This window comes from Vicia villosa, unplaced genomic scaffold, assembly GCF_029867415.1.
Source record: "Vicia villosa cultivar HV-30 ecotype Madison, WI unplaced genomic scaffold, Vvil1.0 ctg.000011F_1_1, whole genome shotgun sequence".
Classification (NCBI taxonomy): domain Eukaryota; kingdom Viridiplantae; phylum Streptophyta; class Magnoliopsida; order Fabales; family Fabaceae; genus Vicia; species Vicia villosa.
In genome coordinates, this window is record NW_026704941.1 from 1,657,568 (window position 1) to 1,718,515 (window position 60,948).

Consider the following 60,948-nt stretch of genomic DNA (forward strand, 5'->3'; position numbering starts at 1 on the left):
GTAAGGGTCATGGTGTGACTCCAACCTCTTTTTACAAGCATCCTAGGAGAAGAAATCCTTCAAATGAAGAAGTGTTGCAAAAATTGGCGGAATTGCAAGCACAAGTCTCTGAATTGCAAAGAGATAAAGATATGTATATGAGAGAAAAGTGCAATACTGCATCGGTGAAAGAAACTAGTGATAAAGCTAGTTTCAACTGTCAAAGAAAACTTCCCGAGGTAATTATAAATTTCTTTTCCTTACAAATTGTTCTATTTTATTAACGATAATGACTTTATATTTACTATTGGTTTAGGGCATTTCTTCTTGCCAACTATACTTATCGTCACCGTCTTATTGCCTAGTTGGCAAGGGAAAAGTGCACAACACTGTGGGAGATTTACTTCACCATAGACCGCTCCCGGATGGACACCTGAAAGTATCGGTGGATGTTGTATTAGATCATGATGCGGTGCTACCGGTACCTGACATGGTCTCAGAGACGACATTGCTGCGAGATGCAATAGGGTCATTTGTTGCATGGCCCTCGGAGCTCATTATCATTGGTGATGAGGTATATTCAAAACCATTATGAATCATTTAGTTTTCGAATTAATGTCAATTTTGCACCGTTACGTTAATTATTTTTTACATTTTAATTTTAGACTGCTCCTACAAAACCCGCAATTAAGGGCAAAGGGATTTTACAGGAGGAGGAGTCTGTTGCATCACTAAAAGAGGTACATTTAAGGTGTTAATATATAATTTGAATGTAAAACTCCATGATTTTATATTTTATCGATCGTTATTTGATTTTTAGGCATCTGCTCGGGAGTCACAACAAGTGACACAGGTCGTTCGTAGCGTACCGCCTAAGGGTCCTCCGAAGCAAGCGGCAAAAAAAGGTGGTGCTTTTTTTCCTCGATATCGGACGACGCTCGGAACACTTGTTGATATGTCTGATTTGAAGGAAGGTGCTCTCCGTCAAATCAATATGGAGGAAGGTATCTTTGGTGTTGAATTCATTTCACATATTGTAATAGATGACTTGGAAGAGATTTTTACACAAGAACAACTAGGCGTCGCTAATATGCACTCGTACATCCGGTAATATTCACTGATCATCCGATATATTATTTAATTAGTCGAACAATTTATTTACACATTATGTTTATTATGTTTTTCACTCATCCGCTAATATGTTTATAATGTTTTTATTTAAGGTTGTTGCATGACAGAGTGTTGCGCGGGACTGCATTGTCAAACAGATTCCGTTTCGTGTCTTCCGCCCATTGCAGCGGAATGACAATTGATTCGGAACCGGAATCAGTTAGACATCGCTTAGTCGATAGATTCATGTCATCCGGCAATACAGAAAGTCTGATTCTTTGGGCGTATAATACCCGACCAGTAGGGTTAGTTTCTCATTCTTGGTTCATTTAATCCTTGTTTCTTTTGCTTAGCAAAATTTTTATATAACCTATTGTTTTAATTTATAGAGCACACTGGTTGTTGCTTGCTATCAACCCGATAAGAGAAGTTGTATATTTTCTGAATTCGGTAGATGGTGAGTGGAGCAATTATCTGGCTATGAAGGAAATTATTGATTTGTAAGTGGGATCGTTCTAAATATTCTTGTATATTTATATATTTAATTATTTGTGAGATTGATCTAAATATATGCTTTTATATTTGTTAGATCAATACAAGTGTTCCGAAGTCAACGAGACGCACAGGTATCCCGGACTAAATCAAACAACATTACTTGGATCAAAGTGCAGGTACGTACATTATTTTTCACAATTTTGCTTATAATATTTATGCTACTTGATAAAACAAGACAACTATAAATTCTTATTTGTTTTCTATGTAGTGTCCGATACAGCGGAACAGTTCAGACTGCGGATACTTTGTTTTGAGGTTTATGAAAGAAATCCTTCAAATGAATCAATTAGAGATTCCAATCACGATATGGATTTATAACTTAATTAGATAACTTCTTATAATTTATTACATTTAACTAAATCATTCATATTATGTTTTTATTCTGTAGTACTTTGACGAATTCCGTGCTGCTTCTTACCCGAAACTTAAGTTGGAAGAAATCAAAGAGGAATTGTGTCAATTTTATATTCATCAGCTATTCATGTAGTAGGATTTGTGTCGATTTAAAGAGAATATTATAGTACTCCAGAATATTGTTGATGTTAGAGATTTAGTTTGATTGACATAATGATGTATATATATAATTTTGGATATTATAATGGTATTATATTAGTATATATATAGTCCTACCTATGGTTGAAAATATATCGTCAAAAATATATTACTGGTCGAAAATATTACAGGTTGAAAATATATTACAGGTCGAAAATATTACAGGTTGAAAATATTACAGGTCGAAAATATTACAGGTCGATCTGGGAGGCTGAAATTATAGGCTGCACTTTAAAATATCTCATTTAGCAACGACAGCGCTTTTAAAAAGCGCTCTTAAAGGTCCTCCTACTAAAGCGCTTTGTTACAAAAAGCGCTGCCAAAGATCAAAAAAAAAAAGAAAAAAAAAGCAACCTACCAAAGCGCTTTTGTAAAAACGCTCTAGTAGGGGGGGCTACCAGAGCGCTTTTTCCAGAAAAAGCGCTCTGGTAGACCCCCCTATAAGAGCGCTTTCGTAGCCTACGCCAGCGCTGGCTTTGGCAGCGCTTTAAAGCGCTGTTAAAGGCCAAAAAAAGCGCTTTTAAAGCCCTTCCGTGTTGTAGTGACCTTTTGTACATGCTAGTCTATGTTGATAATGTAGATCATCAATGATAATAACCCCATTCTCATCAATGCCATAGTCATCATCCTCAAGTCAGTTGTTTATTTGAATGAGTACGGTCATCTAGATTATTTGGATATTAATGTCAAACATCAAGCAATTGTTTCTTTGAATGTGTAAGTTCATCTGGATTTTTATCTTATTTGGATCAATAGTATTTTTTTTTAAATATATGTTTTCTCTAATTTTCATAAAGAATATATATTTTATAATAATTATTTTAATTGTATAAATTTCAATTGGTAACATACATCTCATCTTATTTTATCTTATACTATATAAAAGTTATTAAGTTATTGATGGAAATTTTACCATCTAAATGAATAATAATTTAATCATTTTTATTTAAATTGAGGATCATTTAATGATTTTTAAATATTCATTTCACAATTGTTAATTAATTAGTAAAACTAATATTTCTCCCACTAAATATTAATTCACTTTTTAATATTTTTTTCTTTTTCCACTCTCAAATTTTATGCCTGTTTTATTATTATTTGGATTAAAATTCATTAAGTCATATATTTAGTTTATAAGATATTTATGATTATACAACTCACATTTTCATATTTGTCAATGTATTTTTTGTTGTTGATTATGATAGGATTTTATTACTTGGGCTTTTCAATTTTTTGTATAAGATAGGTTGGATATATCCACCTATCATTTTTTTATAGCTTTTTATAAATTAGATTTTATGTTCCTACGTTTTTACTTTTCCTTTTTATATTGCTTTTAAAAAATCATAAGTAGTAAATCTATAAAGTTTTGTTGTTGTGGTCATAAAATAGTTATGAATTGTTCATACAATTTTAATACAGTTTAAGTCATGTATTACTTATGTATTTGAGTATTATATGTTTATACATTTTATTTTATAATATTAATTCTAAATCTCACCATTTGTGTTATACTATACTTTAGAAACTTATCATTTTCTTATATTATAACATATTCTCTTTCTTAATTTTTTAATTTTTAATTTTTCTTATTTTATACTCCGTTCCATTAATAAAGTTCATTTATAGTTTATTCTATTAATACGATATTTATGATTAATTAGTAAAAAATAAAAAATATATAATTTTGTAATAGTTTTGCTTTTGTTTTATATCTTTTTAGTGTTCTATGTTTATTTTGCTCATTCAAATTTAAAATGGTTCATATTGATCATCTAACTCATAAACCGTATTATGTTAGTCTTTTTCTTATGCTTCATGATGAATTTAGCGACTAATTTTTAAATTTTCATGTTATTATTTAGACGAAAATGATTAACATAATATATTTTGAAGAGTTAAAAGATCAATGTAACATTTTTTAAGTTAAAGGAATACAATGAATTTCGAATTACCAAGACCAAAAATAACATTAAACTTTTTTTTATTATACAATATTTATGAATGGTTCGGATAACCATATAATTCTAATGCAATTAAATTTCTACCATTACTTATGTATTTAACAACCACTCATAGATTTTATCATTGATCAATTAATAAATTTAATCTTTTTTAAATAAAAATAAAATAATTATAAATTTTTAATTTGAATCAAATATAAACTTAAAGAAATTAGTCACATTTGAATCTATGATTAAATATATTTAAGGTTTGTCTAAAATTATATATTTTTACTTTTCGTTCCTCTAAACGATTTCGTTAAAGAATGTCACTCCAAAGTTAATAATTTTAACCCTTAAAAAATTTCGTTAAGTAATTAGAAATCTCAAACCCCTAAAAAATACAAAATTTTAGAAAAAATTAGTACTTAAAAGTCTTAAATGTAGGTAGTGTTTGGCCCAACTTTTTATCTACTTTTCTTCTCCTTATAAGGAGATGAAGGGCCAAACACATTTTTTATAAAACTCTTATGAAAAAAAGTAGCTTTTTTTTCAAGACAAACAATTAAATAAAAGGAGCTTGTAAAAAAGACGTTGAAACCAACTTTTTCAGAGCTTAAAACATGTGGTCGCGGTTCGAATCCCAACAAAAGCATTTTCTTTAAAAAAAAATCGCGCTAGTGAAGTAAACGACAGTTTTTCAATTTTTTCTACGGTTCATAACATCTAGAGTTAGGTTTTATTTTTTTCTCCTTCTGTTTACATCATCATTTTTGTAGATACTAGTTTTGTCCAACTTTCTAATCGTTTTGTATATTATATCTTATTTTATTGTATAATGATTTTCAATAATAATATTATTAATTTCTTATACTATACACTATATTATAGATGTTAATACAACAATTATATATATATATATATATATATATATATATATATATATATATATATATATGTATATATATATATATATATATATATATATATATGTATATATATATATATATATATAACTTTAATGAAAAAAATAAAATTAAAAATAACTTTAAAGTTTAAAAAATAATCATAACCAAACAACTTTAATTTAATTTTAAAAGCTCTTCTTTTTAACTTTAACTTTAAAGTAATTTTTAAGACTTAAAAAAGTCGGGCCAAACGAGCTCGTAGTATACTTGGAAATAAAGTTTTTTGAATTTGCATAAAAACTGTCATTGAAGCGAATAATGTCTTTGTTATTTTTAATATTATATAAAAATACCATTTGTTAAACTATTATACACTTAGAATAATGAAATTAAAAATAACAAGAAACTATTAAAGATGAGTACCTCATTTTTTTTTTCTCTAGAAACAACAAGAAATTCAATCAGTAAAAGTAAACAGAAAACAACGGAGAAGACCCAACATGATGGATTTCATGAGTTGAGGTAGGTTTTAGGGTTCAAGACACCACGCCGGAAGTAAAGGTGAAGCTTATGTATGGAGGGGCCAACTATCGTTTAAGAAAACAATTGTTCATAAGTCTAGTTCTAGTGTTCCTATTCTAGAATTCAATAATTATATAAGAGGCCAACTATCGATTACATACCTTTGGGAGGGAAAGGTAACGACACTTACTTAATGCATAACAATTGTGAAAGAGAAACATTTAGCCTATGCTTTGTTTTAATTATAATGTAATTTGGCTAATAATCATTTACTTAAGATATAGTTTATGTATTTTTTAATCTCTGCGCGAATATATAGTGAAAGAAAATAAAGGTTTTGTCTATTTTTTTTGAAATCAAATTAAACCTTACTCATGGTCTCCATGAACTAGCTAGAATAATTTTCACTAGTAATGAAGGTAATCAAAATCGGACCGGACATTGAACTGGTGTGCTTATTGGTTCAAGGTTTAAAGTCTAATTGGGGTCGGACCGAATTCAACCGGTACAGTGCCTATATAATACTTCGTACACTACTTCCAATACATTTATAAAGTTAATTTAGTAAAATTACAATTTCACATGACAATAATATTATGTTAAGAGAGCTGAGAGATAGAGATGAGATGAGGCCTTAAAACACTTGAAATGGCATTTGCAACGAGCTCAACATAGCATGAAAATGCAAGCTGGCCGTCGTAGGGGAGATTTGTCGTTTCTACAATCTGTGTTATTTTCTAGTTCATTATGTTTTTCTATCGATACCGGTATTAATTCTAGTGGAGATTTTTCGTTTCTACATTCTGTGTTATTTTCTAGTTCATTCTCTGATTTTCTATCAGTACAGGTTTTAATTTCTAGTGGTGATTTGTCGTTTCTACATATCAAAAGAGTTTAGAGTTACAGCAGAAAATAATTACAGGCGATACAAAAATGAGCTGCTGCTAGGCTACATAATTATTACAGGGGGATTATCAACAAAACATCTACAAAATTATTACAGGGGGATTATCAACAAAAATGTAATTTTTCTTTGAATTTGCCGTGAGAAACATATGCGTAATTGTTTTGAATGATAGAGATACCGTTGATTAAAATTACAGTCTTTTGAAAAACACACCTACACTAACAATGATTGAAAGATATAATGAGTTGAAAGATGAATCAACCTATAGAGTGTCCGTGTATTGATTATAGTTGTCGTTGATTGACACCGATCAAATAAGAAGTATACCTTGGTTTCTCTATAAACAGAAAAATTAATACAAAATGAGAACAAAATCTTACAACTTTGGAAATTAATACAGAATAACTTCGGAAATTAATATAAAATGTGAAAAAATCTTACAACTTTGGAAATTAATACAGAACAACTTCGGAAATTAATACAAAATTATTCAAGCGTGACAAAGATACGCACGCCTGACAATCGATACCAACTCCGAGAAGAGGAAGATGATGAGACAAAGTAAGCAATTCTTGACCTATTTGACTCTTGGTGTATAAATTGTGACAAAAGAAATATATGCTTGTTCTATTTAAAGTAATCACCCTATGTTCAATTTGAGTCTTATAAATTGATCCTAAATTCAATCACAATTTTTTCCTGAAATCTATATTATTCTCAAACTATTAATTATGGGTTGACCGCATATGAATGGTGCTTTCCTTGTGTAAATTATTGGTGAAAAAATCAACTTGACAGATAACAATTTTGATGAAACTTGTACGTATAATTGTAGTCTTCAACTTTAAATTGTCACCCGACCTAAAGATCTCGGGGTGCTGTCGAACACGCTTTGAGCGTCCGACTACATCAATCAATTTTCCAAAGCGCTTTATGCATCCTCAAAATTTATGGGAGCTGCTAGATACGCTTTGCACGACCGACTATAACAACCAAATCCCTCAGGGGGCGCTATAGGAGACGTTTTGCACGTCCGACTACAACAACCAACTCCCTCAGGGGCGCTATAGGAGATGTTTTGCACGTCTGAATACAACATTCAAATATCCCCCGTCAAAGAAATTAGGGGTGTTGTCAGACACACTTTGAGCGTCTGACTATAACAATCAACTCCCCACAACACCTTTCTTCAAAATTCAGGGGAATTGTCGAAGACGCTTTGCACATCGGACTACAACAACTAATTATAAGTATGATTTGAAACACAACCACGATTAACAAGACTCGTGCCTTATCCATATAAATGTGATTAAAACATAGTCGCGTCTAGCTGGTTTGACATGAAATACGTACAAATACCATTGAGAGCAAAAATGACCAAAGCCGATAACATATTTTTCCAATCTTGGTCCGACATACTATTACAACAAACTGTAGCTATGCATCCTTTTGGAAAGCACATTTTGAGTACAGTCGCACGCTACTACCTCAGAATTCTACCAAAGCAACACGTATGTCTTAACACAATACCCTCTTGAAACACGGTGGGAGAACTGACTTTTAAAATATGCGGATAGCAAGAGTCACCACCGACTTTTATTTTATCCAATTTAGGAAAGGCAAAAAGAACAGGAAAGACCTTTAAAAGATTTTAAGTTCGGGGAGTAGGTTATACAAAGGGAATGTGTAAGCACCCTTTGTATCCATGGTTATCCATGGGCTCTTAATTGCTTAGCTCATATGTTTGTTTTGAAATGTTTGAAAGTGTGGTGTGTGCTTAGAAAAATAGTTTGATTTTGAAAATGTCTGAAAAGACAATGTTAAAAACGGGGGTGTGAAAAGAATTTGATTTTTTGTGAGCAAGCACTTAAGATTTACCTACTCTAAGTTCGTAAGGTGTTTTTGGTGCTTAAGACTTTCATTGAGCAATAGTACTATCCATACCATATAAGGGCAGGTAGTCCTATACATTGGATGTATTCGGGACATCGAGAGTCATCGTATAGTCATAGGGGCTATCCATACCATAAAGAGGGTAGGAAGTCCTATGCATTGGATGCGAATAGTCATAACAGGCAACCAGTAAGGATATCTTAGCGTTCGAAGGGACTATCATCATTTAATCGAAGGCAACATCGAGGGACGAGATCATTTTATTGCAGGCAACTCGAAGGGACTATGATCTTTATTCCGAAGGGACTATGATGGTTTTGAATCGTAGGCAGCATATGCTAAGGTATCCCCACATACGAGGGACTTGACTATTTAATCGAAAGGCAACGAAAGAGAGGGTTACCCTAAAGGTGTGTGTGTGAGAAGTGTGTTGTATTCAATTATGTTAATCTTTGTGTTAGCGATCTAACGGTTGATTTTAAATCTTGCCATACAATCCTAAGCATGCATCTAAACAGATATGTCAGCAGTTTATAGGAGTGTAGAAAATAAAAGAGTCCTAAGCTATTACATGGCTTTGGGGCAGTTACAAAATAGGAGGTGTGGGAATTAAAATGCAGAAAAGTAAATCCTAATTACTATTACAAAAAAAAGATTTGCGACCTATATAGCGATTTCTAAAATTTTAAATAAGTAATTAAAAAATACCAAGCATGCCACATTCATTGGAATTGAGATGAGAAGAGAATCGAGAAAGTTAGCGAAAAACGTTTGATTTTAAAGTTAGTTAAAAAAACCTAATTAATTTACCCTAAGCGTCTAATTGATTTAATTAATAAAGGAAATTCGATTTGAATTATTTAATTAACCTAAATTAAACTACTTAAATTAATTAAGAAAGGGAAATTGTGAAATTAATTATGCTAATCCTAATTTTGACTAATTAAAAAAACCTAAGTATAATTTTTTTGAGATTTTTATTGGTTAAAAACTATTAGTAAAAAATAAAATAAAAAACATAATAAAAATAAGAAAACAACTAGAGAAAAAAACAAAGAAAAGTGGTGGCAGACGTTGGGTTCGAACCCAGGTTTTGGAGCTCACCAACACGTCCCTTTACCAACTGAGCTGCGAGTGTTTACTCGTTATTGAATCCGGACCATAGGATGATAACGTGATCGCGTGTTTCGTTTTGGATTTTCAAAGTAGTCAACAGTGGGGCCCCCTTGTTGCGCCTGCAACCACTCACGAATGGAGAGAGGAATTGTGCTGGTTGACTGGCCAGTGGTGGTGCATGAAACGGCCACATGTGTGAGTCAATAAGTCAAAGTTCCTATTCATCTTCTTCAATAATTCAACCCCAGAATTTGCTACGGAATAGCTTCTACTCTGCCATGGTTTTAGCTACGAAAGCTCCTAGAAAATTTCAGCAGATATCAACACCACAAAATACAAAGCATACAAGTATATAAAGAGACCAGATCCATACAAAATCATCCCATGATCATGAATATGGCCTCCGTTTGGCCTGAAAATGACTGCAAATGTGAAAACGAGACGCTAAAGGTTCCTTTTCCTAACAATGACAAGTAATGATTCCGGTCCAAAAACTTACATATAATACGTCAAGATTGTTCCAAATATGTCCCTGAATATAACTATGCACAATAAACAAGTTAGTAACGCCTATATTAAGGAATTCAAATTTTGAACATACATACCTTTGGTGAGGATGAATGAGAGGGTTCTGGGCGCTTTCAGGCTCAAGCAACAGTTGGAATTAGCTTCTGGGATCTTCAGGAGGATGACTGAATTGTCAATATCGATTGAAACTGACTGAATGTTTGACCATGAATATACACCTCTTCCTTGAAAATTTTGCACCTTTTGAAACCCTAGCCTCTTTCAGAATTTTTCGTCCCCTAATGCTCTGATGTTGCTTGGTATATATGGAGGGAGCAATTAGGTTAAAGAATGGGCTTGGATATCATGTATTTCTTGAAGAAATATTTTATTGGAAATTTGCATGAAACTTTCTATTTTTAGGAAATATCTTGCAAGCTCCTAAACCAACGAATTTCCCTTGATTTATCTTGAAGGATAAAAAAACACTCAGAAAGGGGGGTTTGAATAAGTGTGACTTCAAAAACTTGTAAGATAAAAACAATGAACACAATTATTTTTATCCTGGTTCGTTGTTAACGAAACTACTCCAGTCCACCCCCTTAGAGTGACTTACCTCAACTGAGGATTTAATCCACTAATCCAACTGATTACAATGGTTATCCACTTAGAAAAATTCTAAGTCTTCTAGAGTATACAGATCACAACTTGATCACTCTAGGAAATCTTTACTTAGAAACCTTCTAAGTCTTCTAGAGTCTACAGATCACAACTTGATCACTCTAGGAACCTTTTACAAAACAATGTAAAATAATGTTTACAAGAGTAAGATTGCTTCTAATAAAGCTATAATCACTACAGTGATATTTCTCTTAAGTTCTAAGCTTAACACTCACTAAATATTACAAGAGTTTGTGAGGTTGAAGATGAAGTTCGTGAGTTTTGATTTTGACAGCGTTTCAGTATTTTGCACAAGTGTTGTTTTGCTGCTTCTGCTCAGAACATCTATTTATAGGCGCTGAGAGGAAATGACCGTTGGAAGCATTTAATGCTTTGCGTGAATAGTACAGCTTTGCATTTAATGTTTCACACTTTTGTCAACTACCTCGAGCCTTGCTTTTCCTGCTTTTACTGACTTTGCCTTTTGTAGCTTCTAGCGTTCCTTTTGTCAGTCAGAGATTAGACTTAATAGCCTGTCATCTTGTACTTTCTTCTGGACTCAGATTTGTAGAATAACAATGTTTGAATATCAGAGTCAACAGCTTGGTGCAGTGCATCTTCTTGTCTTCTGACTTTGAAGAGCTTTGAGCGTGATACCATTCAGAACTTCAGTGCTTATGCTTCTGACTTCATGTTCTTCTGATGCTTTCAGTTCATGTTCTGATTCTTCTTGACCATCTTCTGATGTCTTGCCAGAGCATGTTCTGATGTAGCCATCCAGAACCTTCTGAGTCAGTGCTTCTGAGCGCTGATTTGTGCATACTCTTTATGTATTTCCTGAAATGGAAAATGCAAAGGATTAGAGTACCACATTATCTTATACAAAATTCATATATAATGTTATCATTAAAACACAGAATATTGATCAGAACAAATCTTGTTCTAACAAATATTATGCTCAATATTTGATTGAGAAATCAGCCAATATCATATCTTTTATAATTTCCATTATTTCTTTCATTAAACTTTGAATTATAATGAATATAATTCAAAACAAAATAAATAATAATGATAACAATGAAAGGATGGCGTGGTGGCCTCTAATCATACCATGGACATGTTTAAAACCAAGAGAATTTGGCCCATTAGTTAAAAAAAATCCATCATTTTGCCTTTTGTGCATTTTTTTCAAAATTGCTCAAATTTAGCAAGTCATAACTCCTTCAGTTTTTATTGTATGGAAGTGTTCTAGGACTTTTTGGAAAGCACGAGATGTCCACTACAATCTACTTTGGAACCTTTTTTGCATTTGGAGATTTTATCTTGATGATATTGGTCCTGACAAAAAACAGCCTTTTGTAAACTTCTAGAAGGACATGTAATATTTTGGCTCATATCTCCCAAATGAAGCATTTCTTGGTCTTGGGCCCAACATAAAATTGTAGAGAATTGAATTTCCTTGAGAATAAGCATTAGTTGGGGAATTTTTGATGAAACATGTGAGAGTTATGGCTGGTCAAAGCCCAGTTAACTTTCTCCTTGAAAACCCTAATTTAGAAACTATGAGTTTTGCTGACTTTTGAGCTTTTCCTGATGAATCATGATCAACCCTTAATCAAATGATGAATATTAATTCAAAAATTTGATATTGACAAAAAATCAGGAGTTTTGACTGTAAGTTGTCCATAGTTGGGTTTTAGGTCAAACTAGTCGGCTATTGACCATTTGAGCAGTTGACTGGGCAATCTTATGAATCAGAGCTTGAGACTTAGTGTGAGGCTCCTTTGAGACATATGAGATACCGTGGAGTCCATTTGAAGCCTTAGAACCTGATTTTACCTTGAGAGGAGCAAAATCCTAGTTGTAGGCTTGTTGCTTAGGAGAGAGAGTAGACATGCTTGCTTCTTGCTCCACTTTGAATCAATTGGAGACCTAAGTGTTTGAGCCAAATTGTTTTGAAATATGTTGGGCAAATTTTGTGGTATGAAACCTCTCAAGAGAGACATCCATACGCGACTTCACAAAGATTTAAAGTCATTTACACTTTAAGCAAATATCTAATACTAATCTCTATAGCAAAAAAAATTATGCAAATTACAGGATTTCAAAGCAATCGTTAGCTCTCCTCGGATCCAGGCCGAACAATAATAACAGTGGAAAAAAAGAGGAGCAATAACATACCAAAAAAGCATGAGCATGCTAAAGGTAATAAACAAAGTGATATATATATATATATATATAAACAATTATTTTAAAAAAGCATGAGCATGCTAAAGGCTTGCAGGGTAAATATGAACCAGAAGTTTCGGTCAAGACCCAAGTGATCCATATGAACAATTATTTTCATATTTTTTATCAGATTAATGTTTATTCAATTAGCAAATTTAATCAATTAAATAAAAAGAGAAATAGAAAGGGGAATTAGGGTAAAAAAACCTTGTGACCATTCAGCTTATTCTCTCTTCTTCTTCACGATTGAAACGGCACGGCGGTGGAACTAAACCTCTCCGGCCGAAAACCTCTCCGTCCGTCTCTTCGATTCCTTGTTCTCGCTTCCGCTCTTTCATCTTTTTGCTCCCAATCTCAGTTCTCTAACTCTCGCTCTCACCTCTCTGATTTCACAACTCAAACTCTCGTCCCGATCTCATTTAAAAATCTCTTCAATTCAAACTCATCTTCGCTTCTTCCTTGGCTTTCTTTTGCGAGTGCGGATGATTGATTGTTGTTGATGTTGTGCGAAGCAGTGCTCGTCGTTGCGGATGAACGTTGAACTTAGATTAAGCGACGACGATTGAAGAGTTGCGTGAATGAGGATTGTAGGTGATTTTGTGATCAAGGATGAAGGTGAAGAACGCGGTTCCGATAGAGAGGAAGATTGAAGGAAGATGAATTGTAGAACGTGGATGTGAATTTCTGTGTGTATTGGTGAGTTGAAGATGGAGAAGGTTCTTTTATGTGTGCGATTCTTTTGTGCAGAGCCTGATTGGAGAAATCGGTTGGTAGAATTTGTGATGAATCGATGGATAGAGATCAAGATGAAGTTGAGATGAATTTGTTACGGAGGTTCTGTAGGATAGAGAAGAAGAATGAACGATTGTATGGTGAATCATGGAGAATTGAAGATTGAAGGGAGAGGGAGAAAAGATTGAAGAGTTTGCTACAGGTATCTTCCAATCATGTTACGTTTTTCCTTTTTTTCGATTTTTTGTTGTGAAAGCTTCTGAGTCTTTCCTTTTTCTGTTCTGTTTTCAGGTTAATTGTGGAAGATGAATGTGATAAAAAATGGTGAGATGAGGTTATATAGAGGTGATGAAGATTGAAGGTGGGAGAGGAAGGTTATGGTGATGGAATGGAGAAGATTGAAGGTGGGAGAAGAATGAAGAGAGAATCCCAAATGATGAAGCAAGCTCTGATTTTATAGAAGTGGAGGAGATTGAATTTCTGAGGTAACTTCCCTTCTCTTCTTCTGTTAATCTGTTAGAGGTTGTGTAACTGATTTTTTTTGGAGGTTGTTAGGGTTCTGTTAGAAGAAGTTGGTTAGGGATGAAATTAGTTATTTCAGTTAGTGTCGTTAGGGATTCAGTTAGACTCTGTTAGTTAAATTCTGTTATGAATTGGATGGATAAGTTAGAGTTTGTTATGGCTTGGTTAGGTTAGGAACTGACAGTTAAAATTGGTTAGGAAAAGCTGTTAGAGGGTTAGTTATGAAACTGTTGTAGGGTTGTTACAATTCTGTTATAACTGTTGTAGGTTAGTTTAGGACAGTTGTGGATTTCTGTTATGGTGGTTAGTGGAATGCCCTTTTTTTGGAATTTTTACTGCTAGTTTTCTTCTACTGCAGTATGTGTTTCGGTTATGTTGCGAACCTGTTCTTTTGGTTATTGATGCAGGGGTTGCAGTTTAATAATGAGTGTAGAAATTGGTTTGAATGGGGACTGTTATGAATTGTATGAACCTGTTGGTTTTGGAATGTGGTTGAGTGTATGAAATGGTTTTTGAATTGAATGTGCAACTGTTTTGAGCATGTAATGTTATGAATGCGTGGTATTGTTGCTGTTTTTGTAGACGTGTGTTTTATGTGATTTTGAATGGGTTAAAGGTATGAACAAATGCTGCTGATAGGTTTTTCTTGTTTGAACTGTGGTTCTGAGATGATGATGTATGCTCTGTTTTTTTGTTTTCTTTGTATTTGGTTTGGCATGGTGTATGGATGTGTTTGAATGAGTGTTGAGTTGAATAAACATGTTGAATTTGGTCAGGCTTGCAGGCTCATACAAGGCAAATGGAAAATGCAAGGATGTTGGATATGACTTAAAGTGTCTTGAAGCCAAGTTAAAGGGAGGTTACTTGAACAAGAATGAAGGTGGGGTTTTATCATGGCAGCAAGATGAGAAATGAAGATGGTTATGATTATAGGTCACCGGTCAACAAGTTGGTCAACCGTTGACTAAAGTCAACACTTAACCAAAAGTCAATTGCTGATTTTTTGTATAGTTTAGTTTTTTTCGTGTAATTTTCTTAATAGAGTATATGAAATGAATGTAAATGGAATTTTGACCAATGATAATGAAAGGTGGACTTTCTCATGAATATGTTGACTTCTTGTACTTGTAAACCAAGAAATCCCACAAATGTCTTGAACTTTGCGTGATTGAAACTTTACTCCTTTTGTTTTTTTTTAACTTTAACCAACTTCTTACTTGCATTCCGAATCCAAATCAAAAACTTATATGATGAGCCACAAGTGCCTTGTACTCTAAGAAATCCACATAAATGAATCCTTCGAAAGGGCCTGAACCAATCACAGTCTTGATCAAGTGCCAAACATCCATTTTTTTGAGGAAATAAACAACCTCTTGCTAAGACCTATGCGAAACTTTAACTTGCTTCATGACTCCTGATCCTTTGCCAGATTATTGATTAGTGAATGCATGTGTTATGTTAATGCTCTAATGGAAAGATGATGCATATGAAATGAGAAGTTTAAGCCGGTTAAAAATAAATATGTGGGCAAATTTTGGGGTGCAACAGTTGCCCCTATTCAATCTGCTTGGACCTGAATGTACGAACAATACCAGTTCTGGACATTTGAGGTGTAAGTGGATTGAATACCCAATAGTATCATCAAAATTTGCGCTCTGGAGTAACAACTCTGAAGAGACATCTGCAATTGTAATTTTGAAAGAGGACATTAGTTACTACTGATGTCAAACAAGGGATACTATTAACTGCTTGATATAAACAAGAAACGCCAGTCAACTACTAGACCTTTGCCGATAACAACCTGACTTTGAAGGAAATGACCAATACCAATCAGACTTAACCGAATGATGCCTGTAACCACAGGACTTTAAGGAAAAGGCTAATAACCACTAGACTTTTGCTGGTAACAACCAGACTTTAAAGGAGAGGACCAATAACAATCAGACCTAACCGAAAGATGCCTGTAACCACAGAACTTTAAGGAAAAGGCTAGTTACCACTAGACTTTTGCTGGTAACAACCAGACTTTGAAGGAGAGGACCAATAACAATCAGACCTAACCGAAAGATGCCTGTAACCACGGGACTTTAAGGAAAAGGCTAGTAACCACTAGACTTTTGCTGGTAACAACCAGACTTTGAAGGAAAGGACCAATAACAATCAAATCTGACCGAAGGATGCCTGTAACCACAGGACATTAGGGAAAAGGCTAGTAACCACTAGACTTTGCTGGTAACAACTAGACTTTGAAGGAAAGGACCAATAACAATCAGACCTGACCAATGGATGCCTGTAACCACAGGACTTTAAGGAGAAGGCTAGTAACCACTAGACTCAACCAAGTGATGCCTATAACCATAGGACTTTTGCTGGTAACAACCAGACTTTGAAGGAAAGGACTAATAACAATCAGACCTAACCAAAGGATGCCTGTAACAACAGGACTTTAAAGGAACAGACTAGTAACAACTAGAACTGACCAATGGATGCCTGTAACAACAGGACTTTTGCCGGTAACAACCAGACTTTGAAGGAAAGGACTAATAACAATTAGACCTAACCAAAGGATGCCTGTAACAACAGGGTTTTAAGGAAAAGGCTAGTAACCACTAGACTCAACCAAAGGATGCCTATAACCATAGGACTTTTGTTGGTAACAACCAGAATTTGAAGGAAAGGACCAATAACAATCAGACCTAACCAAAGGATGCTTGTAACAACAGGACTTTAAAGGAACAGACTAGTAACCACTAGAGATGACCAAAGGATGCCTGTAACAACAGGACTTTTGCTGGTAACAACCAGACTTTGAAAGATGCCCAAAACCACGGGACTTTTGAAAGAGATGCCAATAATCATTGGACTTGACTGAAGGAGACTAGTAACGAATAGACTCTTATTGGGGATGTTGATGAACACGGGATTTGAAGGTGATGCCAATAACCATTGGACTTTCAAGAAAGCATTGATGCTTGCAGAGTACAAGAATTACATGAATCCCACAGGCCAACAGACGGGGTGTAACTCTTCAAGAGTGGTAATCATTCAAATTGCCACACACCAAGTATGGTTATCCAAATGATCGAGATGTGAGATATTACCCTCACTTCAATTGCACTCAGCAAACGGGAAAATAACCACGGAGACTAGTGACCACTAGACTCGACACACGGATTACAGTAACCACTGAACATTCACAGAGATGTTGATGCTTGCGAAGCATAAGAATTACATGGGTCCCTTAGGCCAAAAGGCGGGGTGTAACTCTTCAAGAGTGGCAATCATTCGAATTGCCACACACCAAGTATGAATTTCAAATGATTGAAGAATGAGATGGGTTGAATGCCCACCCTCATTCGCACTCTAATATGCACGCGGCATATGGGAAAATAACCAAGGCAAACTTGCAAGAAGCAAGAGATATCCCTTATGCAAAAGGCAGTAATGGGACTCACAAAAAGTAGGTACAAAGAGAAGACTGGTGACGACCATACTCTATTAGATGATGCCAGTAAACACTGGACTTTGAAAGAGGTATTGTTACTCGGGGCATAAGAACTACATGGTTCTCTCAGGCCAAAAGGCGGGGTGTAATTCTACAAGAGTGACAATCACTTGAATTGCCACACACAAAGTATGGGTTATCCAAACGATTGAGCTCAGAAAACGGGAAATAACCATAGAGACAATGATCTTGACGAATGACTTTGTATCCAATCCACACTGGAGAGAGAAGGTGAGACTTCTTCTGGGGATATCATTTTGTGCCTTTGGAGCACACACGAACCGGATTATGCATCGATGCATGTTTGGATTTTTCCATAGCGTAATGCTCCATATTCATGGAAATGCTACGCATTTTTTGTAGATGCAATGTGAATGCAATGATTACTATATGCAGAGATAACGAGGGCCCTTTAGAGAATTTTCCACTAACTTGTCGATTGAACTTCGCCTCTGACCTCGGGAGAGGTAAACACCAGGGAGAATCCCCTTAGTGTTAAGAACTCTGTGGGGTGCCAATAGACATTGGACTTTAACTTGCAGGATATACTTCTGATTGTTGACTTGAAGAATAATTCTAACTCCTCACCGGGTATGAAATGAATGTGTGGTATTGAGTGTATGAAATGGTTTTTGAATTGAATGTGCAACTATTTTGAGCATGTAATGTTATGAATGCGTGGTATTGTTGCTGTTTTTGTAGACGTGTGTTTTATGTGATTTTGAATGGGTTAAAGGTATGAACAAATGCTGCTGATAGGTTTTTCTTGTTTGAAATGTGGTTCCAAGATGATGATGTATGCTCTGTTTTTTTGTTTTCTTCTTATTTGGTTTGGCATGGTGTATGGATGTGTTTGAATGAGTGTTGAGTTGAATAAACATGTTGGATTTGGTCAGGCTTGCAGGCTCATACAAGGCAAATGGAAAATGCAAGGATGTTGGATATGACTTAAAGTGTCTTGAAGCCAAGTTAAAGGGAGGTTACTTGAACAAGAATGAAGGTGGGGTTTTATCATGGCAGCAAGATGAGAAATGAAGATGGTTATGATTATAGGTCACCGGTCAACAAGTTGGTCAACCGTTGACTAAAGTCAACACTTAACCAAAAGTCAATTGCTGATTTTTTGTATAGTTTAGTTTTTTTCGTGTAATTTTCTTAATAGAGTATATGAAATGAATGTAAATGGAATTTTGACCAATGATAATGAAAGGTGGACTTTCTCATGAATATGTTGACTTCTTGTACTTGTAAACCAAGAAATCCCACAAATGTCTTGAACTTTGCGTGATTGAAACTTTACTCCTTTTGTTTTTTTTTAACTTAAACCAACTTCTTACTTGCATTCCGAATCCAAATCAAAAACTTGTATGACGAGCCACAAGTGCCTTGTACTCTAAGAAATCCACATAAATGAATCCTTCGAAAGGGCCTGAACCAATCACAGTCTTGATCAAGTGCCAAACATCCATTTTTTGAGGAAATAAACAACCTCTTGCTAAGACCTATGTGAAACTTTAACTTGCTTCATGACTCCTGATCCTTTGCCAGATTATTGATTAATGAATGCATGTGTTATGTTAATGCTCTAATGGAAAGATGATGCATATGAAATGAGAAGTTTAAGCCGGTTAAAAATAAATATGTGGGCAAATTTTGGGGTGCAACGCCTTAGCATTGTTTTAGTTATTTTTCTTTTGCTGAAGAACTTTCCTATCTGCTTTGAACGTCCGATACACTTCAATCGCATCTTTAAAACTCTCCTCACATCACCTCTCTCCATCAGCAAGGGAGACCTTCAACTTCTCTATCTGAGTAGCAAAAGTGGACGCTCAACCGTACAGGTTTACCTATTCTTTCAAAGAGTTAACATCTTGGTATTCACCCAAAATTCAGTCAATTCCTTCTCAATATCGAAAATTTTCCGCTCAAGGGCCTCACACCTCTGTCAGAGCTCATCCCACTCCCTTGTAAGGTTGCTAGCTGTAACACCCTTCTAATACCCGGCATAAATAATAAACAATAATCAGAGTAAACATGAATAAGGGCATTACAACTTCCAATTAATTAAACAATAATACTCATGTCATGCCATAAAAGAGAACGTCAACCAAATTTATTCAGATCATCATGTTTAACACAGCGGAATTATCTTTAACATCTGAATAACAAACAGCCAAGTCACAGACTTAGAACATCAACATAAAAATCCATCCAAAATAAAAAGAGTTTAACAAGTAACTCTAAACGACGCCCCCAGTGTTACACGACCAGAGCATGACACGGACCCAACTGACTCTAACGAACTACTTGACGAGCTAATCCTCACCAAGTACGAGAGCTACTCCTCAATCTGAAAAATAACAACAGTAAGGGTGAGTCTCATTCACATTTAACTAATGTTATAAGATATAGATAATAAAATATCATTTCACATGCCATTCACCCAATCACAGTTATGATCAGATTCAAACCATACAATCAGCAAGCAAACAACCAAATTAACACATATTATAACATTGGACAATCTTCCATTCATGTTATAATAGCAAAACATCCTAATGCAATGCAACTACATGCATGTGGTACCAAAATCTGGGATAACCCAACTCACCGACCCACCATCGTCAAGGATACGGTAACACCCACTCACTAATTCCACACAATGGGAATTAGCTACCACTGATCCACCATCGTCAAGGACCAGCCACATAATGATTATGAATGCATGCATCAACCATAACATGCTCATCACCCACATAAATCGATCAATGTCATAATCATTAATAAAACACGCATTTCACGCCAACAATACATGTATAATAAACACCAGTTATAACCACAACATCATACAGGTAAAACATTCATTAGGGTACCTATAAACATATCCCACCACAACCAAATAAGATCGAGTGTTAAAAATAATTCAAGCCACAACTCAAAACACCATTTGAGTATATAAATTATTAGATTAGCTTCACTGTGCTCGAAACGGCACCAAAATCCGGTTTACGGTTCAAAAGTTACACATTTTTAAACTTTTCAAAAACGGTCTGTCGCAACAACTAACAGCACGCGGCGCCACACACATTCGCGGCGCGGAACGAATCGGAACAACGCCTTCGCGGCGCAAACAAGGTTTCGCGGCGCGGAACGAGAAGGAACTACGCCTTCGCGGCGCGGCCATATGCTCGCGGCGCGTACTGAACACAACAAAACTCCCTGGCCTTCTGCCAAGCAGTTCGCGGCGCCAACTCCTGGACGCGGCGCGAACTGGCGATTTCCAGCGCTCCGAATAGCAGAAAACAACCTGCGATTTCGTCCCTCCTTCACCGGATCACTACCAAATCAATCTCATTCCAACCAGATTTCGCATACAGTGAAATAACACATATTATAACACATCTATAATACATTCAACCATCCAATTATCACCAATACATGATCAATACAATTATTATAACTCAATTCTCCCAAAACCTAACATTTCTACAACCTAAGCATAACCCAATTGATCCGAATAACACGATCAAACTCTATCATACTACCTATAATCCCATAATAGAAGATAAACGGAAGAGTCCCCCCTTACCTGAAGGTTGATTCTTCGCTCTTCCTCGCGTCGCACTTCTTCGCTCTTCTCCTCTTTTCACGTTCAGACTTCTTCTCTTCTCCTTAGTTCTATTCCTCTTTTCCACAATCCCTCTATTTTTCTATTTTATGAAAATAAGCCTATCATTAGTAATGGGCTTCACCACTGACACCCCCTTCTACTACAAGCGACACTGGCCCATTAGCCTCATTATTTCCATTATTCTCAGTTAACTCAAATAATTCTAATATTTAATCCAAAAATTAATTAAATTAAATAAAGAATTTTATGGGGTGTTACAACTCTCCCCCACTAGAAAAGTTTTCGTCCTCGAAAACATACCTTAGGCAAAGAGTTCCGGGTAGGAGTCCTTCATCTGACTCTCCAATTCCCAAGTCACATTCCCACCTGCTGGTCCTCCCCAAGCTACTTTGACTAATGCTATCTCCTTGCCACGCAATTGTTTCACCTTCCGATCTTCAATCCTCATAGGCAAAGTTTCAACTGTCAGATTATCCTTTACCTGTACCTCATCGACTTGGATCACATGAGATGGATCAGCAATGTACTTCCTCAACTGCGACACATGGAATACATCATGCAGATTCGCAAGTGTCGGTGGAAACGCAATGCGATACGCCACTTCTCCAACCCTCTCCGTAATTTGAAACGGACCAATAAAACGCGGAGTCAACTTCCTTGGCTTCAGTGCTCTACCAACACCAGTTGTAGGAGTCACCCTCAAGAACACATGATCTCCTTCTTGAAATTCAAGTGTCCTCCTTCTTTTATCATGATAACTCTTCTGCCGACTCTGAGAAGTCTTCATCTTCTCCTGAATCATCTTAATCCTTTCTGTTGTCTCCTGAACAATTTCCGGCCCAATCACAGCACTTTCGCCAGATTCGTACCAACATAAAGGCGTTCTACACCTCCGACCATACAAAGCTTCAAACGGAGCCATACCAATACTCGAGTGAAAACTATTATTGTAAGTAAATTCGATCAAGGGTAGATAACTATCCCAAGCACCGCTCTTTTCCAACACACAAGCACGCAACAAATCTTCTAGTGATTGAATAGTTCTTTCTGTCTGTCCATCCGTCTGTGGATGATAAGCAGAACTCAATCTCAGCTTAGTACCCAAAGCCTTCTGCAAACCTTCCCAGAATCTGGATGTAAATCTTGGATCTCTATCTGACACGATACTCGAAGGAATACCATGTAAACTCACTATCCTTTCAATATACAATTGAGCCAGCTTCTCCATTGGGTAATCCATTCTCATTGGTATAAAATGAGCAGACTTTGTCAACCTGTCCACAATAACCCAAATAGCTTCACAATTCTTCACCGTCCTCGGCAAACCTGAAACAAAATCCATAGATATACTATCCCACTTCCATTCTGGAATAAATAACGGTTGCATTGCTCCATACGGCTTCTGATGCTCAATCTTCGACTTCTGACAAGTCAAACAAGCATAGACAAATTCAGCTATTTCCTTTTTCATTCCAGGCCACCAAAACAACTTCTTTAAGTCATGATACATCTTGGTAGCACCAGGATGAATACTCAATCCGCTACGATGTCCTTCTTCAAGAATACTCTTCCTCAATTCGGCAACATCAGGAACACAAACACGATTACCAAACCTCATTATACCATTCTCGTCGATTCTGAATTCACCTCCTTTATCTTGGTTAATCAGAGTCAACTTATCAACCAACTCTACATCAGTCTTCTGACCTTCTCGGATTTCCTCAAGAATACTGCTAGTCAGCTTCAGCATACCCAATTTAACACTGGTAGGAGTGTCTTCACATACTAAACTCAAATCTCGGAATTGCTCAATTAAATCCAATTCTCTCACCATCAGCATAGACATATGCAAGGACTTCCTACTCAATGCATCGGCAACAACGTTTGCTTTACCCGGATGATAATTCAGTTCAAAATCATAATCCTTGAGAAATTCTAACCATCTTCTTTGTCTCATATTCAGCTCTTTTTGGTCAAAGAGATACTTCAAACTCTTGTGATCACTAAATACTTCAAACCGTGAACCATATAGGTAATGCCTCCACAATTTCAACACAAATACCACTGCTGCCAATTCTAAGTCATGAGTCGGATAGTTTCTCTCATGCACTTTGAGTTGTCTCGACGCATAAGCGACTACCTGTTGATTCTGCATTAGTACACCTCCTAATCCCGACAACGAAGCATCACAATAAACAATAAAAGATTCCGCCGGATTCGGCAAAATCAAGATCGGCGCACTAGTCAACCTCTTCTTCAACTCTTGGAATCCTTCTTCACATTTCGAATCCCACACAAAAGCTTGACCCTTCCTAGTCAACTTAGTTAACGGCAACGCTAACTTTGAAAAACCTTCAATGAACTTTCTATAGTAACCCGCAAGACCAAGGAAACTACGGATTTCGGAAACTGACTTCGGAGCTTCCCACTGAGACACTGCTTCTACTTTCGTTGGGTCAACGGCAATACCATCCTTAGAAATTACATGCCCAAGAAAGCTCACTTCATTTAACCAGAACTCACACTTTGACACTTTGTTTTATTCTTGATTTAGTTTTTCTAACCGAAAACATGAATTTTTCTTCTTTTTGTTATTTTTCAACTACTCCTTCATTGACTACTTCTCATTCATTTTCGAATTCTCTCTCAATATCATCATTTATTGGAGGTTTTTTCTTCACCCACCTCCTAACCTTCTTGCCCACCCCTGGTGAATTTACAACATTACCCCTTGTTTCGGAAGTTCATTTCCGAAACGGTACTTTTTTTTGAAAAAAAGGTGTTTTCGGAAATGAACTTCCGAAAACGTGTTTTTTTTAATATAAAAAATTGGTTTCGGAGATGCATCTCCGAAAAAAAGTTACATTTTCAGAAAATGTGGTGTTTCGGAAGTTCATCTCCGAACGCACCCCCCTTGGAGAATTCGGAAATGAACCTCCGAAAATATGTCTGGACAGAATAAAATGAAAAACAACAACAATTCGCTTTATTTAATCGGGTGAAGATTACAACGATAATAATACATAAAATTAAAGTTACATATTGTTGAACACGGGTAGGTGGGGATGAGAGAGTGGTGGGGAGAAAAAAAGGCTTCCAAATTTCAAAAGGTGTACTACTGTAAGTAACAAATGACGGAGGAGGTGTAACCGGGGCCGGAACATATGACGGAGGAGGTGGATGTCCGGAGGAAGAAGAACCGGAGGTACGTCCACCGCGAGACAAAGGAGCCAATCAATGTAAGCTATAATTTATCATTATCATCAGGGGACGTCATTACAAAAAATTGGGAAAAAAATCTTATTATTTTTAATCTTGATTTTTTAGAAATGACGTCCCCAGATGATAATGATAAACTATAGCTTACAATGATTGGCTCCTTTGTCTCGCGGTGGACGTACCTCCGGTTCTTCTTCCTCCGGACATCCACCTCCTCCGTCATATGTTCCGGCCCCGGTTACACCTCCTCCGTCATTTGTTACTTACAGTAGTACGTATTTTTATTAACATGATAAATCCAATACAAAAACACTGTGCGATACAATCCGAAATCCGAACAAAACAAAACAAAACACGTCAAACAAAACAAAAACATGTTATTCTGCCCGACGAGCGTTACAAAATACACATCAAACAAAATAAAAACACGTTATTCTTCTCGACGAGCGAACTCCTCCGAATGAAGATAATTATACCAATCTTCATCCCACTCAGTATCAGAACCATCAGCGTTGATCACGCCTGAAGGCTGAGCCTGCGCGTCCGAGCCATGGACTCCCAGGGGACGAGAAGCAGAACCAGTCAAAAGCTTCTTCTTCTCCTTCACCACCTTCACCTCCTTCACCTCCTTCACCTCTTTCACCTCCTTCTTTGAAGAACCCTTTCTTCCCTTAGCGCCCTCTTTAGAAGACGCAGTCCTGCGTGCTTGTTGGTTGCCTGACATGTTCCTGTAAACAGTTGAAATCGATTAATATGCGAGACAAAATAAAAAACAAAAAAATTTGAACTTCTGATACAATTCGGAAGTTCATTTCCGAAAACTGGGAGGGAGGTGTTTTCGGAAATGAACTTCCGAAACACCCCTGCGATGGACTTTTCTGCAACTTCCATGGCAGACCCCTAAACCAAACTTCAAACCAAATCAAAATGCTTCTAAACAACCTAAATACTACTAACAACCTAACCATATATCATTTATGCAATTAAAACCCTAAATAACATGCATTTGAATAATATATCTAAAAGTTTCAAAACTTACAAAGTGTTAGGATTGAGGGCTTTTGAATGTTGTTTAGCAGTGTGATTGGAGCCTTGATGCAGCTTTAGAATTCTGTTTGCACAAATTTTCGCCTTTGCCACTTTTTGTTTTGATTTAGGGTAAATGATTGGGGGAGGGGGAGTGTTTTGATAAATCTGCAGAAATCGCAGTATTTCGGAAGTGAACTTCCGAAACCCCTGCTTCGGAAATGAACTTCCGAAATAAGTCAATTTTTTCAAAAAAAAAGCGCTTCGGAAGTTCATTTCCGAAGCAGGGGTATTTTGGTATTTTCGCTGGGGGTGACCCCATAGGGAGGTGGCTAAAGAAATTTTCTAATTGGATTATCCACCAAATTTCTATTGAAACATCCAATTTATTCAAATGTAATTTGTTTAGACAATTTGCATAATTTTCATTTCTAGATTTTGTATAGATCAAATCATAAACTCCATAATAGGTAGATCAAAGATGAGTACCTCGTTTCTTTCTCTAGAAACAAGAAATTCAATCAGAAAAATAAAATAAAAACAACCTTGGAAAAATAAAAATGACTTTTTGAGAAACATTACCCATGAAATCCCAGTAGAACGATGGTGCAATTCAATAATGATGACACTTATTTGAACTATTTGTGTCAAAAGAGTCTTATATTTGTTTTAAACACTTCATTCTAACGGTTCTAATTTTTGTTCACAGTTAGTCATTTCATTTTAAAATCTCCAAATGTATAAATTGACCACTAAAAGCACTTTGCCCATACACACTCCGTGTTTGGGGGACTTGGTATTAGTATGTCTATTTTCAGATAAAGTCAATAAGGTTACTTAATCAGACCATCCATCACTCAAAGTACATTTCATTTACATATATCGTGCTCTAGGAACTATGTAATGTTTATTTCCAAATAAGGTCATTGAGCCTTAATAAGACCAATCCTTTGGGCAAGAGTCTCACCTACGCATTGGAGAGAACCCATGAGGGATGTGCGGGATTTAAGCTTTCATCAAGAAAGTGCATACACATCCTTCATAAAAAGACAATGATGAGTGCCTCTTATTTCAAGGTCGTCATAGCCCATGACTAGGAGTCAATTCGGCCCTGCTGGCTCAACAAAGATAAGGATAAAATAGTTCATTATGAGAATTTAAGAACTCAGACAAAAATAATAAAAATAAATTAATGAAAATAATAATTGGTCGAAGACAAGGATACAAAGTCATTAACTAACCATAAAAGACCATGATACTAAAGTTTGATAACTCTTACTTAATGTACCAAAATTCTATTTCTTTTAGGTTTTTTGAAATGATGATCAATGTTTCCTATTTGTATACGCTTTTAATGTATATATCTTGCTTAAATGTACTTGCATAATAAAATACATAGACAGCCTAAAGAAAGGAAATCTTAGTTTATTATTTACATGTGGCGCTGATGTGGCATATTATCATTAAAAAGGTCAATAAAAATTTGCATACACCACATATTCGAACCTTAGTTCACTTGGTTGTTTTACCTTTTTTTGATTAAATTTACACATTAAATATAATTGAAATCTTAATTATTTTTAAAATATGAATAATGCTCACGGAACCAAAACAATAAGCAGTTGGGTTTCAACTTTTTCTTCTAAGATTGAGTGTTCAACCACTAGAATTTCTCTGCATAAATCCTCACTTGTTCGCAGAATCAAAACCTTGCATAAACCTATTGTAAAATAATTAGTATAAAAGCCCATTGCTTCTTCTCCTTCCACGCTCTTTCTAATACGGGACAAAACTCTCTAATTGTAGTCTATTCAAAAACTGCTCACAGGAAAAACTATATGCAACCTAAAATTATCAAAACCCTATCTACCCATCGCTTCTCCTCTTCCAAAACCACCGAAACCAAACCCTATAACTTCTGTTTGAATGTGTCGACACATGACCTTACACAGATCGACGCATGCATTAATTTGCGTCGCCACATGATGTAGTTTTTTTGAAAAAATTGCATTCTTTTTCAAACCTCTAGGTTTCCCTTTTGCCTCTAACTTGCACACTTATAAATACTTCATACATACATCATTTTCAACTTTATGAAACTATAAACACATACAAAAATCGCTCATCATCTTTAACCTTCCATCTATGCATACAAAAAAAACTACACATTATCATTTTTGTCGGGAGTCATCTAGACTAGGTTGATAACGTCCAATTTAGAGCGAGACGATAAATAAATTGGTATTGTTGGATGATTTGATCAAACTCAGATAAGGGAAGAGAAGTGCAAGGATCAACATCAAGCATAAGGTTTGTAAGATTGGATTGCTACATTTCTCTTGTAAATAATTTTTTGCATAGTAAGATTGATATCTCAATTCCAAATTGGAATTAGGGTCAAATGTAGCCGTAGCAAGGACGATCAATGAACTTCCTAAACAACTCCTCGTGTTCTCTCTCTCATTTAAATTTTCATAAGCAAATTATTAAATACATTGATTGAGTAATCGATTTGTACGCATTTCTCCATTGATTGTTCACAGTTAAATTATTTTGTTGCTTACCTTACAATCAAATTATTTGTATGTGGTTTTTGATATCAACAAACTCAAAAGAAAAAACACAAAAATTGATTGCATGCCAAGTTTTCGATAGTTTGCTATTTTATGTTTTCCACTAATTTAATTGGAAATAGGTTATCTTAGTAAAACTATTAAAATAATGGATTGAGAATTAGATGTATTAATTTCTTATCATTGTTATATATTCCATATGGTATTGCGCATACCCGAGTTTCCAATAATCAATTCAATTTATACGACTTTTTTTATCTAAGCTAAATCTTCTGCTTGCCATAGTTTTTCATCATTTCAAAAACAATTTTAAAAATAGAAATTTCACCTTGGGGATCTATTCACCCCTCATCTAGATAAGTTGTCATCGTCTAACAAGTGGTATCAAGAGCTCCAGTTATTTTCGTGCTTCAAAATGCTTATTAGATAATGGTTGTCGAACCTAAAAAGGCGTACAATAGAGCGCCTATTTTCATCGGTGAAAACTATGGTTATTATAAAGCTTGTATGCACATTCATATCAATTCATATGATAAAGGAGTGTGGGATGTCATTATGAACGCTCCAACCCAAATTACCATAACCGATGATAATGGTGTTGTCACACCCAAATTGGAAGCAAAATGGGATGACAATGATAACAAAAAGTGATCTTATGATTGGAAAGCACAAAATATTCTCATATCCGCTCTAGGTGTTGATGAATTTTATTGTGTTTCCCATTGTAAAATCGCTAAAGCTAGGTGGGGCGCATTACAAGTTGCCCTTGATAGAATTAATGAAGTCAAACAAGCTAGAATTAATACATTGAATCAAGAGCGTGAACTATTTCGCATGAAGCATGGTGAAACCATTGCCGAAATGTAAAAGAGGTTCACTCATCTTATTAATCGTTTAAATACACTTGGGAAACCGATTTCCAATGAAATTGCTACTAATAAAGTTTTGAGCTTACTAGGGATTGACAACCAAAGGTCACTACGATTAAGGAAGCTTATAATCTCACAACACTAGACCTCATTATGTTTGGTAAGCTTGAAGAACATGAGCAAGAATTCACTTGATTAGAGAAACATGCGGAAAAACATGAGAAGAAGCTTAAGAAAGAGAAAGGTAATGATAAGGTGGTAGAAATTAAGTCTACTGCTCTAGAGGTTTCTTGTTCGAGGTCCTTAATAAATGAGAAAATAAATGGTGATACTAGTGACAATGAAGATTCGGATGATGAAGAAATTGGGTTATTTGCAAGAAGGTACAATAGGTAAATTAGAAATAGTGGAATAAAGCACAAAAACCTCATTAAGTTTAGAAGACAGTCTATATCCTCAAAGGAAGAGGACAAAAAGAGAGGAAATCAAGAGACCAATGTTACAATTGTGCGAAATCGGGTCATTATAGGTTGGAGTGCCCATTAACTAACAAAGATAAAGAAAATGGCCAACACAACAAGACTAGAAAGCCAAGAAGAGCCTATGGTTTTTGGGAGAGAGATTGTGATTCCTCATGTAATAAAAGCTCAAGTGATAGTGAAGTGGAGGAGAATGATTGTCTCTCAGCCTGTCAATGTCATGAGAAGAAAAAGAATGTAAGCATTCAAAATATGAAAATATTGATAAGTTGTCTTGTTTTGAATTAGAAAATGCATTTGAAAATCTAAATAAATAAGTGGTAGGGGCTTTCAAGAAACTTGCTTCAAATGAAAGAATTTTTTCACAATTAGAAGCTAAGGTTTTAGAAACCGAAAAGAAAATGGAAGTCCTAAAGCAATCTATTGTAGATAGTTAAATTATTAAGAAAAAGGATGATGAACCATCTCGGTTCGATTTTGAAACTTGTCATATTTGACAAAAGGAGTCTAAAACTCTTAGAGTGTGTTTGGATGAGGTAATTAGAAATTTTAAAGCAATTTAAAATTTAAAGCAATTCAAATGATTCAATTCAAATCCATTCATTTTTAAATTACTTTGTTTGAATGTAGTATTAAGATAATTCATTGTTAGATTTTTGGTGTCATTTTTTATAAAATCTAAATTTTTTGGACCAAATTAAAAAATGAAAAAGTATGGACTAATTTGCAATTTAAAAAAATTTAAAGGACCAAATTGTAAATTTTAAAAATTATTAAGGACCAATTTGCAATTTTTTGGAAAATTTTGGGGACAATTTTATAATTTTGGAAAATATGAGGACCAATTTGTAAAATTTGAAGAAATAATAATAACAAATAGATTCTATGAAACATGAGAGGAATTTCAAATTCTTTGGTTTTTGGTGTCATTTCAAAATGATTAAATTTAACTTAGATGAAATTCTCCATAAATTTCCATCATTTTAACAACTCTTCATTTTTGTATCCAAACATGAATTTTGGTCAAATCATTTTAAATTCCCTCAAAAAATTACTTTCCCTCATTAAAATGCTCCATCCAAACACACTCTTAAAGTCAAATTGGACAAGGCATTACAACCAAAGATTACTTTGGTCATTGATCCTTCAAAGTTTAGAAAATCTTTCTCCTTATTTCAAGGTCTTCATAACCCATGACTAAGATATCATTTCGTCCCTAATGACTCAACAAAGATAAGAATAAAACAGTTCATTATCAAAATTTAAGCACTCGGACAAAAATAACTAACCATAAAACAACATGATCGAGCATAACTATAAAGTATATTCACAAGAGAAAGATTCACATATTGGTGAAGCTTCATTGTTCCTACACTAGTGACATAACAACAACATACTTTTTGCAAGTACATTTACATGATGAACTAGTAAGTTTTGGATGGTCATAAGCTTCTTACATCTATTCAGCTTCTATCATATAAGGCTATTTAGTCTATCAATGGTTAAATGGATCCATTACAGTAGTAAGATAAGTCTAAATAATTAGAGACAATTGAGCTTCACTGTTCATACCTCATATGCATACATTTTCTCTTGTTTATACTTTTTGCAAGTACTTTTTAGTTGAATTGATCGTCCTTCAAAGATTGTAATAACCTTTCTCATTGGAGAACATTATGGCTTTCATAGCTCTTGAGAGTTCAATAATGAGAAAGTTACATACACCTGAATATTCAAAGAAAGCTATGAGGAAACAACCATTTTACTCTCTAAAATACCCTCACAAGCGGATATTGCAAGGTTATTTAAAGAAGCACTGCCACAATTAACTTTAGGGTCTGTTTGTTTCCCCTTAAAAAAATTGATTTTTTTCATTTGTATTTTTTTAAAATAGATTTTATAAAACTGTTTTTTTTTAATTTTATAAGATTTTTTATGTTCGTTTTTTCTAAATTGAAATACTAATTTTGACTTCCTATAACATAAACATACACTATTGAAGACCAAAATCTTGTCAAAATTATAATTTTTTTAAAAAGTTATATTTCAAAAAAAAAAAAAGGAAAATCTATTTGAAATAGTTTCAAAATTAAGTGATTTTTAAAATTTTAATATAAAAAAATTCAATAAAAAGATGAAATGTCTAAAATAATATTTTAATAATAAATATTCAAATTAAATTTTTATAAAATAAAAAAAATTAAATTTTTTATACAAAATTATATAATAATATAAATTCATTTTAAGAAAAAAAGACAAAACGCTAGTTCCACAGAGGTGGCTGTCATATGGGGTGTATTTGAAAAACTCACTGTCAAAAAAGAAGTTGCAATTATTATTTTTAATTGCGTGACAGGCTTATGTGGTATTATTATTATTTTTTATTTAATTTAATTCCTAAAAAATTGGTCTCATAGGGTGTTGAACCCAAGAACCATAAAATCCATGTCAAACAACATAACCAATGGACTACACTTCACATTTTGTTATAGAATTGACTTAGCTATATTATAATAAATTGTGTTAACGTTTCATTATTATTTTTTGTTTAATTACTATTTTCATTATTATTTAATATTAATATTATTAGTTAATAATTAATAGTTAATAGTTAATGTTATTAATTAATATTACTAAATTATAAAATTATAATTAATATTTATTTTACTATTAAAGTTAATTAAATTATAAGCTAAATTAAATTAATATAAAATAATATTAATGAATATCGTTAATAGTAAATTAAATTAAATATAAATATTAATATAAATTGTTTAAATTAAATTAATTAACTTAAATATAACGTTAATAGTAAAAAATATTAAATAAATTAAATAAAAATAAATTAAATTAAATTAAACATAAACGTTAAATTAAATTAAACTAATATTAATTAGAAAATATAAACTAAATTAAATTAATATAAACAAATATTAATTAATAACGTTAACAGTAAAATAAATTAAATTAAATTAGATATAAATATTTATATAAAATCATTAAATTAAATTTATTAAGTTAAATATAACGTTAAAAGTAAAATAACATTAATTAAATTAAATTACATAAAAACATTAATATAAACATTAAATTTAATTAAACTAATATTAATTAGAAAATATAAACTAAATTAAATTAATATAAACAAATATTAATTAATAATGTTAACAGTAAAATATAAACTAAAATAGTATTAATTATAAAATATAAATTAAATTAAACTAAATTAAATTAATATAAACTAATATTAGTTAAAATTAATTAATTTAGTTTATGTTTTATAATTTAATTAAGTTAAACAGTAAAATAAATATTAATTATTATTTTATAATTTAACTAATATTAATTAGTTTTTTTTTTTGTGTGCTAATAATAATGGGAATGAGTTCGCGCGCAAAACGGGGGAGAGGGAGGCCACCAAGAGTGGCGCCGTCGATTCCGGAGAGCCAACCGCCACCACCGTCACCGGTGACGGTAAACTCTGAACCAAAGCAACCGGAGAATCCTGTGCAGGCTGATGGAGTGGTAGAAGAAGGGGAAATTAGCGATATTGAAAGAGTGGTGGAAACCCTAAAACGGATCGATACCAGTGCGAAGCCGGTCCCAAAGGAGAATGAAGTTCGCAAACTTTGGGTTGATGTGATGGCGGAGAATCGGAATCCTGCTAAAGGATTATCGATGTAGTTCGTCGCTCCTAGCATTGTTGATGGAGGCATTGAGATTGAAATTGAAGACGGCGATATCGCCTCGGAGGTCAAATATTGGGAAAACGCCCTCATACTCTATGAGATGGGAGAGGATCTGAGTATGCATACGATGAAGAGTTTCATGGAGAAGGCATGGAATTTTATCAAACTACCTGAATTGTATTATCACGATGAAGGCTATTTCATTATCAGATTCCAATCCCAATCTGATCTGGATGCTGTATTGATGAAAGGGCCTTACACCCTACGTAATATACCACTGATGATCAAGGAATGGAAGCCAGACTTTAACCTGAAGAGAGATATGCTACGCACCATTCCGCTATGGGTGAAGCTGCCTAGACTCCCTCTACACCTATGGGGAGCTAAGAGTCTGAGTAAAATTGGAAGTGCTTTGGGAGTGCCTCTTGTCACAGATGAATGCACGGCTAGTAAATTGCGTGTGTCCTATGCGCGCATTTTGGTTGAGGTCGACATAACAAAAGAATTGATTAAAGAGATTGCTATTAAAGATTGTGAAGGAAGGAAACTGATGCAGCCAGTGGAGTATGAGTGGAAACCACTGTATTGTGATAGATGTAAGAGCATTGGGCATAGATGCAAAGATGTTGTGAAGAAACAATGGATTCCTAAAGGGAAATCACCTGAAACTACACCTAATGACTTGCTACAGGGCACTACAGAAGAGCTACCAACACTTGAGAAGAATAGTATAGGCTCATCTCCAGTTGAGAAGCCAGAACAACCTGCAATGGGGGCTGAGGCTGCAGCTTGGATTGAGGCCAGATCAACCATAAAAGATAGAGGTAAACAAATTCTGACTAGCTCAAGCTCTGATATTAACTGTTCCAATGGCTTTGAGGCACTAGGGGTTTTGAATGACCTTATAGTGACCTTAGATAGAGGCCCATGTTAGTCTCATGGAATGTAAGGGGACTCAATAAGTCAGGAAAATTAAAAGAGATTAGTTCCCGTCTCAATTTACTTAAGCCTGACATTTTGATCTTAATTGAAACTAGAGTAAAGATGGGTAAAGCAAAGCAGGTTAGAGATAAACTCAATGTGTATGATTGTTATGTGGATAATTACCAATACCATGATAATGGAAGAATCTGGATTTCCTGGAATGATAGAATTGTTGATGTGAGAGTTATTCAAAGCACTGATCAGTATATTCACTGTGGGATTTTTGATACCAAGGGAATGTTCCAATACTGGCTCACTGCTATCTATGGGAAGAATCAACTTGAGCATAGGAAAGTACTTTGGAAGGCTATTGCTAACCTGCAACCAAATAATACTGATCCCTGGTGCCTTATGGGGGATTTTAATAATGTTTTGAGGGCTCAGGATCGTATAGGGGGCAGATTAGTCACTGATGCTGAATGTACAGATTTATTGGACATGATGACTTATGCTGGGCTCACTGAGATGGATGGATGTGGGGACTATTATACTTGGTGTAATAGACACTCCACTGATACTATCTATTCTAGGATAGATAGGCTCATTGGTAATGTGGCATGGTTCAAGAAATACAATGACTGCAACTTGCGAATTTTGGCCCCTAGTGTATCAGACCATGCTCTGCTGCATGTGGTTAATGACTCCCAGAAAATGGCCAAGAAGAGAAGGTTCAAATTCTACAATTGTTTGAGTGATATAGCTGGTTATGAGGAGATAGTCCAGCAGAGCTGGAACGAACCCCTGACTGGCAGTCCCATGTATATTTTATGGAGGAAATTATAGAGACTCAAACCTCAATTAATGAGTCTAGGCAAAAACATCCCTAATCTGAAGCAGAATTTGCAGAATGCTAGGAGTGATTTGGAGCAAGCACAGCTGGACTTAAGCAAGAATAAGATGGATAAGAATCTCTTAGGCCGAGTTAAACGTTGTACTGAAGAGTTGATCAATCTGCAGGCTTTGGAGGACAAAATTTTATTACAGAAATCCAAAATTACTTGGATTAGGATGAATGATGAGAACAATGCCTTTTTTTCATGCATCAGTAAAGGCCAAGCATAAAAAGCAAAGTATTAGAATGCTCAAGAAAGAGGATGGGAATTATATCACTGACCAAGAGGCTATTAAGGAGGAGGTTGTGAATTTCTATAAAAGCCTTATGGGGACCAGAGCTAGAAGATTGAAAATGGTGGATATTGAGGCTTTGAGAGATGGGAAGCAATTCACCACTGAGCAAGGTGAATTTCTGACTAGGGTGGTTACTGAAGAGGAGATTTGGAAAGCATTGCAGGGTATTGGAGACAATAAAGCACCAGGGCTTGATGGCTATAATGCCAAATTATTCAAAGTAAGCTGGAGTATTGTCAAGAGGGATGTTATAGCAGCAGTACAAGAATTCTTTACTAAAGGCAAGCTTTTCAGAGCATTCAACAGCACTGTTGTAACTTTAATTCCCAAGCATGATCAGGATAATGAGGTAAAGGATTTTAGACCCATTGCTGGGTGCACTACTGTGTACAAAATCATATCTAAAATCCTAACAAGTAAATTGGGGAGTATATTACATGAAGTCATACATCATAGCCAAGCTGCATTCTTGAAAGGGCTGGTGATACACAACCATATATTGTTGGCTTTTGAGTTGATGAAAGGTTACAGTAGGAGAGGTGGTACCCCTAGATGCATGCTGCAAATTGATTTGCAAAAAGCATATGACATGGTGGACTGGGCCTCTTTGCAAACTGTTATGGCAGAGTTGGGTATACCTGAGAAGTTTATCAATTGGATCATGCTTGGTACTACTACAGTCACTTATAGATTCAATGTTAATGGTGAATACACTGAGATATTAGAAGCTAAGAGAGGCATAAGACAGGGTGATCCCATCTCCCCCCTCTTGTTTGTGATTATGATGGAGTACCTTAACAGGGTGCTGGCCAAGATGTCTAAGAACCCAGATTTTAAGTTTCATAGCAAGTGTAATAAGTTGAACATCACTCACCTCTCATTTGCAGATGATGTGCTTCTGTTCAGTAGAGGAGATCATTCTATTGATATTATGCTTGATGCTTTTAACACTTTCTCTGATTCCACAAGTCTCATTATGAACCCTAAGAAATGCAAGGCTTTCTTTGGAGGGATGGATAATGATACCAAGATGACAGTGTTGCAACAAACTGGTTTCATTGAAGGTCAATTCCCTATAAGGTATCTGGGCATTCCCTTGGCTAGCAAGAGACTTAATATACATCATTACCTACCACTCATTGACAGGATTGTGAGCAGAATTAGACATTGGACTGCCAATCTTCTCAGCATTGCAGGTAGAATTCAATTGGTGAAGTGCATTGTGGTTGCCATAGCACAGTACTGGATGCACTGTCTACCTCTACCTAAGGCTGTTATCAAGAGAGTGGACTCGATCTGTAGAACATTCATCTGGGCAGGCAAAGCTATCCCAACAAAAAAGAGCCCTGTAGCTTGGAACCAGGTTTGTAAACCTATGAAAGAAGGTGGTCTGAACATCCTTAATCTGCATATCTGGAATTTGGTGGCTTTGCTTAAAAACCTGTGGACCATTTGCATGAAAGGAGATAATCTTTGGGTGAAATGGGTGCACACATTCTTCTTGAAGGGTAAGGATCCCATGACTGAGCTGCAGACTACAAATTGCACCTGGATTCTGAAGCACATATTAGACAGCAAACTTGAAGTCCCTAATATCCTACCAATCTGGAATCAGATGAAAAATCAGGGGGTATTCCATATGACAAAGGTGTATAATGCTCTTATTGGTGTGACTGCTACGACTGACTGGTATCATGTGATGTGCCATAATTTTGCGAGGCCCCGAGCAAAAGTTATTCTTTGGCTTGCCTTCCAAAATAGATTGCCGACGAAGCAACGACTTTTCAAGTTAGGATTCTTACAGCATCAACATTGTGAGCTCTGTGATGGGGAGGATGAAAGTATTGACCACTTGTTATTCTCTTGCCCCCATACTGTTGGAATATGGTCTGCTATGTTACACTGGTTGGACATTAGGGATAGCTTCAATCTGAACTTCAATTGGATCAAGAGGAGAACTAAAGGCAAAGGTATTAGGCTGAGACTGCTCAAAGCTGTAACTGCTGAGGTGATCTATAGCATTTGGTTGTACAGAAATCAAAGAATATTTGGTAATACGGGAAAGCATAATGACATAGATAGTATAGTTAGAAGCATACAAGATACTATTGTATATAGAGGGTGGATGAAACCCATCTATAGGGAGCATTTAGTTAATCTCATTATGTAATTAGATACTCATTTATATGGCTTTGGCCTTGCTTGTATTTGTCTCTTTGAAATAATACCATCTTTTATTTCAAAAAAAATTTATTAACTAATAATATTAATATTAATTAATAATGTAAACATTAACTATTAATCTTAATAACGTAAAATGAGGAGGGACAAAAAAAACTCATAATACTATTTTGTGCCACATCAACGTATTAATCTTAATAAATATTAACTAATAACTAATAATTATTAACTAATAATACTATTTTGTGCCACATCAACTTTCTCAATTGCCAGATAGACCAAAATGAGGAGGGACCAAAAAAAACTCAGTCAAAGTTTAATAGAGGGACCAAAAAATTGGATAATTAAATAGGTGGACTAAAAATTTTAAAAAAATATAATAAGGGGACTAAAAATGCATTTAAGCCTAATAATAAATTAAAAAAAAAGTTGCCACATCAGATTTTTTGATGATGTGGCTGGCTAAAGGTCCAAGTTGAAACTTTTAAAATTTGTTAAGGTAATAATTGCAACTTTTTTTTTTGGCATGAGGATTTTTCAAAAACACCCCATATGGCAGGGGTGAAAATAGGTATTAACCCTTATTTTCATTCACCTTTTCAATTACTTTACCATTCAAAACCTTTCTATGCCACTGTAAAAGTGTTTGATTACCTAGTTTTTTCTTGTATCCCAAAAAAATATTCATAATTCTAGAAAGTTTGTTTATTTAAGAATTAAAGGTAACATTCTACATGACCTTCATAATAAAAAAATTCATCTCTAAGGACACCATTTTTAAAATAAAATATTTATCCTTACCACTTTCCTTCAACACATTCTAGCACCACCCTTTAATCTCCCTCCATCATAATAATCGTAACATTCTAAACTCCCAAATTTATATTTAAATAATCACTTCATAATTTAAGGTGTCATGATGCTAACCCTTCCTCCATTCAAAAATATTTAACAACATACAATAGAATTTTAAAAAACATATAACACATGTCATCACACGTTCGCCATACATTAGGCTCATTGCGGCAGAATCATCATTAAATCAAGTAATAACATCAAATATGAAATCCAAAAATTTAGTCGCATAAAGGTTTAACTTTAATAATAAATTAAAACATAGTTGTATTGATCAACTTTCAACAACTTCAAAACTTCAATAAACATGGTATTAAACTTCGACAAATCATAATAAGCAAAAAATATATATTCGCAACCCTGATGTTACTTAATCAGAGCATAACTTCTAGAACATAACAAAACTAAACGAAAATAACTCCAACGAGCTATCTTCCATTCACAACAACTTCTAATCATGGTTATCTACAAGATATCCATCGTAGACAACGTTAAAACAAAAGGGAGGTGAGAATTCACTTCAATAAATAAAATGGTATAAAATGCAAGGTAGAATACAAACATCTACACATATTCCACATCAATCACATAATATATTCTCACACCCAACTTAACATTTTACACAATCACGCATATAACTTATCTATGCAATGCGACTCATGATAACAACTCGACTCATGTGCATGTGGTACCGTTTATAGACAACACGTGTCCATCTTGCTTCCTTATCCCAACCATAAGATTAGACTCCCTCTTGGAACCAGAGCACTCTAAAACTGCTACCATCACTATAGGTAACACTTCATTGGTTCCCACTGGAATCAGCTACCCGCTTCTAATCCCCACCGTAGGACCATAGCACAACAAAACTAAACCAAAGTTCGTACACCGAGAATGCATAACTCAATAACTTGCACTTAAATACATGTACATATGGCCCCACTTCTAATTGTGCACAACACCAATAATACCGACAACATAATTATGATAGGCAAACATATCAACAGACAACAACATTTAATCACGACAAATATCACCATAACATTCATTGTTTGCACCACACAACATAACAATCATAGACACCAAACAGTACCCAACAACACCTCGAATCATCATACAAGAAAAAGGTGGAATCACGATTCAATTCTATGCACCGGAGCTAATTACGTTTGTTCTGGGTGCATGACGGGTCACCCGTCACATTGATGACGCCCGTCATCGACTCAAGACATCAAATTGTCACTTGTGTGACAACCGACTCCACAAACTAATCCCGAGGTCTATGACGACCTGTCCGTCAGGACAATGATACCTGTCATCAGTCCAAAGCGCACGGCGACCTAACCGTCACGCTCGTGACAACCGTCACGCTTGTGACGCCTGTCAGTAATCTGCAGATGGCATAATTCCTCTTCTGCTATGGAGTTTAACGCAAAACTCCGATGGTCCACTCCTAGTATATAAACTCGACCCAAAATAGTACATACACATCATAAACACATTTATATCCTATTATTACATCAAATTAACATCATTAATAGAATATTTTCATAATTCCACAAAGTCCTTATAACCTTGAAAATTCATCAATGGTGGAATTTCATCAATAACTCAAAATTGGATTCAACACACATCATAGTACACCAATTTTATCACCAACATCATCACATAACAGCAAATCATCATCAAATTACATAATTCATTCAAAAACCCATAATCCCCCTTACCTGATTCTCTTAGCAGCAGTGCAATTCCTAAGCCCTTGAGTATGGTTGTCTTTTTTCACCCAAACCTTGTTCTTCACTCTTCCTTTCTTTTCTCCCACTTCTAATTCATGTACTATCAAATACCTTTCTAAACCTAAGTTACCTCTTAATTTATATGATTGGGGTATTCTAATTAAATTATAATTCTCTCTTCCACTTACAAATATTCTTAATTCTTTCTCCCTCTAATTCTCTAACATGGTCCAACTCCTCATATTTCCGATTTTACTTAAATAAACCCACCAAAATAACTATTATTTAAATTATTTAAAATTTTAAATAAATTCTAAACAATTCTAATCAACTATACCACTTTCAATTCACTCTCTACACCTCTACCTCAAGAACATACACCTCTTTAATTCTTATTTATCTATTTAATACTACCCGATATTAAATATAAATATTAACAAACACACATAAATCACAAATAATTAAAATAAACTGATCTAACAAAAATCGGGGTGTTACAATAATGAATTATCCTTAGATTATTTAGACAATCATGCTCCGTCTCCTAGTTACCCCATCAATCCCACCCATGAACCTATTATCATACCCACATGAAATTACATTTAAAGTCAGTTTTATTTTATTTTGATGTTCTATCTAAATTTGATAGGTGTGTGTGTGTAATTTGATTAGTCGGGTATTTGTAATTCATTCTTAATATGTTTATAAGTTGATCATTTCATTTATTTGTTTAGGCATGTACCTTGAGACACACCTACATTTATAGGCTTTGAAATTTGATATAATTCAAAATATTGAGTATATCTTGAATCATAGGTTAGAATACTTAAATCAAGGTTTTTGTACAGCTTGATGATTCGAATTAAATGGTTACTTGGTAGTTCAAAATTTGGCCCTACCTCCTGATTCCAATTAGGAAAGTGTGTGATTCGAATCACAACATGTATCGACTCGAATCACATGTTATTTGATTAGAATAGTGGAAATCAAAATATTCTACAAAATGAATTATGATTTGAATCATGCGTTGTGTGACTCGAATCACGTATGTAAAACATGATTCAAATGAAAATAACAAATTCTCTACTTTACTACCTTCAATTCAAATCATTCTTTATTTTGATTCAAATTCTAACCTCATGATTTGACTCAAATCATATTGTGTTTCATCTTTACTTTTTATGCCTTATCTCTAGCACATCTTTAAACCTTTTCTGGCCCTTTTGACCTAGGTTTGTAAGTTTTGTTTTATGACAAGTTGTTGTTCAAAATCATTTAAGGTAAGAATCAGTTAGTTGGTCAATTTAATAAGAGTGATTAGACCCAGGATATTCACTGAGAACCAATGGTCTATTTTTGCCAAGAATCTTGAGAGAAACCATGCAAGTTTCTTCATTCACAAAAACACTATCTCCTTGATTCAACCTTGTGAAAAAATTCCTAGAGTATTGAGATTGTGAGAATTTGTAGCTTGTCATGTGAGATTCTTTCGATACTTTCAATCATCTTCAACCTTATACCAATAATTCGTTGGTATGGTGCTCAACTCTAATGATTGAGTGTGAGAGGTAGATTCAAGATACATTTAAAAATCTACAGTTTTTTGTGAAGTTTTATTGTGTGTATCTGGAGAAAGGATCACTTCTTGTTCAAAGTATTGTTTAGTGTTTTTCAAGCCTGAGAAAACCTTCCCAATACTTCTTGGAAGACTTTTATGGATCTAAGGAAAGGTTTTCCAGTAGTGAAATATTTGAGATACAAAAGTCAACTAATTATTTTACATGTATTTGTTTGTGTATATGATTTAATCCTTGTAGGTAAAAACTTTTCAAACATCAATGTTATTAAGTGAATACTGGACAAACCATTAAGTATAAAAGACTTAGGTAATCTTAAATATTTCTTGAATTTTAGATTTCTAGGTATTGTAGGGGCATGACTCTTTGTATGTACAAATAAAATTCTTCAACCTGTAAGGTTTCTAGCAGTCAAACCTGCTTCTATCCCCCAATGAATCTTGGCCTCAAACAAGACATTGATAATGATCTCCCTTTACATGACCCAACACAATTCAAGAGCCTCATAGTTAAGCTTTTGTATATAACACATCCATGTCTTGATATCAGCTATTAAGTATGCAGGTAAAGTTACTATTTGTCAAAGCCAATAAACACTCATATGCCAATAGACTCCAAGAATTGGGTTGTAGATTTATTCACCAAGCCTCTTCATCTTGGCTCATTTTTTGCTTTGGTTTCCAAACTTGGAATGCTTGAGAGGAGGGGTTGATATTGCCACATATGTAGTTTTCATTTATTTATTTTGGACTTTCTCTATTTGGGTATTTTTGTAAAGTTTGTTAGAAATTTTTACTCTAACCAACTTTAGTCCATCAGAACTATTTACACCCTGAGCTCAACTTGTATTCTCTTAATAATTAAATGAATAATTCTTCAATATTATTCTTTATTTTTTTTATTCCATCATCATAAGAAAACAACTTTTGTTGTACAAGTGTCAATCATATCTTCTTTGTAGAAGTCGTTACTAGGTTCACATGAATCACTACTACAAATAATATATTTCGTGACAAAGTTTTCACTTCGACCAACCTATAAACGAGGTATATGTCCTGGGAACGCCATGACTAATTTTAAATATAAAAAAATATTTACAACCTATACCCTTGGTTATTCCAAAAACCAAGGAAATATATATATATATATATATATATATATATATATATATATATATATATATATATATATATATATATATATATATATATAAAAGGGACCTTGCTTCGAATCCCAGATATTGCATATTCTGTTTTTTTTCTTCAATTGGCTTAGGGACCAAGTGTTATTATTTCTCAGTTAACGTCTTCCCTTTTTCTTTATTTATTTATTTTGAATTACGAAATTAATATTTTTAAATGCCTTTTTTTTTATTAATTTTTTAAAAATTTTATAATCCCTCATTTACTTTGCCCAACCGAAGAGTATCATCTTTTGCATAAGTTTTTTAGAATATATCACTTTTAATTTTTAATTAATATATTGCCTCGATTTTTTTCCAAACCCGGCGTGTAAGTTCTTTTACATGAATTTTTTAAAATATGGGGCTTTTCTATTTTTTAAAAAATTTTAATTAATATATTCCATCGGTTTTGTCCAAAATCTGACGTGTATGTTCTTTTGCATGAATACTTCACATAACAAGACTTTGACTTTTGCTTTCCCTATCAACACTCCTCGTTTCATCGTCATTCTCTTTAAAAAAAAAACCTATGTGATTTTCATCTTCATCGAAACTCAGATTACATCATCTCTTTTAACATCAACTCTTCCAACCTAACTTGTTGAAGCTTTGTTATCACGTTTTCGATGTGTAACTCACTTTATTTTGTGTTTGAGAAAATGGTGCCACTTACCACTGAGATGTTGATATAGATGTTGTTAATCTTGAAGTGTTAGTTTGAGAAAATGGTGTCACTGACTACTGAAATATTGATAACAATTTTATTTTTCTTGAATAGTGTTAGTTTGAATAAATGGTGTTACGTACTAACCACTGAGTAAATGGGTTTCCTGCTTGAAGTTTCTGAATTTCAATATCCAAATCTAGGGATTGTTTTCCGACCACATTTTAGACAAATATGAAGGTGTCTATCTGATGATGTGATTTGGTGTTATAATAGGCACGTCCAAATTTCAATCACGATTAACAATCACCAATGGAAGATAGATTAAAAATTGGTCTCATTTGTGCATAAGGCCAATCTTACTCTTGTGCTTGTGTGTTGAACCAAAAACTACTAAACATGTATTATGTAGTCTTGATTAATTACTTTGAATGTTAAATGCAGAGCACTAATCAAGAATGCAGGTTAAACAATCCAAATCTCCTGGCCCTTCTAACCCCCCATCAAAAAAACTCTGGAAACAGATTTGGAAAGCCCCTGTCAACAATAGGATAAGAAATTTCTTGTGGAGAGCTGCTAAAAACATCCTGCCAACTAAGGCCAATCTGAGGAAGAAAGGCATTAGCTTAGATCCTGTTTGTTCAGTCTGCAATAAAGGTATGGAAACTGTCAGCCACCTTTTCATGGAATGTGATTTTGTCAAAACAGCCCTGTTTTCTTCTAGGCTAAGTTACAGAATTCCTTCAGACATTGATTTCATTGACTGGCTGCTATCTATCCTTACTTGTGGTGACCTGTTCAGCACTCAATTAATTTGCACTATCCTGTACAAAACGTGGCTGGGAAGGAATCAAAAGCTTTATCAAAATAAGGTCACTGAACCGGTTCGGGCAGCTGAGGATGCAGTGGTAAGCATTGGGGAGTTTAGCAAATGGAATGTGCTTGAAAGAGGGAAAAGCAGGGAGATCACGAATCATGAGACGAATCAAAAGGACGCCGATTTCATTCATGTTGACGCCAGTTTTTCCTCTGAAGGTTTTTTGGCTATGGGGTGCGTTATCAAAGATCACTATTCTACTGTCTCGGTGGCAGCCTGTAGAAGAGAAGAGATTGCTGTTGACGTTGCACTTGGGGAGGCCCTGGCTGTTAGGTGGGGGCTGAGTTTGGCAAAAGATCTTAAGCTCGAGAGAATTGTGGTCAAGTCAGATGCAAAAACAGTTGTTGATTGCGTTAACGCGATCCAGAAGCTTGCAGTCCTAGAGCCTGTCATTTTTGATATTAGAACTCTTCTTAGTAGTTTCTGTTGCTCTTCTATTCTGTTCCATAGTAGATGTTGTAATGAGGAAGCGCATAATTTGGCAAGATTAGCGCGTTCTGTTGGATCTAGAACCTGGATTGGAGGTTATCCATCCATGGTTGATTATGCTGTTGTAGCTGATCCTGTTTCTTCTTAAATGAAACTATTTTACCATCAAAAAAAAAAAAAAAAAGAATGCCACTTGATTTTAGTTCCCCTCCGCATTAGAAGGATCTTATTAGGTGCAAGTGTGTTTACAACCTCAACCTTAGGAGTATTTAAATCCAAACCAATTCAAATAAAAACCGCAAACCGATTTTAAAAAAATCGAAATTTATTAAATGTGTTTGAATGTCATTTTGTGAGAACCGCATGGTTCGCATCAAATTTCGGATTGATTTTTCAAAATCGATCCAAATCAAACCGAACCGCATGTATATATTTTTTACTTATTTATTTTTTGATAGTATGATATGTTACATAAATTTATTATTATATTATAAATATTTTTTAATATTATATATTACTTAGTTTAATTTATTTATTTTTATAATTTCATTTATTATAAACGATCATTCTCATTTTATAATATTAAATTTTAATATACTATATTTTATTAGTATTTTTATAATACTAATAAAAATATAATTTATAATTTGGATATTTAAAAATTGATCCAAATTAAACCGCATTAAATTGGATCGTATTAGATTTTTTTAACATATCATCCAAAACCAAACCGCGAGTGAATTTATCTTTGGATCGAATGAATTTTTGCCTTAAAATCGAACCAAATCAAACCGCAAACACCCTCAACTAGACTTCGGTGTCAAAAACTAAAAAAATGCTCTCCTACAGTTTGCATTCTCTTCTAACAAATGTTATATATTTACTCGAAAGATGCCACCACATAGACTATAAAATCACCAATGGTGTTATAACCCCACTCTCATCACTACTATAGTCACCATCATCAACTCAGTTGTTTCTTTGAATGAGTAAGCTAATCTGGACTACTTGGATATTGATGTCAAAGGTCAAGCAAATGATTCTCTTCTTCTCTCTCAAGGCAAATGTACTGAAATTCTCTGATCAAAATTAAGGGTGTGCATGGTTCTAAATCCAATCCGAATTGAATCATATATATGGTTCGGTTTAATTCTTAGAACTATTTATATAAAACCGGTATATGTTTTTAAAATCAGTTTATATTTAGATTAGTTTGGTTTAAAACCGATTTCTATCAAAAATTGGTTTTTAATTTGGAACAGTTCTAAAACCGGTTTTATCAAAATTAATTATATCATAATTACTTTTCTGTAATTTACAAATTAAACCATTTATCTAAAAATCAATTTATCTGTTAAATAGTTTCAAACCTATTCATAACAAGTTTTTACTAAAAATTATGTTTTTTAGTTTAAAGTTAGTTGCTATTAAAAATTAATTTTCTGTAATATTTATATTTAAGGAACGAGATTTATTCATTTATGAGTACTTCAATGAAACGGAATGCTCTGTGTTAAGGAATTACGATGGAAAGTGAAATAGATTTTGAGCGTGAAATTGCAAAAGATTTTCTTAAAAAAAAACAAAATGTTAATGAAACACTGTGAAGAACATGAAACCAGTGTAAATGAAGTTAACCATTTTAGAATTGGTTCTTTATAATGGGTATCAGTCTTATTTTGGTTCAATAAAATGGATCTAGGTCGGTTTTTAACCAAAATGGTTTGGGCTTTTAAAATAGGTGCATCAAATTTTTTAAACTAGTTTATATAAACTGGTTTTTTTGCACACCCCTGTAATCAAAACTATATAAAGAAGGCTTATCATCTTCCCACTCCCATGATTGGTGGTCTTCACAGATCCTACCATGTATAGATAGGTTTGTAGTTGCTGTACTCCAATATGTCGTTAATTGTGGGAGGGAATATCACTCACAATGTATAAAAACCTTACAAACTGGTTGACCTGTGTTGTACTTGTAATTGAATTCATTCAATCAAAAGTTAAAAGAAAACTGAGCATTCAGTTCCAAAAAGTTTTCATCTATGCAAAATCACAAATTTGGATTCTCATGGAAACAGCTTATATTCTAATAAGTATTTAAGATATATTTGAAAAATGCAAATTGTCTAATATGCAAGGACTCCAAATCCAACAAATGAGAGCAAGGACACTAATCCCTATTGGAGATTTGGAAAAATCATCCCTACCCCGATATATCCAAAGAAAATTAACTGAGGTGCCACAAATTTTAGTATTATACAAAACAAAAACGCGGCGCAAAATTCTAAATCTGTAACTACAAACATTTGTACTGGTTAAGAATAAAAAATATAACAAGGCTGCAAATCTACAAACTCTAGGAAACAGACAAAGGGAAATCTAAATAGTTTTACGAAAATAACCAGTTTCTCAACAATCCTTGGAAGCCGAAGGATTTTCATCTGATGAAGCAGTATCTTTGGGGCAGGGAGATGTAGATGCTCTCATTTTCAAGTCACCTGACTGTTGTTGCTGTTGCTGTTGTTCCTGCTGCTGGTGCTGCTGCTGCATTTGATGCTGCTGTATTTGCTGTTGATGTTGTTGAAATTGATGCTGAAATTGATGCTGCTGCTTCTGAGGATGAATCTGGAGCTGTTGAAACTGTTGTGCAGCTAAAAGAGTGTGCATGGCATGATTGTTATTATTATTATTTGGATAGAACTGCTGTCCCCCTCCAAAAGAAGCAAAGTTCATCATAGGTCCTCCATTTGGTGGTATAGCTTGCCCAGTCAGTACTTTCAAATGCTGAATTTCCTCTTTTAACGCATCATTTAAAGCTACAAGGACAAAAGTAAAGGTGAATTAGCTTTCATAATATTAATAGTGCTGAGATCAAGATGAACTTATCCACCTTGCATTTACTCGCATGTTTGCACATTAAAAGCCATTAAACTGAAAACCAACCCAACAATAAAATTCTGCAGCCAGCCTCACACTAGCTATGCACTTTCACCTAACACAAATATACCAATCTATCGAGAATATCTGACTAATATCTTATATCATACTGGATGTTGAAAGGAATTACATATAATATTGCATAAAATAGTCCTCTGATCAATATGTTTCAGAGATAGTTAGAGTTAGCAAGAGAAGCAACTAAAACAGCAGAGCACTAGGTTCAGAAACATTTAAAATGGCACGGGCTTACCATCCTGCAAGTGAACTTGTTGCTCCATGGTTTGCAACCGCAGCTTCAGCTCACTGTTCTCAGAATTCAGTCCGTTTGTATCTCTCTGCTCATAATAGACCAAAATATGTTTAATATAGTCATCCTACTAGAATTTTAATCAGAAGGTGATATAGTAATTCAAAATAGCAAAGCAATCAGCATCTTAATAACAAGCACAAACGTCAATACCTGCAAGAGAGTTAATTGTGCAGACAAAGATGTTGCTTCTGTTTGCAGTGTCTGCACTTTCCTTTCAAGCTCAGCAATGTATCGCATCTTCCTCTCTTTTGACCTCGCAGCAGACTGCCTATTTGCCCATATCCTATTACACACAATTGTAAGCGGTGTGTGTCAACGTTAGGAAGTTTGTCTTCCCAAAACCATAAAAGAGATAGAAAAAAACAACATAATATAGTTTGTACACCCTCCACTTTTCAAGTGCAGGAGAAAAAATAAAATTAGGCTTAGGGGATAAAGCTAGATATTGATTCGCTAGAATTCGCAACAAAAAGATGTAGAGTTTGCCCACTATCGGGGGGCCGTTCTATCCAAGCAGCATTTCATCAATACACGCTGCAATGTGGGCAGAGTATCAAAAAGCCGGATAAAGGAATTTTCTGGATCAGTAAAAGCCACAACCTAAACAACAGCTTTTCAAAGTAACTGTCGCTCAAGTACTACCAAAACAATGTTAGAGTAACTCCAATTAGTGTTATTCTCAATGAAATGTCAACATTCACTTTCTAGTAAAATTAATGCAACCTGGTGCTATAGAGCTACTTCCATAAGGAAGAGTTGGACCCATTATTTATGGGTTTATTATTGTAGAAAGCCTTATCTAGCATTCGCAAAACATTTGCGACAGACTGATTTAACAACTCGATCAGTGACTTTCTAGACATACTGCAGCAACTACAAATTTTTCTTAGTAAGCTTACAATTTTTTAAGCACCCCTATCTATCACTATTCATTTCAATACATTGAGCCTAAATATTTAATTATGCCTTCCATTACTTTCTAGTCTTTTCTCAAAGATAAGTCATAAGTAACTATTAAACATAACGGGATACTTAATGTCATGTTAATGTTATCAAAATCGAGATCTTGAATAAGATTGGGAAGGGATAGCAGCAAGATCACAGCATATTGAATTGCAACTAGAATCGTAAGAATCTACTAAAATAAATAATTACCTAGGATTGGAGGGGGATCGCACAAGGTAAAATCGCATGATCGCAGATGGTAAGATCGCAAGATCGCAGATGGTAAGATCGCAACCAAAATAAAATAAAAAAAAATCGCGCACATTACATAAAATAAATTAAGCCTTTTCCATTAAAATATAGCTGATTTAAGGAAAGAAAAAGGTATTGTATAGTTATGGAATATTTTAAATTAATTCATCGTCATTTTACATAATTTATTGTTGGGCCTTCATCAAAAAAACAGCCCAAGCCTATGTTAATATAGTACAGAACACAACCGTAAAGGAATAATACCTAATGAGTTGGACCTAAAGTAGCCGAATACCCTTCTGCCTTCTCTCAACAGAAACGTAACCCTAAATTTCTTTTGTCCCCAGCAGCCTACCAACATCAAGAGCAATGCTGCCATCGTTCTTCTCGTCTTTCTTCTTCCTCTTCCAGAGAGGGCAAGGACATGATCCCAAATGACAACCAGGCACTGTGGGATGTTGGGAAAAAGATGGTTGTTTATAGAGAGGTGACTGTACAGAGAGATCTGCGAGAGGAGGAAGACAAAATTGCAAGACCCGAGCACGGCCTGCAAATGGGTTTTTTCTGAAAACAGCAGAAGGACGCGATCTCACCAGTTCTGTGAGATTTTTCACAATCTCACTGTGATCACAGAAATGTAGAATTCTGCTTAAGATCGGGATCGACAGGCTTGCGTAAAGTCGGGAATCACAGGATCTTGCGATTTAAATGGTGATTTTAACAACAATAGTTGTGTATGCACATAAATTTCAATCACAAGTAAAACAAAACCTTACAACGTTTAGTTAAAAACATACACATACAGCAGTGTTTTTTCTTGTGGTTCATGTTTTGTCATGCTTTCTTTTGTGTTTCTGAATTTCTTCAGGAATGCACATCTATATTATACATAGGTCTTCTAAAATCAATCTAGAGTTTCATCTAAGATTTTTTCTAACATAAATTTTTCTAAAATCCTATTCCGCCTTAAAGCTGCAGAATTTGCCAAAAATGCTTTAACCTCCATGCAGTGGATTTTGGGGACATGCGTATGAATTTGCTAAACATGTATATATACCACCTAATTTATTAATGTTAAATCAAGCACCAATAAATCATTCACCATAATATAACATGCCGAAGGAAGTATTGTGTTTGTGCTATGAAGAATTACTTAAAATTATTCAGAAACAGTAGGGTAAAAAATGAATTGTCCAGAAAGAATACCTTTTTGCACGCTTGGGGTCGATCAAGGCAAGTTCTGCAAGCTTTGCCGCTGACATTGCTTTCTTTGAATCAGCTGCAGACAAGTCTTCTGAACCCGAGACTAACATCTCAGGTTTGATGGTTGTTGACCCATCCATGGATTGGCTGTGCTGGTGTCTAATTCTAGGCCTTTCATTGGTACCAGCAGCAACATTTTCCCCAGAAGAAGTACCTGCTCCCGATGCCTGCCCTGCCGAAATCGGCCCCAAACCTGATCCCGCTCCAGCATTAAACTGCTCACCCATTTGAAACGTCGATGTTGCAGACGACGAATTGAACTTATCCATATCAAGGTACATCGACAGCAAGTCCTCCTCAGTATCATCCGAGAACGACGGTCCATCAGCACCACCAACCACACCAAGGTCACTATCAAAGCTAATATCATCAGGCAACGTCAGAATCTCCGAATGAGCACGCCTATGACCTCTATTCCTCGGAGGATTAACAGACATTCTGCTAATATCATGACTAAAACCACTAGAATCTGAACTAGTAGCAGGAGCAAGCGGCGGAAACGACGATGACGAAGGTTCCGATTTCACATTGAAACCACTCCCAGTAGATGAATAACCCGTAAAACGTCCCGACGGAGGCGGAAAACCACCGCCAAGACCCAAAGATTTCTCCTTATCCATACCAAATCCCTTAACCCTAAACAACCTTCCACAATCTCAAACCTAATCCAGTTCAATCACTTCAAAACCCTAGTAACAAATCAACACATTCAAAAAAAAACTAAATCAATTTCAAACAACTATATAGATATATTCCCTATTCCAATCCAACTCATTGCATAACAAATAAAAATAGCATGCATAAATTGAAAAGATAAGAAGACAAAAATCAATTCCATTGTTGAAATTTGAAATGATTGTGAGTAACAAGAGCGTAAAGTTGAAGTCGGAAGGAGTGAAAAAAAATTTACCTTTGCGCGTAGATCAGCGAAGATCGGAGGAGAGAAAGAAAACCCTAGAAATGAAATTGGAAATGGGAGAGAAAGTGGAGATCTGAGAGAAAGAAGAGAGAGAAAATAAAAAAGCGAAGCTTATAACTCAAGACATCATTCTCTCGTCAATGAATCAACCCAGACAAACACAGACACATGTATTGTATTCTACGGTATATGTTTTAAAACATTTATCTACAACTACTACTACTCAATCCAAGTGTCCTAAGAAAATTATTGTTTAATCACCCTTCTAGTTTTAAGTTTAGCAATTTTCCCTCTAAATCCTCTAAAATTATTATTTCATTCCATAATTTTTTTTCTAACTTTTTGTGATATGATATTATCTAAAGATTAATTTGATGACCAATATGTTAATCCATCAAATCATTTTTAGTGGAGTATACATGAAAATGAATCCACTTCATTTGAAAAGAAAACATACATCCACGTTATTTTTGACTGTTGGATCAAGACAAAATGGTTCGATAAAATACATATTTTGTTTTTGTTTTATAATTTTAAATATCAAACAACTAATAATATTCTAAATGTATGAATGTGTGATTATCATCTGCAAAGAAACTCGGTCCATTATATATCAGATTTACGATCCATTTAACTTGTGATTCATGGTAGGGCTATACGATTAAATCTAATTCTTCCACGACCCATATTTTCAAAGAAACGACGATTTATCTTTTTGACTAGATTAGTCTCAATGAACTTTACTAATCATAATCATCAATGGTTTTTTTAAGGTCATTTAATAACTGGTTAAAATACTAAATGAATAATCACATTAATCTTCAAGGATCTGTGTTATCATCTTCATGAATAATCATATTATTAAAGTTCTATAATAACTATAAAGCTAAATGTATAAACTAATGGTGAACAAATACTATGATAAAGCGATTAAGTCCCTCCTTTGAATCCTTTGCAATTTTCTTGTGGTTAACCCTGCCTTTATTATACAGTGAATCTTCTTATATCACAACTATTTACAAAACATGATTACTTAATAGATCCATCGCCAAGTAATAGAATTCGTCTGATGAGACCACTCATCATTCTTGAGAGATTATAATCGCAACTGACAAAAAATTTATAGCGCAAAAAATACCTATTGTCACGACCAGTTGTCTAACAATCATAACAAACTCACAATGTTATTTAATTCCAATATGCATATCTACAGTTAGTTCTCTTTGCTATCTAGAATGATTTTCTAAATTCTGTAGACAGTGCAAAAACATTAAAATTAAAAATATATTGAATAATTATAAGAAGATGTTCATTACATAGAGTAAATTTACACAAATCATATGAATAACATTATTGGGGGCAAATTCATTTAAATGGAGGTTAATTTGAAGGAATTTAGTCACTCATCATGAAGTAATTCACGAGAATTATAATAGTAAAGAGAAGAATAACCATACCGACGATTTGGAATGATTATCTAATGATGTCGTGTGTTTTCTCTTCTCCCATGCTTCAAAATAAGAATTTCTATTATAAAATTATGAAACCTTGGAACCAAAATTGTCTAACGAAATTGAATAGTTGAAACATTTATCATCCTTCTCGTTATATAAATATTGTAATGGACTTATAGGATTGAGAGAATAGCCCAATGATAACAATTCATCATTGTTTCTATGTTAGAAATTTACTCGCTATTTTCATCTGTTTAAAGTTAGACATCGACTTTTTCACAAAAGTTTTAGCCATGGAAGTTAGCTTTCATTTTTTGTTGTTTCACTTAAATCGGACTTACAAAACTTTAAATATGATCAAATTAATGCACATAGGTAAAATTCACATGGAAGTTTGTGATTGTAAAGTGCGCATTGCACATAGTTTTCTCTCTTTTGTAATTCTTTTCTCTTTTTATTTTGTTTCACATATGCTAGTTCTCTCCTTGATTTGTTATCATAACTTTACGGTAAAATATTGAAGAACTTGTCTATTTAGAAAGATTTGACTTGAATTGATCTTTTCCACAATTCTTCATAATCTTTATTAATTCCTACAAGAACATAAACAAATTAAAAGTAAAAATCACTAAAAAGGAAAAAAAAAATCATATTAAAAATGTGTTATGACAAAGATGAGAAGTTTGAAATTTGAGTTTTTCCTATGTCTTCAAAGAAAAAGTTTGAAATTTGAGATTTAATAAAAAAAAAACACGAGAAGTTACTAGCTTCGATTATGATGTCTAAGTTTGACACCACTTACCAGAGCACCTCCATCATATTGCTTAAGTTCTACTTTCCTTCTCATACCTCGAGATGGATAATTCAAAATACTTGAGTTTTTCCTATGTCTTCAAAGAAAAAGTTTGAAATTTGAGATTTAATAAAAAAAACATCAGAAGTCACCTGCTTTGATTACAATGTTGTCAATACTTACCAGAGTACCTCCATCATATTGCTTAAGTTCTACTTTCATTCTCATTCCTCGAGATGGATAATTCAAAATACTTCAATACTTCTCAAAATTATTCAATTGTTATATTTTTTTTTCATAAATTCACTAAAATGATAATGATACACTCAATCAACATGTAAAGATCATTTTATCATAAGCTTCAAAAAAATTCAAATAATCTATCAAATCAATATTATCACACTCACTTTTGAAATCTTAAATTTTGTAAAGTTACTTACATTAAGGTGGGATAAATTAGGGAAAAGTGGGCTAATTGTTAAAATTGTAGACACTAAATTCTTTTGTCCATCCATTCTTTAAAGTTTTAGTTTCTTTTTCCACAATCAACACTTCAATAGATTGGTCCTAAGTTATTTGAGTCTCTCTTTTATGGGTACTCATTTGTTTTTCATTTTGCTTTCTATTGTTAAGCAAATGACTCTATATACAGGAGGGGGTGAATATTGTGATATTTTGATTCTAAAAAATTGATTTATAAAAACTCTTTCATTTTAAAAATCTATGTTAAAACAAAGATGAAGCAGTAAAATAATAAAAAAATATATATATAAATGAAGCAACAAAAAAAATAACAAAAAAAAAAGAGATAAGAGATAGAAAGATCTTACTAGAAAATTATCCTAGTTCAGTCTAAACCACTTGACCAACTACAGACCCCACGAGTTTTCTCTTGAGATATCCACTACAATAATCTTTGATATTTTTCACATGATCAGATCGAACCACCAAAAAAAGTTGAGCTTTTACACAAGGTTAAACGCATAGAAAGCATATTTCATATTAGGAGTAATTAGGTTCAAAAAGGAAACAAGCTTCATGTATTAACGAAAAAGGATTACAATAAATGAATAGCAAAACAAAAAGGCAAGCAGATAAAGCAAACATGAAAATACAACAAGACAAAAAAAGACCAACGGATAAAGCAAACATGAAAATATCACCAGTAAACAGTCTAGGATGAACTAGTAATCAGGTGTTGGTTAAGTGCGTAGACATGAAGGCTACATGAGCAAACACTCGATAAAACATCTTGTTGTTATCTTGAGCGCTTGCATGGATGGTGGTGAGAAGCTATTTTATTGATGATCTTCATCTGCTTCACAATAGTCTTAATAACCATTAAGAAACTTGGACCAGACTTTCCCCCCTCTAGATTAACTCCAACATGAATTAGAATATTTATGATCAAATCCCCATATGGCAAACAAGTAGTTCCATTTTTATGTAATCCAACGTATGTTGGATGACTGCATTGTCCCCGTTGATCTCAATGTTGTGAGCTACAAGTCAAGTGGTCATAACATCGAACCTTAAAATTTGCATGTAGTTGAACTTCCTCGAGATAAGCACATGGGTGATCGCATATAAAATTATACAGAAAGCCACATACATATATCCCAATATGAGATGAACTATGTGACCCATCATTGGATTAGAAAGAATGGATTAAGTAGTAGAGTAGAATGATATTATCCATGTCATTTGAATGAACTATGTGGCTCCGACCAACCTTTTTGAAGGAACTGCAATCCTTCTAAAATCTTCTCAGTACACGAGGATTCTCCTCTTGATGATCACAAGGGATCTAAAACTGCAAGTGCATCCAACGACTCTCCGCAATTTACTCCTAAAAAATAACTAGTTTGTTATTCTCTCTCTACTTATATAGGGGGAAGGATCCAAATTTATGTAACAAGTTTCAAACGCAATTTCAATACACCTTTCTTCCTCACATTGTGACTTGAGCGTTGGAATGTTAACCTTGCAGGTCAGCCCCTCTTCACCTACTTGTTAGAAAAGTAGACGGAGTTTTCCTTATGAATTTTCTAACTACTGACTTACCTTTATTATTACACAAAAATTTAGGAAACCTTCTTCTCTTTGCTATTTTGGGAATCAAGTTGTTTTCTCTTTTCTAGAATCACTCTGATTTTGTTTGTATGAAGGGCATTTTTGATTTGTTTCTCTAGAGCTTTCTTTTTTAGAATATTTCTGAAGACTTCTTAATAAGTAGAGTCAAAGGTGAATATTCATTGAACTCTTGGATAAATGCTTTGAACAATCGTTTTTATCGTGTTGTTTAGAATTTGACGCTACCAAACATACTTGAAAATAACTCTTAATTTTTAATCTTTGATATCCAAAATTTTCATCCTTTTGTATTAGTAGATTTAAAGTGGCTCGTATTATTAGAAACAGCAATGTTTTAAAAATCGGACCAAAATGTCCGATTCAATTGGTTGGATCAGAAACCGGAGGTAACTCCGGTCCGGTTAGCCTTGTAAAACCGCTGGTAGATCAAAACCAAAAAAGTCGAATTGAACCATTCAATTAATAAACTGTCATTGATCGATTTTAGTATTTTTTATTAAAAAGTTGAACATGATTAATATGTTAGCATCAATATTTAAAATATTTTTCCTTAAAAAAAAAAGAAACACTTCTTTAACACAAAAGAGGAAAACAAATTTTTAAGTTATAACACTATGTTATAGTTTTATTTTTTCTTAAGTGTGTAATTATGTTATGTCTACCCTTGATCTCATAGTATTAAGTTTGCAATTCATTTTATTAATTTGTGAACATATAATTATATGACTTATCCAAAAAATTTAGCTTTATATTGTTAATTTATTTAATAAACGGTTCGACCGTATGTTTAACCGATTAAACCAAATAAACCTTGAACTTAAAAGTCTTGCTGATTTAATCTTCGGTCCGGTTTTTTAAACATTGAGAAGAAGATCCATAAGACCATTTTAGATCGTGAATTTTGTTAAAATAATATGGTGCAATATAGTCATTTCTACTACAACTATGATTGATTTTATTTTTAGCAAGACAAATATTATTGAAGGTTTTGCCATTATTCTTGGCTTGATAACTTAGACTGACTTTATTATAAGTTCATGTTAGATTAGATAAGATAATGTCGATGTCATATCTACCTCTAGCAAACTTAGAAAGAGTTTCATACAAGTCTCCAATTTTGATTTTTAGACTATCACAATTTTCACATTCATTATTTATGTTATCCGAAGAGGTAGAATTAGCATTCAAGGTCGTACTTCTAAATTGATAAATTTTCTCTATAAGTTTTCATTTTCATTTTCTAAAGTGGTGATATGATATTTAAAAGTAATAACAATATTTTCTAAGGTATCATCTATTTATATCCTTGCACACAAAATATAATTCTGGAAAGGAAAATTTGTTTTAGCTTTATTTATTTACATCATGATCAACTTTGTAGTCTGTCAAAAAGCATAGGTTTGTCTTATCCTCTTATTTTGAATCATCGTATAAGTTTGAATCATTGCTTTCTTTTGTGATGACTTTTTGGTTTTTTTCTATTTCATTTTAAACCTTGTCTTATTGCACAGATTCTTTTTGAGTTTCTTGATAACTTTTAAGTCATGTACTATCTCCTGTTATTTATCAAAAACAGTATGATTTTTTCAGAGTGCATACCCTTAAATTTCAATACTGAGTTCAGTTTCAACACCACTTTTTAAATCCAATTGACTTGTCAGATAAATAGATTTTGATACTCGATTTAAAAAAAAAATTGACAGACTCGATTTTAATTTTAAGCTTAAAAAAATTACCATAATATTCATGTACTAAGCAAGATCAAAGGAATCTGAACTTGGAGGACAGGAAGAAGCCATGTCGCGGATCTTCTTTTGGTATAAGGCGTGAAACCGATTTTAGAGATTTGAGGGAAAATGGGATGGCTGCAAGCAATGATGTGGATGTTGTCGGGGGCAGGTCCATCAGGAACCGGGGACTCTGGTGGGGAATGAGGAAAGACAGAAAAGCTAATGGTTGCAGTTTACTGAGAAACAAAATTCAGAAATCATATTGAAAAGATGGAATGGAGCATACATTATTCCACAAAGGGATTTCAGTAATCTACTCTATACAGAATAAGGTCTTGAATTGAAAATATCTAGAAATCATCCTTTGCTTTCCGGATGATACCTAGGGCTTCTGCATCATCTGCAGTGACTGCAATGTTTAATGATTTCCGGATTTGTACGCTGGATGTTCGAAGGAATGGATTGCAAGCTTTTTCCAACTTCAGCATGGTCGGAATCTACACAAAAAACACTTATTCTTTGGGTAAAAGGAAATGGATTGAAACAGGCTAACAAAGACATATATTATGGACAATTCCAAAACACTCACCGTGGGCAAGCCTTTACTTCGGAGGTAAGTAACATGAGCAGCATAGGATTGAAGATTCTTGTTTTCAGGTTCAACCGATAACGCAAACTTTGCATTACTCTGCAAAATTCCAGAGCACGGGAGTAAATGTCAAGGCACTTGGGGCAAAGAAAACAAAGCAAAGAACACGGGACAAAACAGGAAATAACTCACCAATGTGTACTCGTGTCCACAGTATATACTTGTAGTGTCTGGTAAAGACGTGATCTTTTTAAGAGAAGATTGCATCTGTAACATGGACGGAAAGTTATGAGCTGCTTATTAAAGCTGCTGGTCACCGCAAAGTCTCCGTTTGGTTTCAATATAAATAACAAGTCCAGTATTTTGAAACTTCATGGACTTTTGGCCAAGGGGCAAAATAAAACATACAAAATACAATGCATTACAGGATGCAACGATTTATCGGTTATTTCTGTGTAGAAAAAAGGAACGGTTAATGCAAGTGAAACCAACCTGTTCAGGGCTTCCTTCAAAGAGTTTGCCACATGATAAACTGAACAAAGTGTCTCCAGTAAAGATTGCCCCAGACCCCGGAAAGTAGAAGCTTATGTGACCTGCTTACAATATAAATGATAGAAAATTAGAAAAAAGAGCCAAACGAAAAACAAGGGTTTGATAATAGTGCAAATAAGCCATGTTTGTAACCTCGAGTGTGACCAGGTGTGTCCATAACTTGCACCTCATGGCCAGCAAACATCCACTTATCACCGTCTTTCAAAAGGATATCAATGCCAGGAATCCTTTCCTTGTCAGCTCTTGAACCAATCACCTGTAATGCAACATGGGAAGGGTTAACACATAAAACCTTTGAAGCATAGGTACTTCTAAAATTGTGAAGTACCGGTACCGGATACATACACGTACCATAATCGTGGTACTACATTTTTTTTATTATTACATCTGAAGTGAAATTTATAATTTTTTCATACATTAACATAATAGATTTAAGTATTTTAGTTTATTTGTTATAGTAACTTAACTATAAAATATCAATAAATAAAGAAAAGAATACTTTAGTAGAAGATACAAATATCATACCTTTGCCCCATATCTTGCTTTTAATTCTACATTTCCACCGGTGTGATCATGATGATGGTGAGTGTTGAGTATGTAATTCAAATTTCGTTTTGACTTGCTTAACGCATCTATGACAGGCAAAGCTTCAGAAGGGTCAACAACTCCAACCGTGCCCGTATCAATATCATGTAAGAGGTACGCATAATTGTCACTCAAGCAAGGTACCTAATTATTTTTCAAAAACACGATAACACAACCTCGTATTAGGCTTTCATCATATTTCTTCATGAAAAATTTACAAAAAAAAGAATAGAAGTAAGAGACCTGCTCTCACCAATTCAATCTGCAATGTGGAAGACACATTCGCGACACTACAAAACCGAGCCACTTTGAGCGAGCGACTAGCTCCTCCACGCAGTGTTTTATATGGAGTAGAAAACATTCTCATAAATCCATACAGAATACCTTTTCTAAAGCCCAGTTGCCTCACATTAGGCCACACACTAAACCCAGCTCTCACCTAAGAAACAAAGAGTAATCATCATCATTAATCAATTCAAATCCAACCTCCATTATCAAATCATGAATAATAAACTTTTCATTCAAACTATAACAAATCAAAAACAACACTTTCCCATAGGTTAATCTATAATCACAAACAAACAAGCAAAAAAAACATATATAAATGCAAAAACCAGAATTGTGCAATTCCTAATAATAACATATAAAAATCAATAATTTATATAAAGATCAATAATTTATATTAATAATAATGATAAAAAATTAGATTTTTCAATGATTCAGCTGCTGAAAAACAAAATACCTTCATAATAATTCTTCAAGATGCAAACAAGGGGAAACCAAAAAAGAGAGGTTTTTTAACAATTGAATATAAATTAAGGAAGAAAAAATTGAATGATTGCATCCAAATTGCGTTGTTCCTTGAGAAACTGATATAAAAATCGAAAATTTAATTGAGAAAGGGAATGAAAAGGGAAAAGAGGGGTGAAGGGAGAAAGGGACGAACCCTAGAAGATGAAAAGGTGAGCATGGCAGATGTTGAAGGGTTTGAAAGCATGTGGAATGGAGAATGGAATTGAAGGAAAGAGAAAGAGTGGGTTGGGACTAATTTTAGTGTTTGGTTGAAAATGAAATTGGGATCTCTTTCCTACCACCTTGTCTTCCACCACCACCTCTTCCTCTTCATCAATACTCCTTTTCACATCTCTCTCTCTCTCCTTATTTTATAATTTTATTTTCTTCTTTATGTGAGGTGGTAATAGGGCATTTAATTTTTCATTTTTATGAAATGTTTAATGTTAATAGAAAAATGTTTATTTAAATAAGACCAAGCATGGAGTTTAATATATATATTTTTTAATATAGAGTATGTTTGGATTTGGATGGATAGAATGTGATCAAATAGAGTGGTAAATAATTATATTTTATTGTTTAAATTTGTAAATATGATAAAATATATTTCATCAGAATTCATTCAATTCTTCAATTTTTATTTCTCTAATTTGGGGTATATATAATGGAATGAACTAATTTGTTTTGTTCTGTTTCGTCAAATTATAAAAAAAAAATGCATAAACAATATAATGAAATCTCTGTTTCATTCCACCCTACTCCATTGTATTCAATTATATTTCATTTTGCTCCGTAATGTTCTAGTTCATCAATACAAACATAACATTAATTCCTTCAAAAAATGGTTAGGAAGAGTGAGAGGAGGAGACATAAAGGAATAATGATGGAAAAAGTGATATAGAGAGAGAAAGAGAAAAAGATAATACGAGTAAGAGATATGGAGAAAGGAGGAAGGAGAGAGGGATGAGAAAAAGGGGTGGATAA

The 60,948-nt window shown here is 34.1% G+C and overlaps 3 protein-coding genes across 4 annotated transcripts; 1 reads left to right on the forward strand and 2 right to left on the reverse strand.

The window, feature by feature from the left end:
* The first annotated feature begins 33,226 nt into the window (after window positions 1–33,226).
* On the forward strand, window positions 33,227–34,060 carry LOC131621809 (uncharacterized). The gene has a single exon (XM_058892846.1). It carries the CDS (start codon window positions 33,227–33,229, stop codon window positions 34,058–34,060), a length of 834 nt encoding a protein of 277 aa, XP_058748829.1.
* A 12,793-nt stretch (window positions 34,061–46,853) lies between these two features.
* On the reverse strand, window positions 46,854–51,559 carry LOC131621870 (probable transcription factor PosF21). The gene is made up of 5 exons (XM_058892917.1): window positions 51,367–51,559; window positions 50,400–51,145; window positions 48,147–48,279; window positions 47,937–48,021; window positions 46,854–47,562 (listed from the first exon to the last, which is right to left on the reverse strand). The coding sequence occupies exons 2-5, from the start codon at window positions 51,074–51,076 to the stop codon at window positions 47,156–47,158; spliced, it is 1,302 nt and encodes a 433-aa protein (XP_058748900.1). The 5' UTR covers window positions 51,077–51,145; window positions 51,367–51,559; the 3' UTR covers window positions 46,854–47,155.
* Window positions 51,560–57,678: 6,119 nt separating this feature from the next.
* Window positions 57,679–60,326, reverse strand: LOC131621871 (probable hydroxyacylglutathione hydrolase 2, chloroplastic). Of its 2 annotated transcripts, none has more exons than XM_058892918.1 (8): window positions 60,119–60,326; window positions 59,426–59,611; window positions 59,113–59,316; window positions 58,720–58,843; window positions 58,528–58,628; window positions 58,228–58,302; window positions 58,036–58,134; window positions 57,679–57,943 (listed from the first exon to the last, which is right to left on the reverse strand). In XM_058892918.1, the coding sequence occupies exons 1-8, from the start codon at window positions 60,167–60,169 to the stop codon at window positions 57,797–57,799; spliced, it is 987 nt and encodes a 328-aa protein (XP_058748901.1). In that variant the 5' UTR covers window positions 60,170–60,326; the 3' UTR covers window positions 57,679–57,796. The 2 variants fall into 2 exon arrangements, with proteins under 2 accessions (XP_058748901.1, XP_058748902.1); XM_058892919.1 differs by having other exon boundaries at window positions 59,915–60,283.
* Between the last annotated feature and the right edge of the window lie 622 nt (window positions 60,327–60,948).

Excerpts from the sequence above, each read along its gene's own strand:
- LOC131621809 (XM_058892846.1), top strand. The coding sequence starts at position 33,227 with ATGGGAGAGGATCTGAGTATGCATACGATGAAGAGTTTCATGGAGAAG.
- LOC131621870 (XM_058892917.1), bottom strand. The coding sequence starts at position 51,076 with ATGGATAAGGAGAAATCTTTGGGTCTTGGCGGTGGTTTTCCGCCTCCG. Across the intron at positions 48,280-50,399 it reads GACCCCAAGCGTGCAAAAAG|GATATGGGCAAATAGGCAGT; the intron begins GTATTCTTTCTG and ends TGTGTGTAATAG. Across the intron at positions 48,022-48,146 it reads CACAATTAACTCTCTTGCAG|AGAGATACAAACGGACTGAA; the intron begins GTATTGACGTTT and ends TATTATGAGCAG.
- LOC131621871 (XM_058892918.1), bottom strand. The coding sequence starts at position 60,169 with ATGCTTTCAAACCCTTCAACATCTGCCATGCTCACCTTTTCATCTTCT. Across the intron at positions 59,612-60,118 it reads TCACCTTTTCATCTTCTAGG|GTGAGAGCTGGGTTTAGTGT; the intron begins GTTCGTCCCTTT and ends TTTGTTTCTTAG. Across the intron at positions 58,135-58,227 it reads GTGGACACGAGTACACATTG|AGTAATGCAAAGTTTGCGTT; the intron begins GTGAGTTATTTC and ends GGAATTTTGCAG.